This window comes from Lithobates pipiens, unplaced genomic scaffold, assembly GCF_037356315.1.
Source record: "Lithobates pipiens isolate NorthernLeopardFrog02 unplaced genomic scaffold, aLitPip1_a1.2 Scaffold_3, whole genome shotgun sequence".
NCBI classification, from domain to species: domain Eukaryota; kingdom Metazoa; phylum Chordata; class Amphibia; order Anura; family Ranidae; genus Lithobates; species Lithobates pipiens.
In genome coordinates, this window is record NW_027507790.1 from 107,098,793 (window position 1) to 107,159,740 (window position 60,948).

Consider the following 60,948-nt stretch of genomic DNA (forward strand, 5'->3'; position numbering starts at 1 on the left):
AGGGGCTCCGCTGATGGACACAGATGTGAGGAAGGTACCTCTGATGGGGCACCTGATGTAAGGAGGGACTCTGCTGGGGGCACCTGATGGCATCTGGTGGCAGGCAACGTGGCTAGTGACGCGCTCATGGCTCCCACTGATTCTGCATTATGGTGAGTTGAATGATTTCATTTCATATTACAATGTAATAATAGAAATAATGCACTTCAATCATCCTGACACCATAACAATCATGGCGCCGGGATGATTGAAGCGCTAACACCAGGTATTTGGAGTATCTTTATCTGCTGATTGTCAAACTCTGGAAAAGACATATTGCTATTGTGGTGTAGGTTCGGGGGCTGCTGTCCCTCCACCCCCCCCCCCTTTCCCTCTCTCCCCTTTCCCTCTCTCCCCTTTCCCTCTCCATTCATCTCAGACTCTAACCACACCCCTTTGAGGCACACTCCATGTAAGCCACGCCCACTATTTTAAGTAAACCACGCCCTTAATTTGCCACGGCGCGCTGCAGCACCACATTTTCACCTTTTTCTATGCCACACCTATAACAGCATGCCCCGCCCCCTAATTATAACACAACTCCGCCTACTGCCAAAAAAGTGTCCCGAATTTTTTTTTTTACAATGTTGGCAACTATGCAATCTCATTACAAGCTACAAAAATGGGGACAAATTCCATGAGAAAGACAGGGAGCAGAAAAGCCTAAAAAGACATTCTAATGGCTCACCAGTCTATAAAAATTTGTTTTTCAGTACCACTAAGTAAACCAGTTACACGAGTAGTACAACTAATGTAGGCACACCGAATGAGAGCCAATAAAAATGAGTCAACAGAAGCTTATGTACAAGTACAAGGAATAATGGAAGTTTCGCCAAAGACATGTAATATGGAATAAATGGCTGTATAATATTAGGCTGAATCTGTACTAAAAACAAAGGTTCTGGGTGTACAATAAAGTTGGCTAAGGAGCTCTTTCTTTCTGCTCCACTTGCCTCTATTCCATTGATTCCTGATCCGGCTTGTACCCAGACCACGCTACTGCCTGCTCTTCTGTACCTGATCAATCCTGCCAGTGTATGACCCGGCTTGCCTGACTCTGCTTCCTGACACATCCTGCTGTTCTACCAGTGCATGCCTCACCTGCCTGCTGTCACCAGTACCAGCTTCTTTCAGTCTGCCATCCTCCAACTGTCTACCAGCCCGTTTGCTTCACTGAAGGCTACTAATGACCTCTCCTGCCTATTATGGTTACCCAATCTGCTACTGGCAAGACCCACAGGCACTGGTGCCACTCTTGTGCATTCTGTTCACATGACCAGGGTCCCCGAGCCAGAGGTGTAAGAGAGGCCTTCCTCACAGGGCCGTCTTTAATATTGATTGGACCCTGGGCAAAACTTTTCTTGGGGGGCCCCCATCCCCATGCAGTTTCGCTCTCCACCTGCTCTAAGACTTACAATAAATAGCAGCTAGACTCAAAAATAAGTTTACTGAATCAGATCAGGCAGCTATTGCGATTGGTTGCCAGAGGTTTCAGTGTATCATTACCGCTCACTGACTGGTTGCTAGAGGTTACAGAATACATTACAGCTCACCGGTTAGTTGCTAGAGGTTACAGCACGTGAATTCTGCTTGTTGATTGGTTGCTAGAGATTACTGTGGATATGACCTCAGGGGGGCATGATATACATATCAATGCCGCCTGCCGCCTCTATTTACATATGAATGCCGATAATTTACATGTAAACACAGGGTCTCCAGGTGAGTCATCTGGGACACAGCACGGGACTAAAACCTGAAGGGGCGAGGGAATTTAAACCAGGATAGTTTGAAGCAGGCAAGTATGAAGCAGCTGCTTTGGGCCCCACAACAATGACAGGGCCCAGGGCAGCTGCCCCTTTTGCCCTGCCTTAAAAACAGCCCTGTTTCCTCATCATTTCAGGCTCTGCTACCAGGTACGTGATAAATATATTATTTACTCTTCGGTATCTTACCTATCGGCAATTTAATATGACTGTTCCTATAAGTCAAAAGGAAAGATTCAAAACTTAACCCTTTCATGACTAAGCCTATTTTTGGAATTTGGTGTTTACAAGTTAAAATCCATATTTTCTACTAGAAAATTACTTGGAACCCCCAAACATTATATATATTTTTTTAACAGAGACTCTAGAGAATAAAACGGCGATTGTTGCAATATTTTATGTCACACGGTATTTGCGCAGCGGTGTTTTAAATGCAACTTTTTGGGAAAAGGGACACTTTCATGAATTAAAAAAAAAAAAAACAGTAAAATTATCCCATTTTTTTTGCATAATGTGAAAGATAATGTTACGCCGAGTAAATAGATACCAAACATGTCACACTTTATAATTGCGCGCACTTGTGGATTGACGACAAAGTACGGTACCTAAAAATCTCAATAGGCGACGCTTTAAACATTTTTTACGGTTACCAGGTTAGCGTTACAGAGAAGGTCTAGTGCTAGAATTATTGCTCTCGCTCTGACGATCGCGGCGATACCTCACATGTGTGATTTGAACACCGTTTACATACGCCGGCGCGACTTCCGTATGCGTTTTCTTTGCTTTGCGAGCTCGCGGGGACGGCTAAAAGACCCCCCACCCCTCCTTTACACTTCAGTGTATTCAGATCGCCGAAAACGGCGATTCTGAATACCGGATATTTTTTTAAAACCGGCGCCATTGGCAGCCGAGTAAACGGGAAGTGACGTCATGACGTCGCTTCCGTGTTTACTATGAGGAGACTGGAACGAAGCCGATTACGGCTTCGTTCCAGTTCCTCCCCAGCGGCCGGAGGCAGTGCAAGTTGAATCGGTGCTCCCGATCGAACGGGAGCACCGGTAACAGCGGCGGGAGGCGGCGGGAGGGGGGGACGTCCCCTCCCGCTCCTCCGGCATAACAGCCGAGCGGCTTTTAGCCGCATCGGTTGTTATGGCTGGATAGCCAATCGCCCGCTGAACAAAACGGTACCGGGATGATGCCTGCAGGTGCGGGCATCATCCCGGTATACCCCCCGGAAGCCGAGTACGCAGATCTGCGTACGCTCGGCGGGAAGGGGTTAAAGTTGAACTTCAGTCAAACGTCCCTCTCTCAGTAAGAGGCCTGCTGTACAGTGGATTGCAAAAGACTGATACCAAGTCAAATTCAGGTACTTACACTGCTGGCATTTAGGATTACAATGAATTATGTAATAAAGAAACATTAATTTGTGTCTTCTATATGTGCCTGGAGTTTGGCTTGCAGCCGCATGCAGATTCCAGTTCTAAAATCGTACCTCTAAATTCTGCTATGGTCTAATTAATGAGGAAAGGGCATTTTTTTCAAAATTTCCAATAAACAGATATGTCACAGCTATTGTATAAAGTCTGCCCAACCATTAATTGTTTTATGATTAGCTCCTAGCTATTAATCAGTATGACTGTACTTTAACTTTAGGTATCTAGACAACTACCGCTGGGATTTTTATTCAGGTTTGCATGTCCTGCCTAAAGCATTTACTAATAGAAATTCTTTTCTGTCATTAATCACTCTGCGTAAATCTGTCTTCTCCCACGGAGCTATATTTGTAACATTAGCACAAGTTAACCTTTTGATTTATAGAACTCAACTGTAAAAGTGATGTGCGCTTAAAATAGCTGACGTACATTATATATGGGATTATAGACAATATTTATGTTTGTCAAGCAATAAGTCTTATGTGTTTCTTTGACCTACTTGGTGCCAATGGTTAGTTCAGTAAAGATATTTCTATCTGTCTTTGCCAAACTACATATAGTATTGTATGTCTTATCTAAATGTATAAGTGATTGAGAATTTGTATCAGGAAATCTCTAATTATAGCATGGTCATCTGGAACGTGGGGTACACTTGGAATGTTAAATTCAAATCATCTGCTCACTAAGTCCAGTTCTCTTTTGGTACTACCTTTTATATGATAAAATGCTTTTGGCCTCTATCATATCCTATTTGGAAAATAAAACAGTTAATTATTTAAGCCCTCTTTAAAACTGTACTATTTACTTAAAGTCCTATTGAAACCTTGTTTTTTACTTGCCAGACTACTGGTCCAGGTCTTCAGCGACCCCTGAAAAGAGACCAATCAACAATGATTTTATACTTGCATGAAGAATTTTGGCAATTCCCTGTCTACATTTTAACACCTTTTCCTGATAGTAGATATGCATTTCAGCTAATTCCACCATTATTTCCTCACCATATAAAAAATGTCATTGGCCATTACAGCACCTGGGAATATATGCTTTGTGAATTTTTTGGAAGATTAAAAAAAAAAAGAGATATCTTAATATTTCCACTGCTGGGCCTTTATTGTTAGGGTATTTTTAGACAATATCAAGGCACAGTAAATGGAACAGTTTGTTCTTCTAACAGCTAATAGACAAGAATATAGAAGAATATAGAAGATGGAAGATGATGAAAAATTTATTGGCTTACAAAGTTCCTGTAAAAGCAAAAAGTGGTGTTTATACCATCCCTATAAATAATAATAATATCTATAATATAACCTTCTGTGGGCTCAATTCACTAAAGAATTACTATTATACTATTTTCATTCAATATATTTGACAGTCTGATATACAAAAGATTTAACATTTCAACATTAGCATTCCTATATAATTTTTCCTGTTTGCAGATCATCACTAGCAGGTCTGACTTATACTAAGTTGGATAAAAGCTGGCATATCCCACGACCTCTCCAATTTAAACTGACTTTGCTTGTTCCCTACAGTGACTGGATGGTGCGTTACCATAATCAAGATACCTCTATAAATTAAACCCTTGGCTGCAATTAGGGGCGCTCACATAAAAGTAGTAACAATATGGAGACCGCACATACTTGGTCCCTCCATTGCAACACTCCAACTGGGTCCAAGATATTGCCTGTGCCAATACTTTCTCAGTGTAATTATCTGCTTTTGCTACCTCCCGCCCCTGACAATGCCGTGGGACTAGCAAAAAGGTTGCCCAGGCACTGAGCACTGCACAGAGGAATGGGCATGCATCAACCCCACAGCCAAGAAGTGACCACTATCCATACAAATTTGAGTTCTCTATGGGCATAGCAGAGACAGCAAGGCTAAAGGTAATATTAGTACGGTATGTTTATTTATTTTTTACACACAAAAACTTTATTGAAGGTATAATGGAACATGTATAGAATATGTTTCTAATAGCATGTGTATTTATGTGATAGATCTTGTTTTATTCTCTTGGCTGTAGCCATAAGATTTATGGGATGCATGATGCTAGCCCAGTCAAATTCAGCAAGAATCTTCAGGGGTAAGATATGATAGTTGGAAAGCAAAGGCTAACAAAAGATAAAAAATTGAGACACTGAAAATAGTTGCAGACAGCTGATTAAGTATGGATCATTTGCTATCTGGAAGTAGTTTATACATCTGGTTATATGGTGTTTTCTTGCCAGTGTGTGAAGCTGCCCACTGTGAAATTATTTAGAATCCAACTTTTCAACCCAGTGACATACTTGTAAGGCTATCGAACCTGAAATGTTAACAACACCCTTGTAAAAATGCTGCCACTATTTTTAAGCAATCCTGACGCAAGACACACTGGGCTGCATTTTACAAAACAGTAAAGTTCATGGACTTCAGAAAATACATTTTTAATAGAAACTTTTCACTGTTGTGCTGCAGAAAAAAAAAAAAAAAAAATCCTGTATGCTACATTTTTCAAGCCAATTGAAAAAATCCTTAAGGTGTATCTAAACGCAGGAACAAAGAGTGCCTAGTTTACTTAATTAAAGTTTGCTTTTTTTTCCCCCTAAATTCCAGCTCCCTTATGTACCAATATAGCTACAATGTAGTTCTTTTGTAAAAAAAATAAAACCGCTATAGTGTATGTGAATGTGGAACTTTACAGAACCCAGGGTACACTCCTCCTGATTTCAATACTACAGCTCTGCTCCACATAGGCTGTTTTCTCATCTCTCATTTCCTGCACAATTCAAAATGCCAAATCAACAATCTATGCAAGATTGAAGTTACGGTAGAAAAAAATAAAATTGATGCCTGTGTATTTAGTGAGAAGGGTGATCACTGATGGATTGCATTTCATTTAAAAAACATAAACCTGGAAATGGATGGGTAGGAAGTAGGGTGGATGATGCAGGGTGTGTACTAATGAGGTCAGCTGGCCAACTCCTTCCTGTGTCATGACCTATAGTCTGCCCAGGGAGTAAGGCAGAAGTAATGGATACATGGTTTGAAACATCCATGAAGACTGTGTGGTAGGCATCTGTAGAATTAATGGAAAGCTTTGATATTTTTGCAAAAGAAGTACAATAATGCTATATTGGTACATAGGGGAGCTGGAATTTTTTTTTAAAAGGTGAACAATGAAGCTTTTGAACCATAACTTCTTCTTACAGAGGCCTTTGAAAATATCAGATCATTATATGGCAACTTTTTGAACTTCTCCCTGCCCACTGCAACATAAAATTGTCCATTTTCTAGCTCTGATACATCTTGAATAGGAATTCCATCTAATGTGTATAGCTTGTGTTCTGCTCCATTTCGCAGTTTTACTTTGTTGGTGACCATTGCTAGAACTAGCTCCAACTGATTCAGAACCTTCCTTGGTATCAGCAAGCCTATCACAGGATTCATAACATCTCCATTAGCAATCAGGAATACAGTGCATGGCTCTTGAACATTTTTTCAAAATCTTGCTGAAACATTGATCCTGCTGTGAGACACTGGTTTTACCTGACTCGGAGAGAACAAGAGAAAGACGGTAGACACTCTAATATGTACGTAGTCCAAATTTTTAAAAGCTTCCTCGTTGCCACCCATTAATGGATACAGAAAGTCTAAGGAGAACAGACATGAGCGCCAAACGAAATCCACAGGTGGTTCCACTGATGCTGTAGACAACATCATTTCTCCTCAACCACCTAAGCCTAAACCCAAGAAAAACCCTGAAGCTCAAATACTCAACAAGCCAGTCAAAGTGAAACAGAAGAAGGAAATAAAAAACAACAGCAACATCATCATTTACACACAAAATGATGGCATTTTCAAAGCTGGTTAAGACAGATCAGAAATGTGAGGGGCATCAGAAGTCCAGGAAGATGAAAACACTAAAGTGGAGGTTCCGGTTGATCAGAGCGTGTCAGAAACTGTTGAGGGAGGAGGTACAGGACCACGAAGAGGCTGATGGCAGAGAAGCTGTCGATGAAGAAGAAGCAGACGATGCTGGTCATGACAACATCCCAGCAGATGAAAATGAGAATGGTATCCTAAATCATAAAGTGGAGGCCAGTCATGAAAAATTAAACAACTTCATAGATGATGATGTGGAGGCCAGTCATGAAAAATGTAACAGCTTCGTAGAAGATGTTAATCATGAAGCTGAACTACAGGAGGAAGACCAACATTTTAATTCAGCGGACATGAATGGTGAAAATCCGGAGCAAATAAATGGGGATATGTATGAAAAAGAAGATGAATTCCCAAATGGAAACACAGATGAAAAAAGTCAGGCTGAATATTCTCTTCAAAGACCAACCTCATCAAGAGTTCTGGAGAAAGTGTCCGCTCCTACTGACACAGAGAAAAATTTGGAGCCTGAAGCCTGATCCAAGGGTGGAATGACCCCTGATCATAGATGCTACCTGGATACTTAAATCTGCATGTTTTACTGTATCATTACAAAGCTAGTTAATGGAAGAAGGAGTATGTCTGTGACATGTATATACATTTACATTCCCTCATATTAAACATATCAGCGTAAAAAAAAAAAAAAAAAAAAAATAAGTGAACAAAAAGGTGCAATTAACCTTCAAACTTACCAGGATTTCGATGTGGTGCATGCATCAGTTTAATTTTTATTTTTACCTGGAGATCCTCCCAGTAACGCACCTCCATCTCCCTAGGGCACCAAATTTCACTCTGTCTACCTTACTTAGTGCAGAGAGAGCAGGATATATCTGGATTTTTGGTAGATCAGAGGTACTTCTAGAAAACATAATGCTCTAGTAGAATAACCCCCTAGCATGTCTCAGTTTTGGAGAAAGCATGATCATAAAACACAGAAGGACTGGACCTGTGTCTCTCACTAGATTCTAAGAAAAGGATTTTCTAGTAGGTACAAAACTCCTATTTACTTTATTGTCCATTGAAGCCTTTTAGGAAGTTACTCACCTTTGGGAAGTGCAAGCACAGTGCTACAGAGATCAACAGAGCAAACAAATGAGGCCCAATGAAACAGCAAAAACTGGGGGCTGTCTGCAGCTCAAAGAGACACCTGCATGACCTTGTCCCCAAAGCTGGCCTCAGGCAAGATATCAAAATCCACCTAGTAGAACTTAGGCAGCATGTAAATAGAGGGGCAGGTGCAAATCTGGGACACCGGTGCTTGATGCAGAAAAACCCATGAAGCATTCACAGATCAAGTACAGTGTGCCCTGACAGGAAAGCGTGAAACCTAATCCTTGAGATCATAAGCCTGAATGATGCTCTGTCTGGGCAACCTAGAGTTGATGGAACGAGAAGTTATGCCCCTTTACAGAAACCATCCAAGATGACAAAAAGGGAATCAGTTTTTCTAAAATAAGCAGTGGTTGAATGAGAGACTTTTACAGCCTGGAACACATCCAAGCAATAGAGGGAACTTTTCTTTCAGTGACCTGGAGCTGGACAAGGGAAGGAAAAAGATGCCCCAATTGCAGTGAAAAGCAGAAACTACCTTACATAAAAAGGAAGTCCTATGCCCCAAACACCACCTTGTCCCTATCGCAAAGGGTTCCTTGCAAGATAAGACCACCAGTTTGCTCGCCTCACAGAATACCACTTTATGGGTGAGACTACAGACAAAATGTCTCTAATGGGTTTAAATGGTGGTTTCTGAAGCACATACAGAACAAGATTCATATCTCTCAGTGTTACAGGGGAGCTACACAGAAGACTGAAAGACCAACAGTCTCATAAATAATATAGAAAGAGCAGAAACCTGACCTTTAACAGTATGGAAGCTCTGAATTAAAGCCAGCAACCATGAAGCAGGATAATAAATAGGTTCATGAAATAGAAGATCTGGACAATCTCAAATGAGCTATGGATTATCCACCAGGAGTTATACCAGCTTGGAGTACTCCATCTGCCTTGGCCAATCCAGAGCAACAAGAGTCTTTGAGGGTCTTCCAATAGAGGGGGAAGAAGAACTTCCCTAAATCCTTAGCCACCAAACCAGTAACAACTTGGTCCTCGATGCCAAACAAATTGTTCTGTCCAGGACCAGGCCCAGATACTCAAAGCGGTGAGTTGGTTCAAGTGCGGATTTCTGGAGCTTCAAGATCCATCAGAATCTTTGTAATGTCTGGACAGTTAGTGCCATGATGTCTTTCAGAGCTTGCGCTGTCTGTTCCCTTAGCAGGAGGTTATCTAAGTATCCAACACTGGTGATCCCACAAGAGTACAGGAGAGCTAGTACTGGGGCTAGCAACGCGGTGAATACATGAGTTTCAGACAAGAAGCTGAAGGGCAGGGCCAAAAACTGGTAGCATAAGGGATCCACAGCACAGCCAAGGAAACACTGATGTCTTGGAAAGAAGGAGACTTGTAGGTATGTGTCCCTGTTGTCTATAGAAGCTAGAAAACCTCCCCGGTGAAGGGAGGTGAATGACAAACCAAATTAATTCCATGTGGAACTTCTAAATTTGAAAAAAAGAAATTCAGTGTTTTTAGAACCAAGGTGGGGCAAGTTTCTCCTTTGGGTTTGGGAACTGTGAAGAAGTTCAAGTAAAACCCTTGAAAACATTCTTGCAACCGAACTGGAGAAATTACATCTTGATCCAGAGGACCAGAGATCATGAGGGCTCAGTGGAGATCTGCTAACCTTTGCGGTCATACAGGAAGGTCGGAAGTAAGAAACTGAGGCAAGAGGAGGGAGAGAAACTTCAACTTATAGCCTTTTGGAAACCACCACTCAAGCATCTGAGATGCAAGCTGTCCAAGTGTCTTAAAAGGTTAACAAATATCCCTTCAATTTGGAAACTGGGGGCGCATGTTAGTGCAAAGCAAAGCTTTTCTGGGAATTTGGTGGACATTGCAGGTGGACTGAGTACAGTATTGGGGTGGGCCTGTGTGTGGATGGTGCTGGTGCGGAGAAACAAAAAACATAGCAAGTGGGTAGACCTTGGAGTCTGTTTATAATGGCTTCTTACGTTAAGATAGGTACTATTGAGGCCAGTAGCATCCGTGATAATGGAATCCACAGTAAATCTGAAGAGATGACCCTTGAAGACCATGCAGATCATTTGCTTCTTAAGTGTTGGTTCCGCAGTTCAACACTTTAACCAAAGTGTTATCCACGTGTACAGACAGGAGGCCCATACAGGGAATGAGATGGGACACTTCCAGCAGCCCATCCCAACTGTCACTTAAAAAGCGTTATCTAAACCCAAAAACAAAAATGTTAAATATTGCAGCTTACCAATCCTTAACCACTTGCTGCCTGCTAACGAAACATATCTTGCTAGTGGGTGGCACAGCCAAGCTGGGTGATACATTAGTACATCGCCCGAAACATATGCACTAGTGCGCCCCCTGGGGCGATCCCATGACCGCCGTGTCCAACAGATTGCTAAACACTATCCACTGTGATCACAGCACTCAGTATCCGGCCAGTGGGAGTGGCCAAGGTATCATATGATGGCTTCCATTCATGACTGTTTTGCTTAGTATTGTGATGCTGTGATTGGCTCAATCACAGCAACCTGCTGGACCATGTGACCAGTGTTAAAAAATTGAAATCTTTGATGTCATTATGGTGACACTAAACTACACTTGACAGGATGTGGAAAAAAAAAAATAAGAAAAAGAAATATGATTAAAGAAATTGAATTTTTTTTTTTTTTTTTTTTAACATACGGTCACCAGCCAGTATCTCTGATCACCACCACACCAGTCATATGATGCCTGAAGAAATGAAATAGGCCATCCGTACTGTTCAATTTTTAAATACTATAATATATATATATATATATATATATATATATATATTATATGTATGACTTTCACAAAAAGAAAATATAAAGAGATTTGAATTATTTTTACCAAAGAAACAGACTAAAATTACATTTTGGTCTAAATTTATGAAGAAAGATTATTTCCAAAACTTTAAACCATAATAAATGTTTTTACACAATTTTTGGCATGTTTTAATTTATATGGGAAAAAAAACTAAAAAACCCAGTGGTAAATAAACACCACCAAAAGAAAGCTATATTTGTGTAAAAAAAAAAAAAAAAAAAAAAAAAATTGGCAGTTAAAGCAGCACAGTGCCAAACAGCAAAAAAATGCTTTGGTCATGAAAAGGAGTAAAAACCTTCCGATGGTCAAGTGGTTATAATGTGGTGGCTGCATTTGTTTTCTTTTTTTCCCCCCCCCACTTTATATTCACTTGACAAGCTGGTTTGTGACACACTTCCTGTCTTAGAATAGTTACACATCAACACTTGCTAGAAAGAAACTTGCCAGGGTGTTTCCATTCTCTATAGGGAAGACTTGGAGAAGTGGAGTGAACAGGGAAGATCTTTGTGGTCTGAGGGGCTCTAAATGACCTGGGATTAGCACTGGTTGAAGTAAAAGTCCAAACTGGACACTTAATTTAGGACTAATGGCAGACTGACTCCTCAGAGGAAAGCTCATCCAAAAAGGACTGGAGCAATACATAATCAGGCAGTTTCAGTGGTTGATGGCTCATGAGTCGCAGGCAGATCAGATACAAAATCTGCAGGGGAAGGCATGGGAATGCACGTCGCCTCTGCTGTCAGCAAATAATTGGGCGATTTGGACCACAGTCTTGCACAATGGTAGTAGTTTTCCACCTTTATAAATTATGTAAAAAAAAAAAAAAAAAATAATCTCACACACACACCTTCAACTAGATGGAACTGTGTCTTTTTTTAATCCTTATAAACCATGTGGTAAAAAAAACAAAACAAAAACTCAGCCTGGAGGGCAGAAGAGCTAGCCATCGCCAACAGAGCCAATGAGGATTCTAAAGATGCGATAGCAGCAGAGGGGGAGAGCAACATAATTCTAGGCTACAGATGTCAGCCACATCAGTAGGCATGCTAAAAGAAAAACCAAAGTCATTAGTAGAATGCAAGCTTTGGGCACTTAGTACAGCATGACCGACCCCTTATCCAGAATTAGACATGTTGCAATCACGTGGTGGTAAGGCAACATAAGCCTCATGGTTCAAAGAGGGTCCTCAGGTACCCACAAAATCCAGGCAGGTCAAAGCAAGAGCTGAGGCAATGCCAGCAGCTCTGGACCTGAAAAATATTCCAGGGCTAATTTTTTACCTCAATGAAGTCTGGAAAGAAGCCTATGTGAAACCTAGTACTTGATAGTCACTTTTAAAAATTAGCCCCACAATATCTAGTCACTATACTCCAAAAGCAGAGCTGGGAGAATGGCACAAGAAATAGTGCGAAGAATAGGTTACTCTGCATCCTCCTATATTTGGCAATATTACCTGAAGGTAAAAAGACTTACCGAAGGAGATTTACTAAAACTGGTGCACGCAGATGGTAACCAATCAGCCTCCAGGTTTTAGGCTCGGTTTACACTGCCGTGACTTGGGATTTCGACTTGTTAGACCCCAAGTCGCAATGCCTGTAAAATTTGATGTTAGTCAATGATGGCTGTATTAATTAGCAATACTGAAGTCGTCGCTAACTTTAGAAAAGGTTTCTGTACTATTTCAAGGCGACTTCTATCGTGGTTGTGCCCATAGACTTTAATGAAGTCACCTTCAAGTGTGATCCTCTATAGTCATTTGGATCCCATATTACAGGAAGATCACACAGGCATTCCCTGAAATTTGCTTCAAAGTCACATCAAGTAGTATTCGTCACCAAAAAGTCATCTGGCAAAGTTACACAACATTCAGGTCACGCCAGTGTTAACAGAGCCTAAACTTAATTGAACAAGCTGAAGTTGGAAGCCAATTGGTAACTATCCACAGCTGCATCAGATCCTGTGTGCATCAGTTTTAGTAAATCTCTCCCACTGTGTCCCTCAATGGATGAAAGTACCTTTTATAATCTATTCTGAAGTTGCGATCATGTGACATTTATATATATATATATATATATATATATATATATATATAGGGAATACATGTCCCAAAAAGCGACACAAGGAGAGTGAGGCTGTGATGTGTTGGCCCATTGTCAAGCCTAAACCGATTACATACTCTGCCACTAGAAACACCCACTGGTAGAGAGATGTATGTGAGTAGATCTCCCCTGTAGACTGGAGAACTACAAGGGGCATACAGTAGACAGCCAGGACAAGAACCTGCAGTGCAATGCTGGCAGTCGCACAACTGAAGAAGTTTAAAGGGGCTGTTCTCATTTAGAGAAGATTAATAATGGGGGTAAGGGGACCTTGTGTCAGTAAAAAAATTACTTTAAGATGCATTTCTGGTGTACATTGCCACACTGGCTTTAAAGCACAAACTGTCAGATGAGATGGATATAAATTGGCAAATTAATTATAAAAACATTGTGAAGGTCCTAATTGACACAATGCGACAGCTTTCTTGGTGTTCAGAGCCAAAAGGTGAAAACAAAGAATTAGCAGGCAAATGTAGCTGTAAAAAAAACATTTATTTAAATCTGATCCACAAGGCAAGCCACTAGTGGCAAATATATTAGTGAACTGCTTTCCACATTAGATATAAAAAGTTCTAAAAACAAAAAAACACAAAACAGATTATACAAAAGAAGAAGTCGGACTGCAATACAATCTAGTATTTAAGGCAAAGCATTTAAATTTAAAGTGGCAGACAGGTGTATTGGAAAGTTTTTTTTTTTTTTTTTTAAACAAAAAAAATAAAAAAAAATAATAATAAACTCCTGCCCATATAATTGAAAATAAAATGTGTACCTGTACCACAGTTTAAGAAATGCCAATTTGAAAAATACACAATAAAAACTGTAGTTATATCAGTTTTATGTGTTCATAGATATAGCAAAACCATCTCTTTTGTAGAAATATACTAAAGAAAATTTTCTCAGAGTACCTTCGTGAGATGTTTTTGCTTCATATATCTGGAATGTAGTTAAGTTATTCTCAAACGACATTTAAAACGAGGTAAATTCATTCATAAAGTTGATTTCTGTTTGGGATCGTTCTCTAAAATAACATATAAAGAATCCATTCTGCCAAAAATTCGAATTACTCCTAAGGACAACTACATAACCACCTCTGTCTTCATCCTCAACAAGGTAAATTAAAAGCTTATTGGTCTAATTTAGAGTATATTTTTCACCCAAGATTCAAACAACCTTCACATGGGATTAGCACAATTTTACAACTGAATCCAATTTAAAAAATGTGTGAATCTGGGTGATAGTTGTGTGACAAAAGTTATAAAATTATCCCTTAGTGTTGTGGCATGCCCCTTCTGACACAAGTGTCTTTTATTAATGTGGTCAGCTACTCAAAATTGATTTGTTTTATTTCATTGGCATAAATTTTCATAATATGCTATCATAATTATAATGCGTGCGTATAATAATTAAAGCGTCATGGATGAGAATAATATTATAAGAAAAGCTTTACGGTTGACTTGTACATACATATGTATGATACCATGACATGATATTAAGGTCCAAAAAAAAAAGATTTCTGGGTGAACGTCAGGTGTAGGTGTTAGATTTAGCAGTTACCCTGAGCTTAAGGCTACACTGTAGGATAATACTGAGGTGAACGTGATTTACTGACGTCAGGTCTACTGATTTGACTTGTGTCATGGCATAAACCCCTAGTTAGAATACAGAAATACCCATCAGCCGGCGCAGCCACCCCCCAGGAGTCCCTGGCAGCTATCTCAACCTTCATTTCTTTGTAGTGGCTCTTAATGAGGCAAAGGCACTGAATGGGCAGTAATCAGGACCTCTGCCTCACAAGAGTCATGACAATACAATGGCACTCGAGGGAATTTACTGTGGTTAAGAGGTAGGTACCTTAGCCCTCTAACTGGAATTAGTAATAAAGGCAGCAGCTGGGACAAGAGAACCTAGTAAAAATATAAAAGTATACTCAATCCCCCTTGCTACCCTCTACTGGAAGAGTCCACCCTAAGAAGAGCTCCAGTGTTGAATGCTACATGGGTGCTACACTCCAAAAGACATGCAGGTAGGTTAATTGGCTTCTGTTCAAACTTGGCCCTAGTATATGAATGGGGACCTTGGATTGTGGGCTCCTTGAGGGTAGGGATCGATGTGAATCAGGTTGAACTGGATGGACTGGTGTCTTTATTCAACCTTACTATGTAACTATGGGTGGATGATCTCACAGCCCTCTCGGGTCACAGCTTTTAGGCCTGATGGCTGGCTGCACACAATAGGTTTCCTTGTAACCATATGTTCTCCCAAATAAAGAAAGAGGGCTCCAGCACAGAGGGGAGGCTGTCAGGGAATGCAGATGAGAGAGTAGATCTTGCTGGGAAGAGGAGAGCCATTAGCAGACACTTTCACTTTGGCCCAAATAGAAAGGTGAGGGGGTCTCTAAGGTTTAGAGTCAGGTATCATGGGTCCATCACAGGTACCAGGAGACTATAGCACCATTCACAAGGTGCAGCCCCATGCGCAGTAGGAAACCAGCTGTAAAGCCGCAAGGCTTCACCTCTTGTTTCTCTTACTTGCTATGCAGGCACCTGCACCCAAAGCCGATTGAAGATTCAGTTTGGGTGAGGACAATGCTAGATCCCTGGACAGGTAAGTGTCCTCAAGTTAAAAGTCAGCAGCTAATTTGTAGCTGCTTACTTTACATTTTTTTTTGGGGGGGGGGGGGGGGAATTGCACATCGTCAAAAGCAAAAATGTATGCACTCTGAATATTTTTAACTACACTAAAACCGGCATATACCCAAACGAAAAACAAAAAAGGGCAATAATTAATCTCTCCATCCATCCTCGTATTGCCACTGTATCATCACTGTCATTTTCTTTACCACAGAAACAAAAAAACAGAAACTATATACAGTATATGAAACCACTTAGTGTAGCATATAAAAACACACATCTTGCTCATGTTGCATCTGTTGTAAGAAAATTCATTTTATTTTGATGTCGTGTGCATATTCAGTACATTTACCAAGAGATGCTATGGAAGAAAACTGTTAACATATACAAATTTTTTATTTACGTTATAGATTTCACATATTGTATATGTGAATGCACTTCGTGTCCGTATGATATTTTAAGTGTTGTCGCACAGTAAAAAGCAGCATTCAAAAGTGAGTGAAAGGTTTAATAAGTAAACAGTATGCATTATTGTGAATATATTATTTTCCACACCCCTCTATAACTACAAATACTCTTCCCATTACAATGGCAAGAAAAAGTAAGTGAACCCCATTGTCATTAACTGTCTCTGTAGTGATTTACCATAAAACCTGATCTGATCCTTATAGAAGTCACAACAAACACAATGGGGCTTATTTATCAATGGAAAATCCACTTAGCACTGCAAGTGCACTTGGAAGTGCAGTCGCTTTTAAATCTAAGATCTGAAGGGAGGGGGAAGCTCTGCTGATTTTATCATCCAATCATGTGCAAGCTAAAATGCTGTTTATTTTCCTTCCATGTCCCCCACAGATCTTTAGCGACTTTAGTTACAAGTGCACGTGCAGTGCAAAGTGGCTTTTCCTTTAGTAAATAACCCCCATTGCGTTTGTCCTATTGTGACTTAGATCAGATCACACTTTATGGTAAATTACTGCAGATAATCATTTCCAGTTGTCATGCTATTTCTTGCCACTGTATGCAACAGCTTTTATTCTTCAGAATTACATGACAAAAGGTTTGTGCATATTGTTTTTCCTAAACTGACGTTTTTTGGGGATATAGGCATTTAGCCCAAGCCCACAAGGTCCACTCAATAAAAGCCTATGGGGGTCATTTACGAAAGGCAAATCCAAGTGCGCTTGCTGTGCAAAGTGGAAGTGCAGTCGCTGTAAATCTGAGGGGTAGATCTGAAATGAGGGGAAGCTCTGCTGATTTTATCATCCAATCATGTGCAAGCTAAAATGCTGTTTATTTTCCTTGCATGTCCCCCTCGGATTTACAACGACTTCACTTCCAAGTGCACTTAGTGCAAAGTGGATTTGCCTTTTCGTAAATAACTCCGTATGTGTCCATGTACATATAAGGCTTTTAAAGAAGTTTAGCGCTGCAGCTTTTAGTCAAAGCTTCTCTATTGAAAGCAAAAGAATTGCATTCAGGAAAGGAGCTTATGGGCATAAGGAAATGTAAATTGCTCATAAGCACGACCCAATTAAAAATGTTTGCCCCGCAGCCCCAAAATTACACAAAAAAATAGGTGCATAGTATATACACTACAGGGCCGTTTTTCTTTTTTTCTGTTACTAGTACTTACACCATGACAATCGGCTTTGGAGAGAGACAGGAATAGTCAAAACTTAACAGATAAACATTTTTTTTGCCAATCACAGCGACAGCTGCCATGCAGAGAGCTGCAGAATTATGGAGTGTGCGCACCACAATAAAAACCTTAGGACTCTTCTCTCCAAAAAAAAAAATGTCGTCAACAGCACCACAACTTACTGTCCTGCTCATGTCAACACACAAAAACATGCACCACAAACAAAATAGAAGCAGTATCTTCCAAGTGATCACTGGCTGGTATATGTTTTTAGTATAGTTTTTAATAAATGCAGGTGGTAAATATTACAGACTGTCTGGGACTGTGGGTGGCCCAGTCATCACTGTGGTGCCCAGGGATAAGGGACTACTAAAGAATATTGTAAGTACCTCTGCATACCCATAAACTGAGAACATCCAAGCCATAAATAGCTTCTACAGATATGTTCTTAAGATGTTCCTCTAACTGTTAAAAAAGGCATTTATCACTTTGCACATGAAATACAAAGTATCCGTGTTTGTAAGCTCCCCAAATACAGAATGCTGTCAGCAGAAATTCCCTTTGAGCTGTAAATATATACACACAATAATGAAAATAAATTTAGCATATTAAAAATGAAATCCACCTTTAGGCTCATTTCACATATATGCGAATAGGATGCATTCTAAAGCACATCCAATTCGCATGATGTAAACTGGCAGCTTTCTCTATGGAGCCGGTTTAAAATATCTGGGCCAGTTCTTAAAAACGGTCATGTGCATTTTTCAGTCTGGTTCAGGTGTGATTTCAAGTAAAAACTGCACCTGAATGGATGAACAAAAATCGCACCAGACTCCTTTATAAAAAAAACAAACATACACAGGGAAACCGTGGCTGAACATATGCGATTAGAGCCTTAAAACGTTAGTTTGTTCCAAATCATTATGAAAACATTCTTAAAGTTTTTTCTCTTGGTAAAAATGGAGGCAGACAAACAGCAACGAAAACAGTACAAGCATAGGAAAAAAAAAATATGACAGCAATAACAAAATGTGTACCACCAACATATTACAATATACGTTCTAAGCCTGAGAAAAAAAACAATGCAATCATTTAGGTCACAATAACCTGGAAAGTTGTCTTTACGTATTGTGCCCAGTACAGAATACACTGAATAGTTTTATCTTCCAGAATACATGAATGCAGATTTGTCCAGTTTTCAAAGAATCACACAACGTGCGATTCCAAGCAATCAGGATTTCAGAATTGAAGGACTCCTGCTGGATAAAATGAATCAGCAAGCACACATGTAAAATGTTGAGGCTGACGATATAGAAAGGATCAGTTTTGAAGATTGATTTACTTATCTCTAGTTCGTTATGTTTGTGGACCCTAACCATTCCCAAAACGACGCTGTGCTCCATTCATAGTGACATCACATGCACAATGCCACAAGGGCACATACCCTTGCTATACTTTCCCAAGGGCACACATCTCAGGAATAGAGCTAGCAGGTGTTGCACAGATACAATTCCAGAAACAGCCTTCTCATCTGAAAGTCCTAGGAAAAAAAATAATAATTGCCAAAGCCATCTACAGGCCTTAATGATACAGCAGGCCAGAGCTAAGAGTTCAAAGATCTTCCTAATGAAAAACAAGGCAACAAGCATTTTGAGAGTGCAATGCTGACATCTACAGCAATGGGAGAAAAAAAAAAAAAAAAAATCTAACCAGGTCAATCAATTCTCCAGCCAGAAAAAAAAAAATAAAAATCTTAGGAAGTGAGATATTTGTAGTGACTGGTAGAACCTATAGAAAAAACATCCCTTGAATATCTCTAGTTACCCTTATTTTTAAGTAATTCCATCATATGGTACATAAAAGAAAAAATGCGATGCCCCTTACTTGCATTCTCAATTTTCCCTTAAACACAAATAAAACTGTAAAATTCTGTAGTTCTTGACCAACATCTAGGGGACATTGTCTACCGCTTTCTAATAGCACAGTCCCCTAATCGCGCTTGCTTGGTATAACCAATATTTTCCAAAAATTAACAAACAGATAACTGGATGTTGTTTCTAAACTATTTCTGTGTAGTGAGAACCAAAAATACAGAGCTGAGATTTGTAGTACAAATGTGTGACTTAACCTGCCAAAGCACCATAGTTATTAGTCTCACATCCAAAATATTCTAAGCTCTCCATGTTGATAATAGCAATACACTACTATACTAAAAAGAAAAAAATGAAGGTGCATCAAAGCCAATATATTTTTCCAGGCTACAAGATTTTCTGATATAAAAGTGAATGAACATATTGTTTTTTTAATAGCAAATGCATTGAAAGCTTGATAAATACATATAATTAATTTTATACATGTTCAGGTTAGCCTATATATTGATAGGAGTCTGCCTATGAATTTAAAGGCAAAAATACAACAAACTACTGTGCTCGAGCTTTGCCTGCTGCTACAAAGTGGACTTAGTCAAGCTAGGCACATTGCAGGCTAAAGGGGCGGCATTTTCAAATGTTTACGTCTTTCACAAACATGAAGTAACCTCTTGATTGTACTGCAAAGGTGGTATTTCCATTGAAGGCATTCTTGCAAGATTTCTGTGTTTTCTTCTAAACTAGAAAACTACAGTTTGTGCCATGTTGTTTGGTCTACTTTTCAGATCTACAAAATAATAAACAGAAAAAGCTGTCCTGCTGCTTGTTTTCAAAGTATTCTTGGTGGGAGTCGTTGCTTGTACATTCCTGCAAGAGCTTTGGCTGCGCTGAAAATCATCTGTCTACGCGACATGCCTGTGAAAGCCACATGCCAATCAGTCCTACTGACTTGCGGTAGATTTCTCTCCAGTACCTCACCCACTGTCACCGAAAGGCCAGACCACCTGAGGTTGTAGTCTTGTGGGGTAAGATTTTGGGCCTATAAAATAAAACAAAAAACAGTTAACTATAAAGACTCTGAGACAGTGATAATTTTCACCTAGATTCTAAAACCATGGCCTCCATTCACAGAACCAGATCACATGCAGTACTTGGGTGTTTTCCTAAATACCGCATGTGATCCCGAAAATGGCAATTCGCTATTGTTTTGTGGTATTTACCGCATAAAGCAAAAATGCTTGGTCAATACCGCATAAAAACAGGAGTGAAAGTCAATTTCCTTAACCAATGAGTCATCAGCTGTCACCGGGTAAGCTCAGCCCCTCAGATATTTAAAGAACCGTTAAGGGCACGTGGCTTGGTTATGGTTGAAGAGGGGGGGCTGGACCCCCCCCCCCCCCAACATGACAGGCTTAAAGTGGGTGTAAACACGATTTATTAAATTTGAGCTGGTTTTGTTATCGCTCTTCAAAGCACTTAGTCTCGTAGCTGTCTCCATCCTCCTGTTATCAGCCTGGTAACTCCTGACAAGTTCTCCAACACATATGATAAAAGCTGCTGGAGTTTTGTGTTGGGGGGAGGAAAATATTATATTATATATAATATATTATATATATTTAGAATTATTAGCAGAGCCCTGAGCGATTCAAGGGAGAGAGCTGAAAGTCTCTGTGTGTGCGCCTTTCTTGGCTGTATGCCCAGGCTTCACTGCAGTGGTAACCAGGAAGAGAGAGCTGCAGCGACATTCTGAGTGCAGTAGGTCAGAGATCGCGTTCGGAGCATGCATGCTCCATCAGGCATATGAAGGAGCACGCATGCCCAGAATGCGAGCTCGACCACACCTCCCATCCATCACCACTGCTGTGCTTGATGCGTGACAATCTTCAGCCTCAGGAACCACCGGAGCCAGCGGGAACTGCTGACCACCATCGCTGACCAGCTGTACTACAGGAGCCCAAGCTATTATGCCATGTACATTATATCTCACCAAAATGTGAGTTGATCTTACTTTTATTAAACATTGAATTTTAACTGACATACTGCACTCAGAGTGGCGCCACTCCTCTGTCACCCATATCCAGAGTCGCTTCTGCTCTCTACAGCTGGCTGTCCACACGGATACAGACCAGAACCCCTAAACCCTGGTCTGGTCTCAGCAGTAAATTAACTTTGCCTACTGGCACACCTGGACTTGGAACCATTTCCATATCGCACTAGCTGCGTTTCTAGCACTCCATCTTTTTTCATCTCTAACCAGGAAGAGAAAACCTAACATAATGTGCACTTTCTAAACTGTATATAAAAATTAAGGACAGTAGATATACATGCTAAACTTAGGGATGAAATAAATCTCCCTACATATTTATCATCTGAGACTGTTCACTTCACTGGGTATATGTCAGGGTTTACATCTGCTCGGATAAGGGTCTAGTATCGATTTTGGCACGGGAGTCCCCCTCAAAATCCATCATTCAAATCTTAATTTTTTCCATGCCGCCATTTTTTCTTTCTTCATTTTACATTCAGTTGGCAGCGGGGAACCCCCACTGACAGTTGATGACTCCTGGATTGTCAAGGAGTGGGAGGCTGCCAGCATCTTTAACCACCAGCTATTTACAGCCTGTGTTAAGGACATCGGCTACTGCCGGCGGTAAATTACCGTAGGCTCACTACTAAAATACTGCATGACTTCATAAAATAACTCAAGAGGTATTTCAGTAGCTTTTTTTAGTGAGTGCCAAAAAAAACTTGAGAAATCGGGCCAGCGTTCGGTTCCAGTGGCGTAGTAGCACGACACAGGTAGCCAACCAGCATAAGCACAGACCCACCAATGCAGGATGTCCCTGATGTGCCCGTTTTATGCTATTCAAATGTGAGTTGTTCTTGTATTACTTCTTTTAATAAATGCCATACAGTCTACACTTAGAAAACACCTCTGTAGCTCTCTTCAGGTTTGTGGAGTGTGCTTCTTCCCAGAAGAGGCTTGCCCCGAGTTATTGGACTATTTACATCACCTTTAGGATCCGATCAGTGGATGGACTAATCTCTATGATTTATGCCATTTTTGCCCTTTGCTTATATACAGGACTAATTTAAAGACTTATGGGTGCATGTAACAGCGATCACTACTGTGCACCAAACCATACCCCTGTTTAGCAAGAACATAACAAATACAATCATTTTTGACTGATCACACAAAGTGGAACTTCACCATCTCAATCAACATTGATTATTTTTAATCCTCATGCTGCTAGCATTAGTAAATAGATATGAAATACATCATTACTTGTATTAAACATTTTTTTCTACATTTCTGCAATTACTTTCTGGTTTCTTGTCTAGGCAAATTTTGTCATACATCCCAGGAGTCTTCAGAAGGGAAGGAGAGAAGGAGGGATTTTCTCAGCGAAGCACACTCTCCTGCATGCTTGAACTACAGTGCCTTGAAAAAGAGTATTCATACCTCTTGAAATTTTCCACGTTTTGTCATGTTACAGCCAAAAACGTAAATGTATTTTATTGGGATTTTATGTGTTAGACCAACACAAAAGTGGCACATAATTGTGAAGTGGAAGGAAAATGAGAAATGGTTTTCCAAGTTTTCTACAAATAAATAGCTGAAAAGTGTGGCGTTCAGTGGCGGAACTACCGCCATAGCAAAACATGCGGGCGCTAAGGGGCCCGCAGTCAAGTGGGGCCCGGTGAGGACAGGCGGCGCGGCTCCGTGGGTGATAGCGGGCGGCCCTTGGCTCCGCGGGTGGTCCGCGGGCAGCTCCGTGGGTGATAGAGGGCGGCCACGCGGGCTGGCCAATCAGGGAGCTGACGGGCAGGGGACCATAGAGATGACATCATCTCTCACTGCCCGGCGCCCGCCCTGCATCCCTGCAGTGCACTTTCCCCCTCACTGTGCAGGCAGCCAGGAAGCAGAGAGATGACATTATCTCTCTGCTGCCTGACTATCTGCTGCCTGACTGTGACACAGCAGGAAAGTGACAGAGCAAGTGACAATCCATAATGTGTGGCAGGCGACGTGGCAAGTGACAACCGGGACATGGCAAGTGACAATCTGTAATGTGTGGCAGGTAACGTGGCAAGTGAAAATCTGTGACGTAGCAAGTGAAAATCCGTAACGTGTGGCAGGTGACGTGGCAAGTGACAATCCGTAACGTGTGGCAGGTGACATGGCAAGTGACAATCCGTAACGTGTGGCAGGTGACGTGGCAAGTGACAATCCATAATGTGTGGCAGGTGACGTGGCAAGTGACAACCTGGGACATGGCAAGTGACAATCCGTAATGTGTGGCAGGTGACGTGGCGCTCCGTAATGTGTGGCAGGTAACGTGGCAATCCGTAATGTGTGGCAGGTAACGTGGCAAGTGGCAATACGTAATGTGTGGCAGGTGACATGGCAAGTGACAATCCGTAATGTGTGGCAGGTGATGTGGCAAGTGACAACCTGGATGTGGCAAGTGACAATCCGTAATATGTGGCAGGTGACGTGGCAAGTGAAAATCCGTGACATGGCAAGTAACAATCCGTAATGTGTGGCAGGTGACGTGGCAAGTGAAAATCCGTGACATGGCAAGTAACAATCCGTAATGTGTGGCAGGTGACGTGGCAATCCCTAATGTGTGGCAGGTGACATGGCAAGTAACAATCCGTAATGTGTGGCAGGTGACGTGGCAATCCCTAATGTGTGGCAGGTGACATGGCAAGTAACAATCCGTAATGTGTGGCAGGTGACGTGGCAATCCCTAATGTGTGGCAGGTGACATGGCAAGTAACAATCCGTAATGTGTGGCAGGTGACGTGGCAATCCCTAATGTGTGGCAGGTGACATGGCAAGTAACAATCCGTAATGTGTGGCAGGTGACATGGCAAGTAACAATCCCTAATGTGTGGCAGGTGACATGGCAAGTAACAATCCGTAATGTGTGGCAGGTGACGTGGCAATCCCTAATGTGTGGCAGGTGACATGGCAAGTGGCAATCCCTAATGTGTGGCAGGTGACGTGGCAATCCCTAATGTGTGGCAGGTGACGTGGCAATCCCTAATGTGTGGCAGGTGACGTGGCAATCCCTAATGTGTGGCAGGTGACGTGGCAATCCCTAATGTGTGGCAGGTGACGTGGCAATCCCTAATGTGTGGCAGGTGACGTGGCAATCCCTAATGTGTGGCAGGTGACGTGGCAATCCCTAATGTGTGGCAGGTGACGTGGCAATCCCTAATGTGTGGCAGGTGACGTGGCAATCCCTAATGTGTGGCAGGTGACGTGGCAATCCCTAATGTGTGGCAGGTGACGTGGCAATCCCTAATGTGTGGCAGGTGACGTGGCAATCCCTAATGTGTGGCAGGTGACGTGGCAATCCCTAATGTGTGGCAGGTGACGTGGCAATCCCTAATGTGTGGCAGGTGACGTGGCAATCCCTAATGTGTGGCAGGTGACGTGGCAATCCCTAATGTGTGGCAGGTGACGTGGCAATCCCTAATGTGTGGCAGGTGACGTGGCAATCCCTAATGTGTGGTAGGTGACGTGGCAATCCCTAATGTGTGGCAGGTGACGTGGCAAGTGACGTGGCAAGTGACAATCCGTAATGTGTGGCAAGTGACAATCCGTAATGTGTGGCAAGTGACAATCCGTAATGTGTGGCAGGTGACGTGGCAAGTGACAATCCGTAATGTGTGGCAGGTGACGTGGCAAGTGACAATCCGTAATGTGTGGCAGGTGACGTGGCAAGTGACAATCCGTAATGTGTGGCAGGTGACGTGGCAAGTGACAATCCGTAATGTGTGGCAGGTGACGTGGCAAGTGACAATCCGTAATGTGTGGCAGGTGACGTGGCAAGTGACAATCCGTAATGTGTGGCAGGTGACGTGGCAAGTGACAATCCGTAATGTGTGGCAGGTGACGTGGCAAGTGACAATCCGTAATGTGTGGCAGGTGACGTGGCAAGTGACAATCCGTAATGTGTGGCAGGTGACGTGGCAAGTGACAATCCGTAATGTGTGGCAGGTGACGTGGCAAGTGACAATCCGTAATGTGTGGCAGGTGACGTGGCAAGTGACAATCCATAATGTGTGGCAGGTGACGTGGCAAGTGACAATCCATAATGTGTGGCAGGTGACGTGGCAAGTGACAACCTGGGACATGGCAAGTGACAATCCGTAATGTGTGGCAGGTGATGTGGCAAGTGAAAATCCGTGACATGGAAAGTAACAATCCGTAATGTGTGGGAGGTGACGTGGCAAGTGACAATCCGTAATGTGTGGCAGGTGACGTGGCAAGTGACAATCCGTAATGTGTGGCAGGTGACGTGGCAAGTGACAATCCGTAATGTCTGGCAGGTGACGTGGCAATCCGTAATGTGTGGCAGGTGACGTGGCAAGTGACAATCCATAATGTGTGGCGAGTGACAATCCGGGACGTGGCAAGTGGATAATCCGCAACATGTGGCAGGTGACATTCTGCAACGTGTGACAAGTGACAATCTGCACCTGGTGGCAGGTGACGTGGCAAGTGGACAATCCGCAATGTATGGCAGGTGATGTGACAAGTGACAATCTGGGATGTGGCAAGAGGACAATCCGCAACATGTGGCAGGTGACATTCTGCAACGTGTGACAAGTTAAAATCTGCATCTGGTGGCAGGCGATGATGGCAAGTGACACGCTCAGGGATCCCACTGATTTTTCATTATGGGGAGTTGAACTATTTTGTTTTATATAACAGAACAGAAATTGGTTAGAAGGCCTGGAGGTCAGCAATGTGTTCCCTCCAGGGGCTGCATACAGTATACTGCATACTTTGTTGTTAAAAATGAATATAAGCCGTTGCCTGGGTACTGTGCCACATGGATGTGGTAGTCTGTTGTTCAATGGCATTAGTTAATTATTATTTTTTTGGGGGGGGGGGGCCCATACAACATTTTGCTATGGGGCCCTGTGATTTCTAGTTACGCCCCTGGTGGCGTGCATTTGTATTCCGCCTCCTTTACTAGGATACCCCTTACTAAAATCTAGTGGAACCAATTGCCTTCAGAAGTCAACTAATTAGTAAATAGAGTCCACCTGTGTGTAAATTAATAATTTATTAATAATTAATTAATCTCAGTATTCTGTGAAGCCCTTGGAAGCTTGTTAGACAACCTTAGTGAACAAACAGAATCATGAAGGACAAGGAACACAACAGACAGGTCAGGGATAAAGTTGTGGAGAAGTTTAAAGCAGGGTTAGGTCATAAATAAATATCCCCAAGCTTTGAACGTCTCTCGGAGCACTGTTCAATCCATCATCTGAAAATATAAAGAGTATGGTACAACTACAAACCTACGAAGACATGGTCGTCCTCCCAAACTGACAGGCGAGGCAAAGAGACCATTATTCAGTGAAGCAGCCAAGAGGCCCTTGGTAACTCTGGAGGAGCTGCAGAGATCCACAGCTCAGGTTGGAGAATCTGTCCACAGGACAACTATTAGAGCCCTTTCACACCAAGTCGCGGGGGCAAAAGTGGTGCTATTTTTTAGCGCCGGTATTCGGCCGCTAGCGGAGTGGTATTACCTCCCTGCTAGCGGCCGAGAAAAGCTGTGCTGCCCCATTGATTTCAATGGGTAGGAGCGGTGAAGGAGCAGTGTATACACTGCTCCTTCACCTCTCCAAAGATGCTGCTAGCAGTACTTTTTTTTTTACTGTCCTGCTAGCGCAACACTCCAGTGTGAAAGCCCTCAGGCTTTCACATTGGAGTAGAGCTGCAACTAACGATTAATTTGTCTGTCGACTAATCTATCAGTCAACGACTATCCAATTTTTTTTTTTTTTTATGAATCTAGTGTTTTTTTTTTATTAACTAATTAATCCTTTGGATAACCTTGAGAGTATTGGGCTGGCAGAGTATTGGGCTGGCAGAGTATTGGGCTGGCAGAGTATTGGGCTGGCAGAGTATTGGGCTGGCAGAGTATTGGGCTGGCAGAGTATTGGGCTGGCAGAGTATTGGGCTGGCAGAGTATTGGGCTGGCAGAGTATTGGGCTGGCAGAGTATTGGGCTGGCAGAGTATTGGGCTGGCAGAGTATTGGGCTGCTTCCATCCGACCTCTTCCCTCCACTGTACAGATCAGTACATAGAGGGGAGAGAGAAACCAGCGTCATGTCATGACGCCGGTTTGTTTACAAGTGATCGCTCCGTCGGAGCGATCACATTGTAAACGCCTGGGTGCAGAAAGATGGCCGCCGCTATGGAGCTAGGCCGAAGCTGTGGCCTCTCCTAAGGCCAAGACTGCGGAGCGCTCGGCGGAGCGTGGCATGTGCCGATCCGAGCGGGGTGACACGTTCGGATCACGGATCGGTGACGATCCGTTGCACCCCTAGGGACGGCGGCACGGAGGACAGCGGTAGATACTAAGCACTGTGATGCATCGACGCCCTGCACACACGTCGACGTATTTTTGTAGTCGACGTAATCGATTACGCCGACTCGTCATGGCAGCTCTACATTGGACACACAGCAGCAGCTGTTTCAGGGCGCTTTGCAGTCGGTATTGTTAGCGCTGTAGTACCTGCAAAGCGCCCCAGTGTGAAAGGGATCAGTATCATGCACTCCACAAATCTGGTCTTTATGGCAGAGTAGCAAGAAGAAAGTCATAAGTCCCATTTGCACTTTGCGAGAAGCCATGTGGAGGACAGAGCAAACACTTGGAAGAAGGTGCTCTGGTCAAATGAGAACAAAAATGTAACTTTTTGGCCTAAAAGCAAAATGCTATGCATGGCGGAAAACGAACGCTGCACATCACCCTGAATACACCAGCCCCACTGTGAAACATGGTGGTGGCAGCATCAGGTTGTAAGGATGCTTTTCTTTAGCAGGGATAGGGAAGCTGGTCAGAGTTGATGGGAAGATGGATGGAGCCAAATACAGGGCAATCTTAGAAGAAAACCGTTATGTCGCGTACACACGATCGGCATTTTGGTCTTAAAAAGCTCTGATGGTTTTCCCGACAGAATTCCAAAGGGATTTCGCTCAAGCCGTCTAGCATACACACGGTCACATCAAATTCCAACCGTCAAGAACGCAGTGACGTACAGCACGTACGATGGGACTAGAAAAAGGAAGTTTAATACCCAGTAGCCAATAGCTTCCATCGTGTAGTTGAATCTGAGCATGCGTGAGTTTTTGTGCATCGGAATTGCATACACATGATCAGAATTTCCGATAGAAAGTTTTTCTGTCGGGAAAATTGAGAACATGCTCTCAAATTTTTGCTAGTGGGAATTCAGACAGCTAAATTCCAATGGCGCATGCACACTGTCGCATTTTCCCGATAAAAAGCTCTCATCTGTCTTTTGCTGGCCGAAATTCCGATCGTGTGTACGCGGCATTAGAGTCTGCAAAAAACTTGACTGGGGCAGAGGTTCACCTTCCAGCAGGACAACTATCCTAAACATACAGCCGAAGCTACAATAAAATAGTTTAGATCAAAACATCTTCATGTGTTAGAATGGCCCCAAAGTCCAGACCTAAATTCAATTAAACTAAAAAAGACCGACATAAAAAAAATAAAAAAAAAAAAAATAAAAAGTTGGTTTCCTTCACTGACGGGCACTGATGAGGTGACACCGATATATAGAATTGTTGAGCACCGATAGGCAGCACGGATAGGCAGCACGGATAGGCAGCACGGATAGGCAGCACGGATAGGCAGCACGGATAGGCAGCACGGATATGCAGCACGGATGGGCCTCGCTAGGCAGCACCGACATGCAGCACTGATTGGCACCACTGATGAGGTACTGACAGGTATTTACTGCTGGGCACTAATTGGCACTGTCATCTGTTTTTTTATGGGGCACTGACTGGCAGCTTATGGCCACTTTTTAACAGTTGTGGTGGCACATCTGATGGGGCTGTGCTAATTATCAATGTGCTGATTATCAGCACAGACCCCCACCCACAGGATATTGCTATGATGCATATGCGTTACCCTGTATGCTGATCACTTTTGCTAAAGGTATTGGACATTTATGGTGTCACAAAAGTTATTACATTTATATACACTATTTTTAACAGTGGCTGCTATACCAAGAAAAAATAAATGGTGGAAACAAACCTGCTGTACATATTCCAAAGGCAAAGGTGTAGCTTGTGTAAAGTTTTCTAAACGAATGCCATGGATTGGATCATCCAAAATGACGCAACCGATATCAAACCACCTAAAAACACATCATATTTAAATCTCAATTGTACTTCATTTCAGTGCAAATAATGAGTAAACAATAAAATACATAGAAGGGTAACAAATTTAGTTCAGCAAGCAATCGGTGAATGCATTTTAGTAGGTAGGTAGGTTTAATTTTCTTGGTAGGTCTTCTGATGACGCTATTCATAAGAATGGGAATATCACGCAAGAGGAGCCATAGTGACAGATGACAGCATGGGATTCCCTACAAAGAGGAATATATCATTGCTTAAACTAAAGCTGGATACACACTATACAACTTTTGTTGTTTGATTTCCTTTAGATTTTCCATCAACTATGTAGTGCAAGGGCCTGCCTGATTGCATACAAATTGAAAATGTTTAGGTTTGCCTTCATATTATATGGGTTTGGTAAATGTAAAGGAAAACATCTAAAAGAAAATTGTATAGTGTGTATCCAGCTTTGAAAACAATCTTTCAAACCTGGGACAAAGCTTCTCACAGAGAGAGAATTGCTTGTCTGAAACATTCCGTATATGACTTTTGGTTTGAAACAGTAAACTACATTCTACAAGCTGCGATTCAGCATCTCTGACTAATTCTTACTTGTCAGGCAGCAGCTCTGCAATGAAGTTTTCTACTGACACAGCAGGTTGCTTCTCATGGATCACACCACTTCTGCGCAATCCGTCTATTCTTTCCTGGGCTCCCTGAAAATAAATTGGAAGGAAAAAAAAAAAAAATTTAAAAAATAAATAAATAAAAAGTGTAGATTGTCAAACTACACACCCCGCGTGACCACAACAACCAGCAATAACAAGACACCGGGAAAAGCATAATAATATACATTACACCTATGGCTGCTATATAGAAAATTAACCACTTCAATACCGGGCACTTATACACCTTCCTGCCCAGACCAATTTTCAGCGCTGTCGCAATTTGAATGACAGCTGCGTGGTTATGCTACACTGTATCCAAACTAAATTTTTATTGCTTTGTTCTCACAAAATAGAGCTTTCTTTTGGTGGTATTTAATCACCACTCGGATTTTTATTTATTTCATTTTTTGTTTCTGTTGCAAAACATTGTCAATAAGTACGTTTTCTCCTTCACTGATGGGGCTGCACTGACAGGCACCCACAGGTGGAACTGATTCTCAGGCATTAGTGTTTGGCACTGATTGGCATCCCTGGTGGTCCAGTGTGGACATCCACAAGGGGGGCTGCAAAGACACCCCCTCCCCATCAGAGGATTGATTCCCCTCTACTCACGTCTGACAGGCGCAAAAGAGGAAAAGCCAATACACCGCTTTTCCTGTTTACACTGTGATCGGCCATGATTGGACATGGCTCATCACGTGGTAAAGAGTCTCCATCAGGGACTCTTTACCTAGATTGGAGTTGCGGTGTGTCAGACTGGCACGCCACCGATCGCCGCATGGCCCCACGTTCGCTAGTTACCCTGATCACGTCATACGACGTCCGATCAGGATAACAGAACCACTTTGCCACTGTCATTTTGCTATATGGCGGGTAACAAGTGGTTAAACAATATTACCAGCTTTAAGTTATATCTGCACATCAACTTTCAGAATGCATTAATCGAATCTCTCAGCACACAAAATTGCGTATGAATTAGTGAATAGCTTTTGGTTCCTTTAACCACTTGCTTACTGGGCACTTAAACCCCCCTCAGTCCCAGACCAATTTTCAGCTTTCAGCGCTGATGCACTTTGAATGACAATTGCGCGGGCATACAACACTGTACCCAAATGAAATTTTTATCATTTTTTTCCCACAAATAGAGCTTTCTTTTGGTGGTATTTAATTACAGCTCGGAGTTTTATTTTTTGCTAAACAAAAAAAGAAGATTAAAAAAATAAAATAAAAAATCATGTTTAATAGTTTGTTATAAAATTTTGCAAACGGGTCATTTTTCTCCTTCATTGAAGTGCGCTGATGAGGCGGCACTGATGGGCTGCATTGGTGGGCACAGATGGGCTGCATTGGTGGGCACAGATGGGCTGCATTGGTGGGCACAGATGGGCTGCATTGGTGGGCACAGATGGGCACTGGTAGATGACACTGATGGGCACGTATATGTGGCACTGGGGTGCAGCACCTATGTTGAGGCAGATTGTGGGCACTGCTGGGTGGCACTGTGGGCACTGCTGGGTGGCACGGCTGGGTGGCACTATGGGCACTGCTGGGTGGCACTTACTTTTTTTAATGTGGCACTGGCAGGGGGCAGGTGGGCACTAGCAGGGCTGGCCATGATCGGGACTGATGTCCCGATCACGGCCGCCGGTGATCGGCTTTTTTTTTTTTCTCCTTGCGCTGACAGCGTGAGGAGGAATAATAGCCGATTACCGGCTCCGTTATATCACATGATCAGCTGTCATTGGCTGACAGCTGATCACGTGATAAGGGGTCGGGATCGACCCCTTGCACGGATCGGTGATCAGGCAAATCTCAGACTCGCCGATCACAGGGGGCGCGCAGGGCGCTCGTGCACGGAACGTCGTCAATAGACGTAGTCCCGGAAAAGGAGATCCGCGCTGTAGCCGTCATTTGACTATAGCGCGGATCTCAAGTGGTTAAAAAGTGTATATTACCCTAACATTTAAAATTTCTGAAATGTGTCTGTTTTATGTACGTTTATGAGAAAGTAACCCGTTCTCTTGCATTGCTTCTTTCGTGTGAAATCTCTGGTTATCCTGCTAGTCCCCTGCTTTCCTATGCCAGGCATGGAAGTGCATCCAATCCAGAATGGTCAGGTTGCTTCTTTGCTTAGCACAGCCTGTCTATAATCTAGTGGTCAGACTTTGTGCATGTGTGTACACACAAAATGTTTTGCCTTTGTTTCTATTTTAAACTGAACAGGTTAATTTACAAGGCAAGGGTTCACCTCAACTATAACTGGTTATACTTAAAGTGGAACTTTAGCCAGAAAATGAAGTCCTGCTAGATCACTTCATGCTGGCCCCTTTTGCAGGTATAGCTATGTAAAACATAAGTGTCTATTTAAAATCCAGTAATATACTGTCTCACCCTGCTCTGCACATGCCCAGTTCTCCCATCTTAGGCAATTTTAGACAGTGCTGACAGCCTTAAAGCAGAATTAAATCCTCCTATCTTTTACAGCCAAGGAAGCTGCTTCTGTTTGATCTGCAACTGCCATGGTGCTGCACATGCGATCATTTGATGGTTTGAGTTTGGTTGAGGACACAAGAAAAAGTGACAGTTAGCAATCCCAACATTCCAAGAATGGAATTTTTTTTAAATCAATGTGTTTAATTCCACTTTAACCAGTTGCCGACCGCCGCACGCCGATGTACGTCGGTACAATGGCACGGGCAGGCATAAGGACATACATGTACGTCCCTTGCCTCCCGCGGGTCGGGGGCCAGATCGGGCCCCCGCCCGGTGCCTGCGGCGGTCGGTATTCGTTCGGGAGCGATCCCGGACGAGGGGACGGCCATTCATTCATGGCCACCCCCTCGCGATCGCTCCCGACGAATAGAAATCCCCGGTGACATCACTTCCTCTCCTGTAATGTAAACACAGGAGAGGAAGTGATGTATTCTCTCCTCCGTGTCGGTATTTTTCGTTCCGACACGGAGGAGAGCGGATCAGTAAGTTGCACCAACACTCTACACACACAGTAGAACATGCCAGGCACACTCACACCCCCCCTTTACCCCCCGATCACCCCCCCAATTACCCCTGCCCCCCAGTCACAGTGACACCAATGTCATTTTTTTTTTTTGCATTGGTGTCATTTGTGACTGTAATAACTGTTAGGGCAGTTAGAGTTAGCCCCCTTTAGTTCTAATGTACCCCCCTAACCCCCCCAATAAAGGTTTAACCCCGTGATCACCCCCCGTCGCCAGTGTCACTAAGGCTGGGTTCACATTGCAGCGGTTTATGAGAACGAATGTGATTCGCACCGCACTGCAGTGCAAATCACATCCGATCTCTGTGCGATTCGAGTTCAGCCATTCGCCGCACCCGCCGCAAATTCGCACGGGACCCTTTTTTTGGCCCGCAGCAGAATCGGATCGCATGGGTGTTCACACCATGCGATCCGAGTTTGCAGATCGCACTGCGATATGCGAACTGATCTGGGGGTGTCAGTAACATTTCACTGACACTCCCAGCAGTTCGCATAGGGCAGTGTGAACTGCCGCCGGGAGGCATGCGATGCGGGAACCCGCCGCGGATTCGCGGCGTTTCCGCATCGCTCCAGTGTGAACCCAGCCTAATAAGCGATCATTTTTCTGATCGCCGTATTAGTGTCACAGGTGACGCTAGTTAGGCAGGTAGGTATTTAGGTTCGCCGCAGCTTTTTATAGCGCCAGGGACCCCCATATACTACCGCATAAAGCCCCCTGATTGCCCCCTAGTTAACCCTTTCACCAGTGATCACCATATAACTGTTACAGGTGACGCTGGTTGGTTAGTTATTTTTTTATAGTTTCAGGGCACCCGCCATTTATTACCTAGTCTCACTAGTGTACCCCTAAATTTAGGGGTGTCTACTTTCCAAAATGGGGTCATTTGGGGGGGGTTTGTGCCATCTTGGCATTTTATGGCCTTCAAAACTGTAACGCCCTTAGAAAGCCTGAAGGCGGTGCTTGGTTTTCGGGGCCCCGTACGCGGCTAGGCTCCCAAAAAATCCCACACATGTGGTATCCCCGTACTCAGGAGAAGCAGCAGAATTTTGGGGTGTCATTTCACATATGCCCATGGCATGCGTGAGCAATATATCATTTAGTGACAACTTTGTGAAAAAAAAAAAAAAAAAAGTTTGTAATTTTCCCGCAACTTGTGGCAAAATATAAAATATTCCATGGACTCAACATGCCTCTCAGCAAATAGCTTGGGGTGTCTACTTTCTAAAATGGGGTCATTTGTGGGGGTTTTGTGCCATCTTGGCATTTTATGGCCTTCAAAACTGTAATAGGTAGTGAGGAGTGAACTCAAAAATTTACGCCCTTAGAAAGCCTGAAGGCGGTGCTTGGTTTTCGGGGCCCCGTGCGCGGCTAGGCTCCCAAAAAGTCCCACATATGTGGTATCCCCGTACTCAGGAGAAGCAGCAGAATTTATTTTGGGGTGTCATTTCACATATGCCCATGGCATGCATGAGCAATATATCATTTAGTGACAACTTTGTGTAAAAAAAAAAAAAAAAAATTTTTTTTTTTGTCATTATTCAATCGCTTGAGGCAAAAAAATAAAATATTCAATGGGCTCAACATGCCTCTTATCAATTTCCTTAGGGGGTCTACTTTCCAAAATGGGGTCATTTGGGGGGGTTTTGTACTGCCCTGCCATTTTAGCACCTCAAGAAATGAGATAGGCAGTCGTAAACTAAAAGCTGCGTAAATTCCAGAAAACGTACCTTAGTTTGTAGATGTGACAACTTTTGCGCAAACCAATAAATATACAATTATTGACTTTTTTTTTACCAAAGACATGTGGCTGAATACATTTTGGCCTAAATGTATGACTAAAATTGAGTTTATTGGATTTTTCTAATAACAAAGTAGAAAATATCATTTTTTTTCAAAATTTGCGGTCTTTTTACGTTTATATCGCAAAAAATAAAAAAAAATCGCAGAGGCAATCAAATACCATCAAAAGAAAGCTCTATTTGTGGGAAGAAAAGGACGCAAATTTTGTTTGGGTACAACATTGCATGACCGCGCAATTACCAGTTAAAGCAGCGCAGTGCCAAAGTGTAAAAAGACCTCTGGTCATTTACCAGCAAAATGGTCCGGTCTGAAAGTGGTTAATATTGCCTGCCGTTCAGGGGCTCTGAGCTTCAGCAAAATGACAGCCTCCAGCAAGAAGAAACAGGACCAACGCAGGCAATTTACAGCACACACTAATTTTGGGAACATAATTATTTATGTGGAATGTATTAGAGCTGCACAATTAATCAATCGGGATTGCGATTCTACCCCCCCTCCCGATCTTAACCTCTGAAGGACCGGGCCTATTTTGTGCCCCAGGAGGATGTTTGCGCACTGAAAAACCTTGGCATTCGATGATTCGCTGGGGAGCTTTAGATAACTCCAGGCATACAGGGAGATCGGACGGCCACTTTGCCTTTCTCTAGGGTGACCGAGAGGAGAAGCAGGACGTACGACGGTTTCCGGAACTTTTCGATCTAGGCTGGTTACCTTCGAATGATCCGCATCTATCCATGCCCTCAGTAGTACACCGGAACGGAATACACGCAAAAGAACCCTGCAGAGGGCTGTCTGCTCGCGCTAACGACTCCGCTGGTTTGGAGTCCACCCATTGCGGTAAGAGTTAAACCTTTTTCAGATCTGGATGTGATAGTGGCAAAGTCAGGAAGATTCCACTGAATTCGTAAAAAGGATTGATTTTCCTGTTCGTTGGCTTCTTTTTGGAACTAAGATTCCCTGATTACAAAGACTCCTTTTTTTCTTGATTGAACTTCACACAGGATGTTTTTTTGATTTGCATTTTCTTTGTGATTTGTATTGAGTTTTTCACTTCAATTTTCACGTATATTTAGCGCAACTTTATGTATAATTTTTTCTGATTTGACCCATATTTTGATATTAGATGGTTTTTAGTTGCAGCTCTCAGGTTTGCCCCAAGCGTGATATTTTTGTTTTGTTTTTACACCAAACAATTGGCCCGCTTGTGGAATGGCGACAAACTTTGACCCTTAAAAATCTCCTTAAGTGAGGTTTACAGATTTCTACAGGTTACCAGTTTTGAGTTCGAGAGGAGGTCTGGTGCTAGAATTATTGCTCTCGCAGGACGCTTGAAAATTTTTTATTTTGGATACTGTCCTTTTTAGAAGCATTGATTTTGGAAACGCCAAATGCCTGTAAAACGTGTAAACATGGCTAGATGCGAGTTACTGCGTTTACAGGCATTTGGCGTTTTTAAATGGGAGATACATTTTTGACTGTTTTTTTTTTTTTTTTTAAACAACCTCAAAAAAAAATAAAAAAAAAAAAAATGCAAAAACACTGCATGTAAATGGGGCAAAATGGATGTTTTCAAATGTTGGTTACTAACTGTCATGTTAAATCATTCAGGAGAGGTTTTAAAACATCATACATTAAGCCTAAAAAGACTACACCTTTTTTTAACACGTGTTGCTTAAAAAAAGTTAAACATTTTTTTACCAGAAAATTACTTAGAACCCCCAAAACTATATATTTTAGCAGAGACCCTGGAGAATAAAATAGTGTTTTTTTAAGGTCACACTGTATTTGCGCAGCATTCTTTCAAACGCAATATTTTTGGGGGGAAAAAAAAATAAAATACACTTTAAAACGAAAAACTAAAAAAAGAGTAAAGCTTGCCCAATATTTTTGTATAATGTGAAAGAGGTTATGCTGTGAAAATCATGATCTTCAAGTAGAGGGAAGGCTATCACCTCTGTCAGCTTTTTACTGTTGTCCGTTTTCCTGTTGCAGATTTTGCCTGAGTTTCGATTTGGTAAAATGCTGTCCCCAGAAAACAGTGGTGGGGAAATCCCTATATTTGTGCCTCAATTAGGATTTATTACCAATAGAGGTTCTAACCTTTCCCCACTCTATCCAAAAAAAAAAGAAAAAAAAAAAGAAGGAGCAAAGTACTTTAACAGTATCCAGTGTAGAAACTTAAATACATATTTTTAATACAGCGTCAAGAAAGGAGATGGTTCGACTCCCAAATGACACTACCTGCCTGGAGTTTGCATGTCCTCCCTGTGCCTGTGTGGGTTTCCTCCGGGTACTCCCGTTTCCTCCCACACTCCAAAGACATGCTGGTAGGTTAATTGGCCCTAATATATGAATGCAAGTTAGGGACATTAGATTGTAAGCTCCTTGAGGGTAGGGACTGATGTGAATGTACAATATAGAATGCTGTGTAAATTGATGGCACTATACAAGTACCAATAATAATAATAATAATAATAATAAAGCTTTTCCTGTATCAGCAAACAAGCAACAAACAATGATGTGAGAAAGTACAGCAATTCATAGTAGAGCAGATACAGAAAGACCAGACTGTTTTGAAGGACACAGCACTTTTAGGACACTTTCTACAGATTGTTCTTTTGCCTAGCCACTTTCAGACCGGACCATTTTGCTGGTAAATGACCAGAGGTCTTTTTACACTTTGGCACTGCGCTGCTTTAACTGGTAATTGCGCGGTCATGCAATGTTGTACCCAAACAAAATTTGCGTCCTTTTCTTCCCACAAATAGAGCTTTCTTTTGATGGTATTTGATTGCCTCTGCGATTTTTATTTTTTGCGATATAAACGTAAAAAGACCGCAAATTTTGAAAAAAAATGATATTTTCTACTTTTTGTTATTAGAAAAATCCAATAAACTCAATTTTAGTCATACATTTAGGCCAAAATGTATTCAGCCACATGTCTTTGGTAAAAAAAAAGTCAATAATTGTATATTTATTGGTTTGCGCAAAAGTTGTCACATCTACAAACTAAGGTACGTTTTCTGGAATTTACGCAGCTTTTAGTTTACGACTGCCTATCTCATTTCTTGAGGTGCTAAAATGACAGGGCAGTACAAAACCCCCCCAAATGACCCCATTTTGGAAAGTAGACCCCCTAAGGAAATTGATAAGAGGCATGTTGAGCCCATTGAATATTTTATTTTTTTGCCTCAAGCGATTGAATAATGACAAAAAAAAAATTTTTTTTTTTTTTTTACACAAAGTTGTCACTAAATGATATATTGCTCACACATGCTATGGGCGTATGTGAAATGACACCCCAAAATAAATTCTGCTGCTTCTCCTGAGTACGGGGATACCACATATGTGGGACTTTTTGGGAGCCTAGCCGCGTACAGGGCCCCGAAAACCAAGCACCGCCTTCAGGCTTTCTAAGGGCGTCAATTTTTGATTTCACGCCTCACTACCTATTACAGTTTTGAAGGCCATAAAATGCCAAGATGGCACAAAACCCCCACAAATGACCCCATTTTAGAAAGTAGACACCCCAAGCTATTTGCTGAGAGGCATGTTGAGTCCATGGAATATTTTATATTTTGCCACAAGTTGCGGGAAAATTACAAACTTTTTTTTTTTTTTTTTTTTTCACAAAGTTGTCACTAAATGATATATTGCTCATGCATGCCATGGGCATATGTGAAATGACACCCCAAAATAAATTCTGCTGCTTCTCCTGAGTACGGGGATACCACATATGTGGGACTTTTTGGGAGCCTAGCCGCGCACGGGGCCCCGAAAACCAAGCACCGCCTTCAGGCTTTCTAAGGGCGTAATTTTTTGAGTTCACTTCTCACTACCTATTACAGTTTTGAAGGCCATAAAATGCCAAGATGGCACAAAACCCCCACAAATGACCCCATTTTAGAAAGTAGACACCCCAAGCTATTTGCTGAGAGGCATGTTGAGTCCATGGAATATTTTATATTTTGCCACAAGTTGCGGGAAAATTACAAACTTTTTTTTTTTTTCACAAAGTTGTCACTAAATGATATATTGCTCACGCATGCCATGGGCATATGTGAAATGACACCCCAAAATAAATTCTGCTGCTTCTCCTGAGTACGGGGATACCACATATGTGGGACTTTTTGGGAGCCTAGCCGCGTACGGGGCCCCAAAAACCAAGCACCGCCTTCAGGCTTTCTAAGGGCGTTACAGTTTTGAAGGCCATAAAATGCCAAGATGGCACAAACCCCCCCCCCCAAATGACCCCATTTTAGAAAGTAGACACCCCTAAATTTAGGGGTACACTAGTGAGACTAGGTAATAAATGGCGGGTGCCCTGAAACTATAAAAAAATAACTAACCAACCAGCGTCACCTGTAACAGTTATATGGTGATCACTGGTGAAAGGGTTAACTAGGGGGCAATCAGGGGGCTTTATGCGGTAGTATATGGGGGTCCCTGGCGCTATAAAAAGCTGCGGCGAACCTAAATACCTACCTGCCTAACTAGCGTCACCTGTGACACTAATACAGCGATCAGAAAAACGATCGCTTATTAGGCTGGGTTCACACTGGAGCGATGCGGGAACGCCACGAATGCGCGGCGGGTTCCCGCATCGCATGCCTCCCGGCGGCAGTTCACACTGCCCTATGCGAACTGCTGGGAGTGTCAGTGAAATGTTAATGACACCCCCAGATCAGTTCGCATATCGCAGTGCGATCTGCAAACTTGGATCGCATGGTGTGAACACCCATGCGATCCGATTCTGCTGCGGACCAAAAAAAGGGTCCCGTGCGAGTTTGCGGCGGGTGCGACACGAATTCAGCCATACTATCTGTATAGCTGAACTCGAATCGCACAGAGATCGGATGTGATTTGCACTGCAGTGCGGTGCGAATCACATCCGTTCTCATAAACCGCTGCAATGTGAACCCAGCCTTAGTGACACTGGCGACGGGGGGTGATCACGGGGTTAAACCTTTATTGGGGGGGTTAGGGGGGTACCTTAGAACTAAAGGGGGCTAACCCTAACTGCCCTAACAGTTATTAGTCACAAATGACACCTGCCGGGTGATCAGGGGGTTAAACCTTTATTAGGTAATAAATGGCGGGTGCCCTGAAACTATAAAAAAATAACTAACCAACCAGCGTCACCTGTAACAGTTATATGGTGATCACTGGTGAAAGGGTTAACTAGGGGGCAATCAGGGGGCTTTATGCGGTAGTATATGGGGGTCCCTAGCGCTATAAAAAGCTGCGGCGAACCTAAATACCTACCTGCCTAACTAGCGTCACCTGTGACACTAATACGGCGATCAGAAAAATGATCGCTTATTAGGCTGGGTTCACACTGGAGCGATGCGGAAACGCCGCGAATCCGCGGCGGGTTCCCGCATCGCATGCCTCCCGGCGGCAGTTCACACTGCCCTATGCGAACTGCTGGGAGTGTCAGTGAAATGTTACTGACACCCCCAGATCAGTTCGCATATCGCAGTGCGATCTGCAAACTCGGATCGCATGGTGTGAACACCCATGCGATCCGATTCTGCTGCGGGCCAAAAAAAGGGTCCCGTGCGAATTTGCGGCGGGTGCGGCGGGTGTGGCGGGTGCGGCGAATGGCTGAACTCGAATCGCACAGAGATCGGATGTGATTTGCACTGCAGTGCGGTGCGAATCACATTCGTTCTCATAAACCGCTGCAATGTGAACCCAGCCTTAGTGACACTGGCGACGGGGGGTGATCACGGGGTTAAACCTTTATTGGGGGGGTTAGGGGGGTACATTAGAACTAAAGGGGGCTAACCCTAACTGCCCTAACAGTTATTACAGTCACAAATGACACCAATGCAAAAAAAAAAAAAAAAAAAAAAAAAAATGACATTGGTGTCACTGTGACTGGGGGGCAGGGGTAATTGGGGGGGTGATCGGGGGGTAAAGGGGGGGTGTGAGTGTGCCTGGCATGTTCTACTGTGTGTGGGATGTGTTGGTGCAACTCACTGATCCGCTCTCCTCCGTGTCGGAACGAAAAATACCGACACGGAGGAGAGAATACATCACTTCCTCTCCTGTGTTTACATTACAGGAGAGGAAGTGATGTCACCGGGGATTTCCATTCGTCGGGAGCGATCGCGAGGGGGTGGCCATGAATGAATGGCCGTCCCCTCGTCCGGGATCGCTCCCGAACGAAAACCGACCGCCGCAGGCACCGGGCGGGGGCCCGATCGGGCCCCCGACCCGCGGGAGGCAAAGGACGTACATGTATGTGCTTATGCCTGCCCGTGCCATTCTGATGACGTACATCGGCGTGCGGCGGTCGGCAAGTGGCTAGAGACACTATAAACTATTCCCCACCACACTGTAGTTAACATAGTTGTGAGGGGCTGCCATATTACTGAAGGTACAAACTATCAGGCAATGGTTTCTGTTCCTAGGCCTAAAGATGCCTATGCAGGCTTAGCGAGGGTAGGCTTCCATGATGTAAAAGTGCACCTGTGTAGGTGCAAAGGGTTTTGTTACAAATTCATTTTCCACATAAAATCGTGCTTATTAATTGTGCAGCTGAACCTTCCTGGGTAGTAATGACAAAATACAAAACCCCGCTGAAGCTTGCAACAAACCAGCAAGAGTCCTATGCAAAAAAAAAAAGAACACTAAAAAATACTGTAAATGGGAATAGTTGTATCTACTATGAAATGCGTAATTTTGCTCTGACACATTTACACTAGCATTTAGGGTTTGGTAAAACAATAGCATTGAGCTGCGCATTTACTGTCCCCAAACTCCCCTCCTTTAGCTGCAAAAGGCTGCAGGGAAGTGTTTACCTATGCTGCTGCCACAATGCTTTGCATAGTAGCACGGCAAAAGGTATCTCCACTGTTGCATATGGTAGAAAATACCACCTGCTGAACAACCCCTGAAACTGATGCTATTGCGGGGTTCAAGCAGGTGGTGAGGAGGAGATATGATGCCTCCTTGCCATCTGTCAAATTCTCTATGAAGAGCGATCTGAATATGGATCACTCTTCAGAGAGCAAGGCTAGTGTAAAGCTAGTCCTTATAGTTCCCACAGAACTGAAGTAACGTATTCCTCCCTCACCACCCTCTCAGTCTTATGCTCACCTGTCCCTAATCCAGTAAAAGTCACACTGATACTGGCCAAAATCATCCCAGTCAGTCTTTCACATACACTCTGCGCTCTCCATTCATTCCCATGGTGCATACAAGTACTAGTTCAGATTCTGAAATCTACAGGAATGAATGTAAGCGAAGGGGACATGCACAGACCCAACTGGGGAAGAATATGACAAGTGGCTGTGAGGTCTAGACAGCAATATCTCCCTTAATTAGAAGCAGGCAAGTATAAGCCAGAGATAGTTCTAGGTGCCGGTGGCACCAAGATACGAGTGATCTAAACCATTTCAAAAGTCAAGACACATCCATCTGTTTTTTTTTTTAATTCTGCAATAACTTGTCAGCCGTGCTTTACCTTGGTATATATTTATTTATAGTTTATGTGTGCAGACTGAAATGAATAGATCTAGCACTTACCTTTAACCCAGCAGCATATCCAACAGGCTGTGGTGCAATATTTGACTGTCCATCTTCCCCTGTTACAAGAGCCATTCCAAACACCTCCTGAAAAGCATCACGAACAGCTGCAACCTTCACCTCTTTGTTAGATGTCACTATTAGGTCAAGCTCTCCTCCAGATCCTACACAAAAATGGAAGTGTTAAAAAAAGAAGCTGATAGAAGACGCACAGGTTATACCAAGTGTCTGCAACAACCACATTGCTATTCTCTTATAAATACATGTGGGGAAAATAAACACTAGCTAAAGAGCAGCCAGTAATGAATTCTCCTCAATAGATGGCCTTTGTGGAAGTAACAAGACAGTAAAGAACAGTCTTCCTCCCTAACCCAACATTTGTTCCCATAGAAATCAAATTCGTTTCATGCAGGAGAAGAAAAAAAAAAACTTTAAATCTGTGGAGTAAAATGGTTTTCATTCAGTACCTTGTTAAGAATATTAGCATTTTACTACTACTTATGGACAGTGATGCTTATTTCTGCATTACCAAACTGTTTACCTTCACTAGTATCAGGGAATAAAAATAAAATAAACATTTTTCTTCAAACTGCATAACCCCACTTGCAGGTAGGATTACCACCTCATCCCTTTAACCACTTAAGGACCAGGCCTCTTTTTCGGACTTGGTGTTTCCATGTTTAAAACAGTTTTTTTTTGCTAGAAAATTACTTAGAAAAAAAACAATATAAAATGTTTGGGGTTCTAACACCCTAGAGAATAAAATGGCGGTCATTGAAATACTTTTTTTCACACCGTATTTGCGCAGCGGTCTTACAAGCGCACTTTTTTTGGAAAAAATTCACTTTTTTGAATAAAAAAATAAGACAACAGTAAAATTAGCCCAATTTTTTTTTATACTGTGAAAGATAATGGTATGCCGAGTAAATTGATACCCAACATGTCACGCTTCAAAATTGCGCCCACTCGTGGAATGGCGTCAAACTTTTAGCCTCAAAAATCTCCATAAGCGACATTTAAAAAATTCTACAGGTTGCATTTTTTGCGTTACAGAGGAGGTCTAGGGCTAGAATTATTGCTCTACCGATCGCGGCGATACCTCACGTATGTGGTTTGACTACCGTTTTCATATGCGGGCGCTACTCACGTATGCGCTCGCTTCTGTGCGCAAGCTCGTCGTAACGGGGTGTTTTTAAAAATTTTTTTTTTTTTTTTCTTATTTTAATTTATTTTTACACTTTTTAAAAAAATAAAATGGATCACTTTTATTCCTATTACAAGGAATGTAAACATCCCTTGTAATAGAAAAAAGCATGACAGGTCCTCTTAAATATGAGATCTGGGGTCAAAAGGTCCTCAGATCACATATTTGGGCTAAAATGCAAAAAAAATAAAAAAAATAAAAAAAAATGAAAATCTGACATTTAAAAAAAAAAAAATATACCTTTAAGAGGTATGGGCGGAAGTGACGTTTTGACGTCGCTTCCGCCCTCCTATGGTATAGAGACGAGTGGGGGCCATCTTAGCCTCACTTGTCTCTATGCCCAGCAGACGGAAGGACCCGATCGCCTCTGCCGCTACCGACGGCTCCGGTAAGCGGCGGAAGGTGCGGGAGGGCGGCGGGAGGGGGGGTGGCACCTCTCCCGCCGCCGATAGCGGTGATCTCGCGGTGAATCCGCCGCGGAGACCACCGTTATCGTACAGCCGACCGCCGCCTGAAGAGATGGATATCTCGGTTGTGGCAGCAGCTGCTGCCGTTACCGAGATATCCCTCTTCAAAAAATGGATGTACATCGTCGTGCAGCGGTCGGCAAGTGGTTAAACCTGAACACATATTACTGTATTTATTGATGTATAACACGCATCTTTTCACCCTGAAAAATTGGGTGCAAATAGCATGTGCGTGTTATACACCAATAATCAAGTTTAGCTGCCTTGGAGGGGACGGAGGGGGGGGGAGAAGGGGCGGCACAAGCGCCGTCAGATTACATACAGTGAGAATCTCCTGTTTACTTGGCGGACTGTGATAGGAAATCCTGTCTCCTGGGCAGCCACTGGACCACTGTTCTGTCTATCATAGGAGATTCTCACTGTATGTAATCTGTCGGCGGTCACCCGGCTGCGCCACGCGCCCCCCCCCCCCCCCCCCAGGCTGCAGATGGGCATCGATCAGGCTGCTGTATTGATGGCAATGGTGAGGCTGCAGATGGGCACTGACCCTTATTTTGCTTCAAAATTCCTTATTTAAAATGGTTTTTTTTTCTGAAACTTCCCTCTTAAACTGAATGTGCGTGTTATACGCCGATAAATACGGTACACAGGTTCTGTGGCTGTTTAAGGTGGTAATTAAATTCACTTGATGCCTTTATCTGAATTTAATTAGCCCCAGAACCTGTGTAATACATATGTGTTAGTGTTTAAAGGGATAAGGTGGCAACCCTACTTGCAGATGACACTGAAGAATATTTTTATAGAACTAATTAAATTATATGCAACCAGTGGACATGCTTTGCCTTTGTTTTGATAGTAGTTGTCCATTAACATGGTGCACTATACAGACTCAATCAGCTCTGCAACACTGCCCTCTAATGCCAGCACTTGTAACAGCGGTCCTACAGTGTGTAGACATGACTGTCACAGGATGTAACACTTGGGTTATAACTAAGGCCCCATACACACGATCTGAAAATCAGACGACAGAGCATCCAACTTTTTTTGCTTGCTAGTCACAAGTAAAAGTTGAATAGGTTACTAAAGTGACAAAAATTCTCGTAAGACAAAATAAAAAAAGTGATGCAATGTGCTGTAGTGTATTAGTATTTTCAAACAACTGTACTGATTAAACGAAAATGGTATGATCGGATATCGTACCTGTCACGGACTTTGGGCTGCAGGAGAACCATGGCCTGGAGAACTCTGTTATAATGTGTTCTTAAGTTATCCAGAACTGGTCACTAATTGCTTGCGGCTTCTTATGCAAGTTAGTGTGGGGAGCCGGACTGTCTGAGGAGATCATTGTTATGATAATAGGACTAGCTCTACTGTGTAAGGTGACCTTTGTCTGAGATAATGGGAGTAGCCCTTATCTGATGGTTTGCTGTATAAATTTAGTGCGTTTCTAAAAATAAAGCAGTTCATTTTCTGGTGTACTCCAAGACTGGTGTTGTCTGGTCTTTGGGGTTTCTATAGCCAGATCGTTTGGTCTCGTATTTCAGGACTTGGGAAATAGCTTCTTGGCGGAAATACCCAACAGGGTGTCCAGACTTCCTCACAGTACCAGAAAAAAATGTCACGCTTGTCCAAGTGGATAATAAAATCGGATGAACTATCATGATCGGCTATGGAATGCTGTGTAATAAACTATCAGATTATCGTACACTTTGAAAGCGGTATTTGTCATACGATTTTCAAATCGCGTGTACGGGCCATTTGTATCTGAACACACTATGGGCTAAACACTCCAGTGTAAAAATTTTTTATATATACACATACTTCCCACAATCATTCGTTTAAGGAGTTGAAAAGGCAGGGTTTTTTTTATTTTATTTTTTTTTATGTTCATGCATTCTATGCATGAAGATAAAAAACTTGTGCGTGGCAGCCTCCCCAGCAACCCCCCCCCCCCCCCATTACTTACCAGGGCCCCATCTCTGTCCACTGATGTCCACGAGTGTCTTAGCCATCTGGGACTCTCCCCTTGATAGGCTGAGACACAGCAGCGGCGCCATTGTCTCCCGTGGCTGTCAAAGTCAGTTAGCCAATCAGGGGAGAGAGGGGGCAGGGCCAGGTTGGGGATCAGTGTCTGAATGGACACAGGGAGCTGTGACTCTGCTCGGGTTCGACAGGAAGGAGGGGCCAGGAGCAGCGAAGAGGAAGATCCAAGCTGCCCTGTGCAAAACTAACTACACAGGAGGAGGCAAGTATGACATGTTTGTTATTAAAAAAAAAAAAAAAAAAAAGACTTTACAATCCATTTAAGCAAGTTTCGTGTTTTCAGATTTATGTCTCTGAATGCCTATAGTTCATTGTACCAAGCATGAACGTAGCACAGAAATAATGAGGCCTGCAGTTTCTAAACTGTACTGGACTACAAAACAGCATTTCCAGGTTGTATGCTGGAAAAAAAAATAAAAATAAAAACCACCACACACATGTCTGCATTTTTTTCACTTACGGATATAAGGAGCCATGCCAGGGTCCAGGGTGGTGATCACACTCTCTACTGAATGTTTGGTCTTATCCAGCACAGACTTCACCATGGGATTGCCAGCCACTCCCTATAGTGATCAGAAAAGCATATTAGAACACCTCATTATACCTGCACAAAACATAATTATAATAAAGCCAATGAAAAAACAAATAATACACATTGGTGGAATAATGACCAAGCTAAAATGTAAGCAGGCATGTCCTATCAATCCAGGGATTGTCCCTTTAGGACTACAAGTGTCTATACTTTTACGATCAGACCAGATTGTAGTTTTGATTTGAGTTGGTATCATTATAGAACCTTCATAGAACAGAAGCGGTTCTCCATGACTCACGTACATGTAGGTCTCCTGCAGACCTGTCAGTGTATCTGGCAGGCAAGCAGATACAATCTGACAGGAAGCATGAATGAACTACCACAGTGCTCCAGAGCGTTGTGGTAGTTCATTAAAAACTACAAGCCAACACCTGCAAAGGATGTTGGGACTTGTAGTTTTCCATGTAGAGGTTTTTTTAAAATTGTGACAGCTAACGGGGGGGGGGGGGGGGGCGGGGGTAAGAGGAGAGAGATCCCCGCTAGCTGTCAGAGTGGGGGTTCGGAAGGGAGTGGGGGCTGGTTAGTTTGTAACATGTTACATCCTGAACATGGGTGTAATGTGTTACGAAAGGTGAACTTATCCTTTAAGGGCTTTATTCCTTCTTTTAGAATAGAACCAGCTAACAATTCTTTTCCTCTCAGTGCAAACTACATACGGCAGAAAAAGACAGATTAAAGTGATTGTAAAGGCAAAAGGATTTTTATCTTAATGCATTTTATATATAAAAAGCCTTCTGTGTGCAGCAGCCTCAGCCTCCTTAATGCTTACCTGAGCCCATCTCTATCCAGCAATGTTGCACAAGTGACTCAGCTGCCCGGGACTTTCCTCCTCATTGGCTGAGACAGCAGCAAAGCGCCATTGGCTCCTGCTGCTGTCAAAGTCAGTGAGCCAATTGGGGGGGGGGTCTAGCCAGGGCTCCGCACAGGTGGCCCCATAGCAGGCTGTTTGCTGTGGGGGCACTCGTCAGGAGGGAGGGGCCAGGAGAGCCGAAGAGGGACCCCAGAAGAGGAGGACCCCCCCCATAAAAAAAAATAACAATCATAACGAGACTTTAGTATCACTTTAAGTCACCAGCAATGAATGTCTGGCAACAGTCATATTCATTGCTTTATAAATATGTTGCATTTCTTTTGCCTATGCAATGTGGTCACCCAACCTTTGCTGGACACCACTTCCTTGGGTAGCTTGGTAAGCACAGGATAAGATGCCTAGGCCATATAACTCAGCTGCTAAGCAGCACTGGATAGTAAGCTGGTCATAGCCGAAATTGGTATCAGCAAAACATTTACAGGAATTTCCCCTTTCTGGCTACCCCTATGCATCATGTGTGGGCAGGGCTAGAGCAGAGGATAGAAGTGGCAATATGTACAAATGTTATCATACATGTAGGGGAGAAAAGTGATTGTAGTGAGTCAGGCAGGAGGTTGTCTCAGCAAAATTGTAGAAATTGGTGGATCACACAAATTAAGTACATGCTGCGGTTTCAGGATCCCAAGTAAGGCGTTACTATTCTGCCGACTATAAATAAAAATGTGTATATTCAATTCAATCTTATTCGTGCATAAAACCATAACATGGAATGGAGCCCGATTACTGTATTGCAGCATAAAATACACCACCTACATCTTTTGTCTTAATAGGTGTTAAAAGGAGAAGTACAGCCAAAGCTCGTTTGGCTGTACTTCTCCTGTAGATCACGGGAATGCAGTTCGTCCTGCACACCTGTGACCTGTGTTCAGCTGACAGTGGGGCGCTGTCAGCTGACGTCACAGAGCCAGACCAGGCTCAGGCAAGATCGTGACAATGAAGCCCACATACCTGGACTGGCACCCTGCTCAGCCTATCAGCAAGCTGCTGAAAGCCTGAGCAGGCCGCTTCCACCACTTCAACAGCCCAGCACTCCGATGAGCGAGGGGGTGACAGAGCAGACAGCAGTAACTGACAGTCACAAGCGCTCTGCTTTAGGGAGCTCCGAGAACTGAGCTATCGGCGGTTTTTATCATTTAATGCCTCTGGACTATGGGAAACGATTAGTTCCCTACTTTGAATTTCACATAAAGACACACAAAAAAGTGCATGTATACATGCATAACAGTGTTCTATAACAAAAAGAAAGCCCCCCCCCCCCCCCCAATTTATTATTTCTCACCTTAATAAAGCCCCATATCCCACCAGTAGGTCCTTCATTAAGTGGTGTGTGCACACGGGGATCATCAGGCTCCTCTGGAAAGGTAATGGATGATCCTGCAGTACTAGCACCATGTTGTATAACAGGATTTGGCAGAACTACAATACAGAGAAAACATATTAGAAACATGCTTTCCATAGCCTAAGCATACATGTTACAATACGATTGCCTACATTCTCCTTTGTATGTTTCAAAACTATGTGATGCAAGGACCTATCAACCCAATCTATTCAATTTGTAACCCACCAAATGCTTGCATGTCATAGATGTCGATCTGCCAGATGTACAGAAGACTGCATGATCAGAAAGCAGCAAAAGGCCAACTCAGCTTTCACTATTGTAGGATTGCAGCGACACTGAAAACATTTTTCTGATATAGATGGTCTTCAACACTGACCAATGAAATGGAGACTGATGGGTTAAAACAAACATGCATTATACATATGCAGGCTGTCATTTAGAACCTCCTGCCACCTATTGCTTCAGTATTTCCTAAGTCCCTGCCTTGGAACAAGCATATGCAGAGTTTGGATTTGGTGCATATTTCTGGGGGCTGGATCAGTGATTGAGCAGGCAAAGCTGTCAGAGGGTCAGTATTAAAAACAAGCACTTTTAGAAGACATTCAGTATTTCTCTCAAGTCTAGATGTTTTTAAAGACTTTACCAATACTTGCTGCAAAAAATAAAATAAAAAATCAATATTGCTTTATGTAGAAGTTTAAAGTGAACCTGCATATTGGGTAAAATATACAGTAAGGAGAATAAAGTAGCCATAGTTAAACATTCACTAATTTTTTTATACTGATCCAATCAACCACCAGCCTGCACAAGATTCAGGCTTGGGTCACACTTGTACGATGCGGGAACCCTGCAAATCCACAGCGGGTTCCCGCATCACGCACCACTCGCATGGCAGTTCACACTGCCATATGCGAACTGCCACGAGCATCAGTACAATGTTAATGACAACCCCCATTTCAGCTCACATGTCGCACTGTAAACTGACAGTTCGGACATGAACCGGATCGCACGGGTGTGAACACTTATGTGATTCGATCCTGGTGTGGACCAAAAAAGGGTTCTGTGCAAGTTTGGTCCGAATGCGATATCAGCCATACTATCTGTATGGCTGAAATCACATTGCACGGACATTGCATGTGATTTGCACTGCAGTGTGAATCACATGCAATCTCGCAGCAGAGTGCACAAGTGTGAACTGAGCCTCAGAGCAAGGTTCCACTTGTTCTGTACATGTGTGTGTTGTTAACTCTCCCCCATATAACAGCTGGATAATCAGGCATTAATCGCCGTATTGTGGGGAGGCAGAATGAGTGTCACGTTCCCTCATTCCCAAACTAGGTGGTTCCCTGGCAGGTCTACCTTGAAACAGAGCAGGTGACTGAGCAGAACTCAGAACTTGCTGACAACACTGCTTAGGATTTCAGTAAAGCTGCAACAAGTTGTCAGCTCAACCAGAAAGTTAGGAGCCAACCAAATTCCTGGCAATATTGATAAGACAAGACACAGGGGATGAGCATGCATTACAGAGATGTACTGAATGTTTTCTTTTTCTTGCCCAGACATACAGCAAACTGTAATGATACTAATCCATCTCTAGTTTGTTATGAATAGGCTGTGATGCATCTGGTTCCATAATGATCATTGTGTACTTTCAGCCTGATCAGAATGGGTTGGCATTGCGATTTCTGACAGCACCTGATGCACTGCCTTGTGGGAATAAGCTTATTAACACACACACACACACACACACACACACACACACACACACACACAGCTTTACATCATATACTGTATGTAGGGTTAGTGCAAAAAAAAAAAAAGGAACAAATTGTCCACCAATGATTACAGTCATTACCTAAAATATATTTTTCTGCTCAGCTAACCATTTTCAAAAATGATAAAGATGATTTTCACATGATTGGGATGCAGGAAACCTCCTTTATTTACATGTGGCAGACAAGAGCATTTTGCACAGCTCAATGCTTTACCAAAGATTATTTTACTTTTGAGAAACTGCTGAGAGCATCTTGAAATTCATAAGAGCTCATACTGCCTTATGTGAAGAGCACATGGGTGATACAGTGGAGTTTGTAGGGTGTAAACCTTGCGCGCCAATTTGTTTATTCATTTACTCCATGCCAAGTAGCTACTTTACCTAGAAGAGTAAGGCTACTTTCCCACTGTAGCTGCTCCGCCTTAGCGGTAAAGCGCCGTCATTTTTCACAATGCTTTACCATCGTTTTAGCGGTGCTTTTGGGCCGCTTTTAATCCCCCGCTAGCGGCCAAAGGGATTAAAAATTGCCCGTGTTGTGGGGCTGCTGAAGAGCTCTGCAGGCACTTCGGCAGCGCTGACCATTTATTTCAAGGTGCAAGGCGTTTTGGGAGCAAGGTATACATACAAACTGCCCCAAAGATGCTGCTTGCAGGACTTTTCAGAATGTCCTGCAAGTGCACCTTCCCAGTGTGAAAAGTCACACTGAAACAAATGGGGAGGGGGTTTTCAGGCGTGCGTTAGAGGCTATTTTTAGCGCTAAAAAAAACACCTCAGTGTGAAAGCAGCCTTAAGCCACATACACACTATCAAATTTTCTGCTTTTTTTTTCCTTCAGGATTTACCAAAACCATATAATATGAGGTCAAACTAAGAGTTTCAATTTGTATGCAATCCGGCAGGCCCTTGCACTACATGGTTTTGGTAAACCTGAAGACAAATCAGCAGAAAATCTGATAGTGTGTATGGGGCTTAAGACTCATTTCCTAACCTGCACTTAAAGGAGAAGTCCAGCCTGAGCTTTTTAGGCTGGGCTTCTCCTCTGGGTCACAGAAGTGCAATTTGTTTTGCACTCCTGTGACCCGTTTTCAGCAGAGAGTGGTCTGAAGTTCCCTCTTTGCTGACGTCACCAGGATCAGTCGAGGCAGCATGTCATTCCGACTTCCAAAGTCTGGATCCGCCAGCTGCCTTGACTGATACCAGTCTCAGCGAGCTGCTGAGACAGCCGCTCCCCGCCCCTCCACAGCTCAGCGCTCTAATGAGCATAGAGGAGTAGAGATGAGTGAGAACTGAGCCATCGGCGGTGTTTGGTGGCTCGGTTCTCAGTGCAGAATCTGCCTAGTTAAAAATGCCTGAGCACCTTACACCACCTCAAACTCTGTCAATGAAGAGTTACACTTATGGTTAAGGGGGCAGTAAAAATCGGCAGCTGAGCCCTGTTTTTACTGCCTCCCCTTAAGCAGTTAAGACATGCTTCATATGGGGGGGTACATATATGCCATGGAGTAAATTAGGCGACACCCCAACTACGAGCTAAATGCTAAGCTTGCTGTACTATTCATATTTAAAAAGCCCATTTGGCTGTTCGAGAGAAAAAAAAAAAAACACATAGACCAGTCAACAAAAGCAATCCACAACACAAGTGTAGATGAGCTCTTAAAACTGCAAAAAGGAATCGCTGAGAAACAATCCTGCTTGTTGTCAGGTAAATACACAGTATAAACATAACCAACACACTGGAACCAAAAAGAATGATTACATTTTGCAAATAGGATCCATCAAATGTAGGCTTTAACAAGACTTAATGTTCAAACTATCATTGCTAACTCAGGAAATCTGAGTGTAAAGCTGCACTTACCTTTTTTTGTAAGATTCACTGGCTTACAAATAGTAAAAATGTAATGAGGGGTATTTCCTGGCTCACTACCTTTTCTTTACAACTTCACTGATGCTGAAAAGTGTAGCTTTCTCAAAATTCACAACACTCTTAACAGGAGACTTGTGGTTCGCCTACAGAGCAGCGGTCCTGTCATTTCTCCACACCCTACTATCCTTTTGTCCAATCACAGAACGTTTTGTATTCTGTGAAACTGTTTAAAGAATACAAAACATCCTGTGAATGAACAGGGAGAGAGGAGGTGCGGACAGGATGGCTTCTGTGTAGCTGAACAGGAAGCCTCATGTTGGAGCACTTCCTAGCATCAGTCAAATCAGTGAAGTTGGAATCTGATAAAAAAATAAAAAACACCCAACACAAAAAAAAAAAATTAACCCAACCACACCACATAGAAATCCAGGACATTAAATACACCTTAAGACACCATTTGTAACCCAGCAGATTATTAAAAAAAGAAAAAAGTTTTTAAAGGACAACTGAACAGAAAGTACATGTATCCTTTAAGAACTACATTTTATAAAAAAAAAAAAAAAACAAAAAAAAAAAAAACAAACACAAACAAAAAACAAACACAGAAGAATTACAAAACATAGCCTGAACCAGGTGTATATAAATAAAGATCTTATCCAGGTATTAAGCATGATATTGTAAGATATATTCGGTTAAACATTGAGCTTTATATCAATATCCCTGAAATAACAATTGTCTATGCTGCCCCGTAGTAACCAAATAAATTCAAACTTACGATAGACAATAACAATAGTTATTATGCGACTGATTTAACAGCACAGTGGATAGAATTGTATTATCTCATGCACTCTGATAAGAGTGACATGATAAAATAAGCCACATTAACATTTCAGTGATATGAATGTATGGTTTACTAGCAAAGCTGTATGTTTTCTTACTTTAATTTAAACAAAAATAAATAAAATAAAAAGAAATTATATATAAATATCATCATCAACATAGGAGCCTGTTACTTGGGAGAAGAAAGGAAGAAATGTGAAAGAACACAACCTGTGACAGGGGGTGTAGAATAGGTTGGCATCAGAGGTGTTTGTGGTGCTCGTCCAGCATGACCCTTTGTGATATCGTAGGTAGAAGACATTGAAAATCCCGTGACAGGAGGACCCATAGGTGGTGGTGCCGCCAAGGCTGGAGCAGGGGTAGAGCTGAGAGGAGGAGGTGGGAAAGAAGCAGGAGAGGAGAATGATGGCAAAGGACTGCTGAACACTGCAGGTGCGGATGTGTGAAGAGGAGCAGATAGTACCCCTGGGACAGGGGGTGGACTTGCAAATGGCAGAGGAGCAGAGGTTCTCATTGGAGGAACAGAGGCTGGTGGAAGAGGGGAAGAGAAAGTAGGAGGAGCGAAAGACTGAGAAGGTGGAAAGGATGGACCAGCCAAAGGACTCGATAAAACTGGAAATAAAGAACAGAAAACAAATAGTTATTTTCAACACATTTGTAGTTGACACTTTTGTATACTGTAAGAAAATACGAGTGCAATAGGACAATCCTCTCCCTCTCCCCTACTCTTCTATCAGCCACTTATTGTTACTTGTTTTCCTAAATACAGCTGTAAATCAAATGATAAAAAAGAAAAATGGGAAAGGACTGGAAGGGGCCACATTATTCTATGCAGTGCTGTGGTCTGCCCCTAATGTGTGACATATTAAGAGGGATGGCTGTAAAGCCTATGACCTCTAAGCCAAGCAGCTTGCAGAGATAAAGCGGAGGGGTCATAAAGATTCCCAGGTCCCGTTGCTTTGCCCACACAGCCACTTCCAACAAAGTCACAAGACACAAAGGCTTGCAATTATAAATGCATGCACCAGTGTTTTAACTTGCAATTTCCAAGAGTTTTGGTGGAAACTAAATAAAATTGTTCCATTTTAAAGCCCAATTGCAGCCAAAACTAAATTTCATTTTGGACACAGCTGGTAAAGTTTGAGCCTCTGTCAGATGGCCATCTGTGTATCTAAAAGGGGCAAATTCTCCATCGCCATAAAAATACATGTAGACACTTTCTGCAGCAGCCATGTTTTCCAGCCACTAGCCTGTCTTGGAGCTCTACCTCTTATCCCCGATACAGGAGCAGCCAGAGTAATCAGTTACATTTCCAAGCAACAAATCCTACCTGGTGGAACTGGGGTGGCCACAGGTGTAGCAATACCAATCGATGTCACTAAGGTACTGGGGGGTGGGGTCCCGGGAGGTGTTGTCTCAATGCCACTCTCTTCCATCATTTTCAGTGACGGGGCACTGTAGTAAAAATTGTTTACTGAACAGTTTAACAATTACTTTTTTTTTTGTACAGCATACAATAACTTAAATTATATACAAGCAATAGGCTAATGTAAACTACAGTATAGCTGTAAATATATTAGCCTCTATTATGGACAAAACAACTGAAATCATAGAAAGAGAACAAGGACAAGCTAACATCATGGTTAAGCAGATGACATGTTTAATTATCACATACTTTTACAGTACTGAATTAGGGCCTTAACAAAAAAAAAAAAAAAAACTATTAGACGTTTTTCATGTGCGGTCTGGATATAGTAGATCTAGTAGCTACTATTATTGGGGCACAGTGGGCAAAATCGTCCTCCGCCATGAATGCTGGTCTTCATATGAGCACACCGTATTAGTCACTAAATAGGTGGGGGCCAGAAGTTTCTGCCACACACCCCCCCCCCCCCCCCCTTTATACTCCACTTGAGAAAGTTTTTTAGGTTGCCATTCATACACCACCCTTCACCAGTTTAAAGGCTAATTCACACCATGAACATTGAGCCACACTGACCTGCATAGCATAGATCAAAGCAGGCTCAATGGAAGGGCACACGTTAATTGTTTTCTATGTGCCCTGTTCACCTCCTTCAAATACAGTGGTGTACGTTTTGTAAAAATGCAGCCCAATATTGTTACATAAGAAAGAAGGGGAAAAAAAAAATCACTTTAAAAAAACCTTAAAGCAGTTGTAAAGGCCCCTATTACTTTTTCTTAAAATAAACGTGGTATACCTTCCTGCTCTATGCAATGGTATTGCACAGAGCAACTGCAAACCTCCTCTTCTGGGGTCCCCTTCCAGCATTTTGGGCTTCTCTTCTGCATGCTCCACCACAAAACTGTGCTGAGAGCACATGCCCTGCGTGCTCCCACCACAGTCACTGGCGGGGACCAGAAATCTCCTGATGCATACTTGCTGAAAACTCCAGATCGATCATGTGACCGCCAATCATATTAGTCACATGACCTAAATGGGCATCTCCCAGCATCTAGAAGTTCTTAAAGGGCCAGGAGGTAGTGACAGGAAGGGGTTAAAGTGGATATATTACATTTTTGGTTTAATACCACTTTAATGGCCCTGTAATCTATATGCCATGTAATCTGTTCTACCGTGTAGTTATGCTTCCCTGTAACATCCTCTATGAACTGACGAACCTCTTCTTTTCTCCATCACTTCCATTTGCTGGGAAGTGAACTAGCGGTGAATGTTAGTTGCAGTCATGTGCACTGCACTAGGCACACTACGCACCCCATTGTCAATCTTGGGAGAGAGCAACAGAGGGTGGCCATCATCCTTTATACCCTTCATACAGAGGACCATAGAGAAGGAATGTAACCACCCTCTAACAGGAAGTCAGATCCCAGCAGTAAATGAAAAAAAGACTTTGGAGATTTGAAGGAGGCTGAGAACAGAAACTAGAACTCTAAAACTAGAGTTTATGGTCACTTTAATTGGCCTTAGATGGTTAGAATTGGATCCGATTCTTGCTGAATTGGCCAAAATTTGAGAAGTGGGGGGGGGGGGCAACTGCAATCACCACCTAGCTTGACAAATGGATTTAATAAGTAACTGAGCCGGGTTGAATATCATTGGCCAAACAGTTACTGGGTCCTATTACATACAGTCACAGTTCATCAATGATATAGTATTCTGCCGGCCACAGGCTACTTGAACACAATACCTGGCAGTAGAGATCCCTCCTTTTGCCCAGTTATCATGGATGAGGGAACCGGCTGATCTTGGCTCTTTCAGACTCAGGGTGGAACAACAGAAAATCAGACCATGAATGGCTAGCATAAAATATATGTTCATCTTCCTCACCATGAAAAGGTTACTCACGTATTTACTATATACCAGGGATATGTAATTAGCAGACCTCCAGCTGTTGCAGAACTACAAGTCCCATAATGCGTAGCAAGACCGACAGCCAGGGCCATTTTTAAGGCAGGGCAAAAGGGGCAGCTGCCATGGGCCCTGTCACTGTTGTGGGGCCCAAAGCAGCTGCCTCATACTTGCCAACTATCCCAGTTTAAACTCCCTTGAAGTTTTAGTCCTGTGCCATGTCCCAATATCTCAGTGTGAAGTGATGGTACTAATGCTGCCAAGCTCTGCCCTATTGTTGTGTACAGATAACTCACCTGTAGACCCCTGTGTTTACATGTAAATAACTGGCATTCATATGTAAATAGTGGCAGCATTACTAAGTAAATAGATGCAGCCGGTGTCCCATCATATAAGGTCCCCCATCAGATAGTGTCTGCTGTGTACTGCACATGCGCAGTACACAGCAACACAGATTCCGAAAATAGCCGAGGATGAACGGCGCCTGCGCCGTGAGTCCAGGTTCTAGCCCCACCATCCAAGTGGACATAGAGTAGGAATAAAAAAAGAGCCGAGCGCAGCGAAGCCGAGCCCGAAGCGTGGCGAGCGAAGCGTGGCGAGGGAAGGGCCCTCTAATTTTCCGAACCCTATGTCCGCTTGGATGGTGGGGCTACCACCTCCGCTCACGGCGCAGACGCCGCTCAGCTTCGGAGAATTTCCGAAGCTTCTTCTGCCCCGTACGAGGACACTATATGCCAGAACACCGGCAGCATTGATATGTAAATAAAGGTGGCATTCATATGTGTATCATGCTCCCCAGCAGTGAGGAGATGATGTGCTGTAACCTCCAGCAACCAATCAGTGAAGAGTATTACTTTACAGTAATCTCTAGTAACCAATTAACAATCAGAAATAATTAGCTGTAACCTCTAGCAACTAATCAGTGAGCCGTAATGTGTGCTGTAACCTCTAGCAACCAGTCAATAAGCAGTAATGATATGCTGTAACCACTGGTATCCAAATCGCAATAACTGCCTGATCTGATACAGTAAACTGATTTTAAGTCTAGCTGCTATTTATTGTATGTCTCAGAGCAGGTGGAGAGCAAACCCCCCCCCCCAAGAAAATGTTTGCCCAGGGTCCAATCAGTATTAAAGACGGCCCTGCTGACAGTCACAAGGATGACACCCAGAGGCATGATGGGACTTGTAGCTTGGCAACAGCTGAAGGTCCACTAATTGCATATCCCTGGTATATACCATAAAACACGATCAGGCTGCAGAACACCACCCACACACATGATCTGAGGGTTCTTCTCCTGGCTAGCGCCTGTCACATTTAGATTAGCCACCATGGCGCAGGGCCTTTTAGTTCTCAATGGCACAAGTGCAGTGATGCCAGCCTTGATTTTCCTCCATCCCTGTAACTGAAGGTCTGCACCCGGAGGACGAATCTGCAGGAGCATTGCACCCACAAACCTGGATGCAATGCTTTGCAGACGCAAATGCAATATAATAATAAATGCACATGGAACTGGGATAAGCAAACATCTGAGTTTATTTTTCCTGGGCTCTTGGTGCGCTTTGTGTATTTCTTCCAGATCTGTGCAGTAATTCAGTGTAAAACGCAGCTGCCTCTGTACCAGAGATCCTGTAATAAAGACCAGTCACTGCTGCTCAACCACCTTGTGCAGGGTGACTGGTCTTGCATCCGCCCCCTCCTATAGTTCTCTGCAGACAGCCTGTAGTGGGTGGAGCCTGCTGAGCCCAGTGGTGATGTCACTGCTACTTTTACAAAGTCATATCTGGGCTTGGTGCACAGAAAATTAATTTCTATCCTTTGCATTGAGGAATATACTGGGTGTAGTGGTTAGCACTCTCGCCTAGCAGTAAAAAGGGTCGCTGGTTCGATTCCCAACCACGGCACTACCTGCCTGGAGTTTGCATGTTCTCCCTGTGCCTGTGTGGGTTTCCTCCGGGAACACCGGCTTCCTTCCACATTCCAAGGACATGTTGGTAGGTTTATTGGCTTCTGTCTAAATTGGCCCTAGTATATGAATGTGAGTTAGGGACATTAGATTGTAAGCTCCTTGATGACAGGGAGCAAATTGACGGCACTATACAACTACTACTACTAATATGAATTATTGTGCCTGGAGTTCACATTTAATCAATATGGGTGCATACTTGTTTTGCAAACATTCCAACACTACTAACTATAGATCTCAGTAGTACATTATCTCATTGAGTCACAATGCAGACTTTCTATCTCTGGTCCCCTACAGAGTTGTGTTGCTTCATCTAATTCCCCCTGACTTCCTGTCCCAGTGACCACAGGAAACAATAGTCGTGTATATCTGAATGGGGACATGTTACAAGCTCCAGACACTGCTGCCCCTGATGCAGTTTTCAGCTCACTTCCTGTGTGGGTGACAACACATTGATTGGAAGTGAATGGATATCTCCCCAGTGTATGTGCCCCTTCCTATCTCTATATAAAATGAAATGCATGGTGTGTGCGTCCAGGGTGTGAGGAATGCGTAGCTGGAGGAGAGATGAGTGACACACCTACCTGTAGTTACTCCTCCGTACTATCACAGAGGATGCACTCACCTGCACAATGTCCGTCTAGTACAGGAACAGAGGCTGGGGCCCTCTCACTCACTCCGCTCCCCGCACACAGGCCGGTGTAATATGTCCGCCGCCGATTTGCTGCTGACGGCAGCGCTGCCACGTAACCCGGACTGGGCGGGGACAGAGCTGGACCGGGCCGGGGGGGGCGGAGTCACTACAGGCAGGGATTCCCCCAGAGCCACCATTGGATGATGGGCGGGGCTGGTGAGGAAGCGCTGGTTGCTGGGAGCTGGGTGTACACTATACACAGGCTTCATGAGAATGTGCTGGGAGGCCGAGAACGCTCGTTTGTTTTACTTCCGCTTCCGCTTCCTAGAAACTTCTCAGAGAAAAGCTGAACACCAGGCTTAGAAGTTAGAACTGCTCTCGGAGCTGCAGAGAACCCTGTGACCTGGCTGCTTGTGTATGGAGGGTGGCAGATTATTGTCCTCGGAATTCTGCAAAGGCTCCTTCACCCTTGTGTCATTACTTTACAATAACAAACTTCATAAAAAAACTAAAACTTCCAATTCTGACATTTCTCTCCTACATGGAAAATTCATCATTTTTTGCTAGAAATTACATAGAACCCCCCAAACATATATATATATATATATATATATATATATATATATATATGCAAACCCTAGAGAATACGATGGCGGTCGTTGCAACTTTTTATCGCGCACGGCATTTTTTTTTGCATAATGTGAAAGATGAAGGTATGCCGAGTAAATAGATGCCTAACATGTCATGCTTCAAAATCGCACATGCATGTGGAATGGCGCCAGACTTCGGTACGTAAAAATCTCCATAGGCGACACTTTAATTTTTTTTACTGGTTACATGTTTTGAGTTACAGAGGAGGTCTGGTGTGAGGATTATTTCTTTCGCTCTAACGTTCACTGTGATACCTCACGTGTGGTTTGAACTCCATTTTCATATGTGGGCGGGACTTGCGTATGTGTTCGCTTCTGCGTTCGAACACACGGGGACAGGGGCGCTTTAAATTATTATTTTTTTATTATTGTTAATTTTATTTTTATTTTGACACTTTAAAAAATGTATCACTTTTATTCATATTACAAGGAATATAAACATCCCTTGGATAGTAGGAATATGGCATGATTGGTGCTCTTTACAGTGAGATATGGGGTCAATAAGACCCCACATCTCACCTCTAGGCTGGGAAGCCTGAAAAAAAAAAAAAAAATGAACGATCTCGGCTTCCCAGCCAAGGAGCCGCCATTCGTTGGAATGCAGAGGCCGGATGTGACATCATAACATCAAGCCCGGCCTCCAAATAATCATAGAAAAATCTCTATGATCACCATCCGGGGTCGGCGAATCCTGTCTCTGACTCACGAAGGGCCCTCCAGCTGCCCGTAAGAACGATCAAGCGGCGGATCTTTCTTATGGTGTAGGGAATCGCCGGCGCTAAAAGAAGATATCTAAATGATGTCTGTAGCTGCAGGCATCATTCAGATATACCGCCGCAAAGTC

The 60,948-nt window shown here is 43.0% G+C and overlaps 1 protein-coding gene and 1 pseudogene across 1 annotated transcript; one reads left to right on the top strand and one right to left on the bottom strand.

Annotated features, from left to right (window-relative positions):
* The first annotated feature begins 5,091 nt into the window (after positions 1-5,091).
* Positions 5,092-7,783, top strand: LOC143941238 (uncharacterized; annotated as a pseudogene).
* Positions 7,784-16,116: 8,333 nt separating this feature from the next.
* On the bottom strand, positions 16,117-59,604 carry PRRC1 (proline rich coiled-coil 1). Its single transcript, XM_077462147.1, has 9 exons — positions 59,446-59,604; positions 54,857-54,981; positions 53,737-54,138; positions 48,989-49,125; positions 46,707-46,809; positions 42,533-42,696; positions 30,124-30,227; positions 29,429-29,531; positions 16,117-20,370 (listed from the first exon to the last, which is right to left on the bottom strand). Exons 2-9 carry the CDS (start codon positions 54,963-54,965, stop codon positions 20,161-20,163), a joined length of 1,332 nt encoding a protein of 443 aa, XP_077318273.1. The 5' UTR covers positions 54,966-54,981; positions 59,446-59,604; the 3' UTR covers positions 16,117-20,160.
* Positions 59,605-60,948: the final 1,344 nt, after the last annotated feature.

Excerpts from the sequence above, each read along its gene's own strand:
- PRRC1 (XM_077462147.1), bottom strand. The coding sequence starts at position 54,965 with ATGATGGAAGAGAGTGGCATTGAGACAACACCTCCCGGGACCCCACCC. Across the intron at positions 54,139-54,856 it reads GGCCACCCCAGTTCCACCAG|TTTTATCGAGTCCTTTGGCT; the intron begins GTAGGATTTGTT and ends CTTTATTTCCAG. Across the intron at positions 30,228-42,532 it reads GATATGCTGCTGGGTTAAAG|GGAGCCCAGGAAAGAATAGA; the intron begins GTAAGTGCTAGA and ends ATTTATTTTCAG.